Raw genomic sequence first — 72,089 nt, 5'->3', positions numbered from 1 at the left:
TTTTTTTTTGGGAAACACTTCTTTTTTGTTGGTTAATTTTGGTGGACCCTCACAAATCAATTCACAACCATCTCCTTAGTGTAGCGACCCAAAAATGTTAGTCCATTTATATTTTATGATAACAACATGATAGGCCCAACACCACTAAGCCGCATTACCTGCACCAACACACATTCTACTTTTTCCATAAGAATTCTACATAGAACCATTTTTTTTTATCATGTCACCTTTTCTTTCAAAGTCAAAACGACTTCTTTTTTCATGCATTAGTAATAAAATTATGTTTTTAGTATTTTTTTATTCCTTTCTGTGAGTTCTAAAATAAATTTAAGAGTGACACGAGTGTTAATTACTATACCCGTTCTTATTATTGTATTTTATAATTTATCGTGAAGTAATTGCTATATTTATATATCTACCTTTATATTCTTCTAATATTTATTAAATAAATTTTATAAAAAATAAAATTAAAATTAAAATAATATAATATTATAAATAATTAAATGGAAAGGAAACCTATACTTTCTTTCTTTTAATATTAGATAATAATAAAAAAAATATTTATATAAATTTAAAAATGAAATATCAATAAAATAAAAATATTTAATAATTTAAAATATAAACAGTATATATAGATATGCGTAAAAACACTTGAGGTGTATATATCTCGACGAAGGATTGTTGGAAGTGTTATATTGATTAAAAAAAATTATAATATAAAAGTGAATGCAAATTTCACCTTAAAAATAAATTTTATAAGATTAAATTAAATTTAAAATTCACTTCTTTACGTATAAAATTAGTCTTTTTATTTTCAATTGATATAGTTTTGAAAGATGGCTTAAATGAAAAGGATTAATGAATTGAGAAGTACAGTGTTGAATTACACCTATTGACAAAACAAAAATCCATTTTTGAGTAAAAGAATTGATGTGTAGGAGACAGCATGTGAACAGTATGAGTGAATGTGGTGCACATCTTTTGGCACACCTTATTCCAATTATATTTCATTGGAAACCTTTGTTTGGTCTATTTCTTATTAAGGCAAACAATGATTACAACAATGACTAAATCCATAACATAACGTCAACACACTATTTTTGTTTTTCTTCTTCTTTTCTGTCCACTGTTTCTTTCTGGACTAATAAAATGTAAGAAAATAACAAAAGATGGATATAAACACAAATTCTATTTCGTTCATAATAAAATTAAGAATGCGAAGATTTTTTTTCTTGTGGGACCACTATAAATAAACTCTACCTCACAAATTAAGAAGGCATCAAATAGGAGAAGAAGATGCCTCTCTCTTTAGTTTATTAAATATTTTACAGTCTTAAATTAATAAATCATTTTATGAAAAAATAGAGGATAGATTAATTTAAACCATTTACACTAATATAAAATATTTTTATATATTTTTTGGTCCATCTAAGTAAGTGATACAAAATCTTTTATTCTTTTCTTTGTAACTTCTATCCACCAAATAACATAATTTAGTTTTTTTTTTTTTTTTACTTTTATATGTTCTGTACCTTTTCTTTTTATACCTTCCCTATTTGTTTTATAAATTAAATAGAGTTTTAAAAGTTTTATTTTCTTAAAGAAAGTATATTAATTCTCACACACATACATTCTATCTATCTTGGTCCTTTCATACCATCAAATAGACATGCGTCTGATTGATCGTTGTCCTTGTCCAGTATGTTGACCTTTTCGTTTCTAAAATTAATTTTTTCGGAGATACAAAATTATTGAAATTTATTTAATACAAATATTTTAGAAAAATATAAGGATTTTAATAAGTTGGTTTGATTCAATTTTAAATTAAAATAAAAATTTATCGGTCAAAATTTTCAAATATATTTGATTTGATTTTCAAATCATCCATCCAACTCAATACAAACTTGGTTCTTGACAAGTTTATCAGATATAATTTTGTAGTAAAATAAAAAATATTTTAATTTTTTTAAAAATAAAAATTGTCTCTTTCCAATTCTAATGCAATCTAAAAATTTTATGAAAGAATTATTTGAATCTAAGTCCCGAGTTATTGTCAATAAAAAATGTGAAATAATTGAATATTTTTTACTTTTTTATAAATAAATAAGTTTCACACTTTTTTTCTACAAAAAATGTACATTTAAAAATAAAAAATAACTTTTTTTTGTCTTAATGAGTAAATTTTTGTTTTATAATTCGTAATTTTTTTTTCTTTTCAAAGTTTACAATAATTACTGTAAGTTTCTAACCTTCATTTTAAAGTAAATAAATAATATTTATTTTACGAATCTACACCTTTTCTTTTTCAAAACATTTATACATTACAAACATCTTACGTTTAATAAATGTCGCCTATTTATATTTATTTTCAACTTTAGATGGACTAATAATAAAGAATTTTCCAATAGGAAACAAAATAAAAATTACTCAGTATATGGTGATTAATATATTTAAACCCAAAATCTATTTAAAAGAAGTGAAAAATATAATATATTTTCAACCAATAAATTGGACATAATTATTAATGTGTTGAGCCCAGTGTTAAATTGTTTAGATAAGATTTTTCTTACCAATTTTTCAAGTTAGATCAATACCAAAAGAAATATACAAACAGTAACATATTATACTCATTAAAAATAAATAATAAAAAATTATTCTTCAAAAATTATAATGATTATGTTATTAACGTTAAATTAATATATGAATTAATAGATGTTGAGTTTTATTTTGGTTACATTATACCATTCGAATAAAGCAAAACTTTAACTAAATTAACTTGACTAGAGAACTATGAGAATAATTATAAGGGATTAAATTGGGTCAAATTATTATTTTGTCAATTTATCATTAGTAGAACATGATCAAGTTCTTAATCCGTTTGTAGGTGTTTGATTAGTCTAATCTGATTTTAACGGACAAAAAAGAATGAGCTTAAACAGACCGGATTGGTCCGTTATAACACTCATAACAATCATAGTCATTAAATAAAACCAAATTAATAAGAATTACAATAGAATGTGATAAAATAAATATAGTTTAAAGTGATATTTTTAAACACTTAATTTCTTTATTTTTAAAAATTTACATTCATATTTCTTATATTTTATTAAAATGATATTTTGTTTAATGTTAATGAAAATTACACTTACCTTTACATTAAATTACATTAAATGACATCTAATACCTTATAATTTTAAAATAGACATTCATATAATATATAATATTTTTAATAAAATTGTACTTATATATCCTAAATTTATATAAAATAATTTATACTTTTTTAAACTTTGAAATAGGCATTCAATTTCGTTATTTTTTATAAAATGTATAATATTTGAAATAAAATAATATTTCTTTCAAGGACAGAATAATGAAAGAAGAAAACACAGTTGACAACGTGTGTGGTTGCGTTTTGTCAGGAAACGACATTCCACCAATATTCTTACCTTCCCACCCATTTATTGACGTGATCGATGCTCCACTATCTTCAAATTATAACTTGAAGCCACCATTTAAAAAAAAAAAAAATTGTTCCTTAACTACAAAAGAGGTTTGTTTTTGTTTCACCATTTTTATTGCATGAGTTACATTTCTAAAGACAATGTTATCTTTATATTTAACAATAAAAAAAATAATGAAATAAAATAAAAATTATTCTAATATCCTCAATAATTCCACTAAAGTTAAAATGAGAGATGTTAAGGATAACTTAAATGTACATTTCTACGTTAATTTGTTTATAGAGAGATGTGTGGACAATCCAAAAAGAAAAAATATGTATGGGTAAAATTTATTTAGTTGAAGGAGTCATGTTTATTTATGGTTGCAAATTTTTTCTTTTTACTTTCTTCTTTGTATTTTTTTTTATGGGCTGGCCGGTCCTATTAATTTCATTAATATATTTGTTTTTGTCGATAAAAGAAATATATCTCATCATTAATTTACTAAGACATCTTATTTTTAAGAAAAAAAATCTAAATAAATAATACTTAATTAACATCATTTAATTAACACAATTTAAGTTTTTAATAACTTAATATTTATTAATATAAAATTCTAAGGAATATTCTTAACAAGAAAAAATAATGTTATTAGTAAAATTAAATAATATTGACCATCTTAATTTGTAAAAAGAATAGTTATATATAGTATAAAATAAAATAAAGATGGATGATTATGTTTTAAGTTAAATTTTAAAATAGAAGAAGAATATGATTTCATTATTAGTTTTTTAAAATAATATTTTTTATAAAATGTTTTTATTTTTATAACTTTGTTCCTCTTTCTCTTTTAAACCATAAATTAAGAGATAATTGAGAGCAAGCTTAATTCAATTAGGATTTTAATTTTCTTTTTCTTTTTTTGTTGTTGTGTGTGTGTTTTTTTTTTTTTTTGTGATGCATGTATGGATTAACTGAAAATATAAATATTTGCTAGTTTTAGTAAGTGAATTAGTTTATTTGTTGGTTTGACTTCGTGAAAATAAATTAGAAGAGCATAGTTTGTTCATTTTATTTTTCTAGAATTAGATTTTTTGAAGATAGGTATTTTAAGGTAAAAGAAAACTAACACTGAAATCTAAATTACACTATGAGAGCAGAGAGAAAAATTAGCAGAAAAGTAGATGTCGATTGGATTTAAATGTTGATAATGTTGGAAATCATTAAAAAATTCTTTAAATATTATATCAAAGTTAAGTTGTCAATGAGTGAATAATTTGAATTGAAACTTGTATTAGTAAATTGCAAATATGATAGGATGTTAGACTTTAAATGTGGTGATGTATTTCGATTTCTGATTTTCAATAGTAAATGAACAAAATTATAATTCAACTCATTATAAGTTTTCTTGTAAGTATAATTAGGATTATAAATAATATAGCATACGTTGTGAGTCCTAAAACTTGTTTGAAAACACTACATAGAATTTGGTATGTTTATTACTTAACATTTTCATATTTTCTCACTCAAGTGATAAAGTATTACTTCATGAATATCTCATCACCTATGTGATAATTGTCACTCAAGTAATAAAGAAGAGACAATGTTAATTCTCTATTATGAGATAAGAGTATTCTTCAAACAGTTCACAATTTTATCATAGATGGAGTGAAAAGAATAAATTGCATAAATTTTCTTTCTTATTAAAAGAATATTCTCAAACAATGAGTCTAGTCACTCAAGTGGTGACACATTGTTTAAGGAAGAATAATATTGTATCAATGCTTTCTCATTTGGAGAGAATTACTCAATATAGAATCTCTCTTACTCAATTAGGGATATCAATGTGACAGGTAGGGTATAGATAGTTCCTTCGTGTCTTACCCACTTAATAAATATGTGTCTCGTATATGTTCTTATATCTGTCTGGGTATCCATTATGCGGGTATCCGCATATTTTTTTAATTTCCATAGATATTTACGGGTACCCGCATGTATTTACAAAAAAAAATATATTTAACATTATATTTTAACCATAAATTCAAATAAAATACAATACATGACATTCAAAAATTTCAAACAACAAAGTTCAAATAACTCATTTAAATAGTGTTAAATACAATTTACAAATAAATTGAGATTTTTTAAAACAAATTGATAAAAAATAACTAATTCAAAATCAATGTGTTAATATTTCAATCATGTTTTTTTATTTTTTAATTTAAATTAGATTATAGCAGATACGAATATTCACGGGTACAAATATTATGATACTCATACTCACTCGGTTAACATGATGCGAGTATGAAAAATACTTATATCCGTTATCTGCACATATACATTTACAATATCAATTTTCTACCAATTACGAATTTTATCCGCAAATACCCGTGGATACAAATTGTTTTTGACATCCATACACTCAGTATATTATATATTACTTTGTTTATATGACATGATTAATGGTTTCAAAGTGAGACACTAATATATATATATATATATATATATATATATATATTTTGTTATTATGTAGAAATAGGACGAGACAAAAATATTATATTAGTTAAATATAAATATAATAATGTGAATAATTTTTTTAAAACAAATATGAGATATTGCAAAATTGTCATTCCTAAATAAAAGGAAAATTAGTAAATATTAAGAAAGGAACTCTCACAAATGTATATTAACGTTTTTCCCATTGGAAGTGTATTATTAATGACCTTTATGATCCACTTTTGTTGAGCTCCCTAAGTCCTCCTTGTTTGTAGCACTAACTCCATAAAAGAATAATAATAATAATAATATATGCTTCTATGATTGCATAAAACTGGTCATAGTGGATTTCGCTTAGCAATCCACTATCTTTGGCATATCCCATATACCATTTCTTGAGTGGACGTCTTTTCTTCCTCACTTCAATTATGCATTTTTTTTCATCTATTCTTTATCTTTACCTATAATATATATAACCTTCATTATTTCTATGGATCAACTGCCATCAGAATACCACTCAATCCCACATTATCAGAACGTCTCTCATAGGACAAAATATTTCATACTTCACAATTATTCTATTCTTATAATTGCAATCAAATTCACATATACACTATTATTTTTTCTGTTTTTAATTAAAAACCGAATACTTTATACTTTGAAAAAAAAAATTAAATTTTTATAACAAAATTTACAGAAAGTTTATTTCTTGTAAATAAATAAATTAATTAATTAATTAATTAGCGGAACTTATTTAAACTGATAAAAATGTAAAAAAAAAAAAACATGATAAGTGATGGTACCTTTAAAGTTGAGATAACTTATCACAGAGACAGATAAGTTGAGTTGTAACGGTTTCTTAAAATCCAACATAGCATAATATATATGTTTACTATTTCAATTCTTATTTGCTCCTCTGCCTGCACGAAGGAAACAACCTTAGCTCATGTACTCACCATGCCAAACACAACACACACGTGTCATCTTTTTTTATTATTTTCATCTAAATCTGTCTTCCTCTTAAAAAAAATATTTGTAAGTTATGATTGGAGCTTCATTTCATCCATATAATAATTAAGGGTGCATGCTCCTTACTAAAGGAAGAAAGATAAAAAAGAGATAGGAATAGTATTTTTTTTTTTTTTTGTGTGGCTAAAGTTGAAAGATCTTCCATATGCTCAAGATAATATATTTAATCTATTGTGTGAGATTGATTCCCTTTGGTACGATAATCATAACAATGTTTGAATTTATTTTATTGGCCCAAAGTTTGAATCTCTTGTTTTATTTAAATAATTCAAATCTATCTCCACGTTGGTCTAATTCTTTGTGCCATTTATTTATCTCGCAAAGGTGTAGTAGTGTTTGTGGTCAAGGTTAGCTTTTCATTTAGTTTTGATATTCTATTATTAATGATTTTATTGATAATTTATCTTTATTTAATTATAACTTTTGTCTTATATAATATTTATTTAACGAGATAAATCCAGTATTATTTGGAACAAGTTATGATTTTCATTTTTCTGTTTGTTTAGCTTTTGGTTTTCTTTTTTACTGATCAAGTTGGATTGAATCTAGTTCAAAGGAATTAATTTTTTACTTTGAACAAATACTAAAGTAAATGATAAAGTATACTATAATACTACAACTAACAATAAATAAAAATATATACAATAATGGCTTAACTAACAAACCAGATAAAGGAGAAAGATGCACGACATCTCAACTTTTGTCACTTCGTGACTTTTGAGTAGCTTTGCACTAAAATTAAGATTAAAAAAAATTGTGGATAAAATATATAACAATATGCATTACATGTTAGGATTAGGAACACGTAACATGATTAAAAAAAAAATTGGGTAAAAGCGTATACTCATATACATTATAATAAGGATCGGTAAGTAATTTTAAATTTAATGTTAATATTGTATAACAATTTTGTTCTCTTTAGAACTGAAATCTATTGTAAACAAAATGTTTTTTTATGGTTTCTGAATTTATTTAATTTTTAAGTTATCAAATTTTTGTGGATAAATTACTGTGCTTGATATTAAAATGGATGAGTTAATGGAAAACCCTAATTGGTTGGAAAGAAATATATTATTGCAAGAGAAGAAATTTGTGGAGAAGGTATAAGTATTGTTATCTTAAATGAATTTTAAAGTGTGGTAGTGGGTTTAGTGGATGAACACTATTCCAGAGAATTATCCGGAACCAAATATACCATTCTTTTACCTGTTGTTTAGCAAATGACAATGTTTTAATCTAACTAGTTGAACTATACATGTCGTGTAATTTTTTATTCGTACAAATCAATGTTTGAAGTTAATGTTTTAAAAATCCAAATCAATCGTTAAAGGAAAAAAAATACAGGGATTCAAGTTCTAAAATTGAAATTACATTTAAAGATTTCTCTTTCTGAAACTAAATTATATTTTCATTCTATGAAGTTAATGTTTGAGCTTGGATTTGTAAGTCCAATTTTTTTCAGCTTAATAAGTGATTTGGGCCTGACTTTTTCGTGGGCCCAAGGCTAGTCCATTAGGGGGACCCAATACCCTTTTCCAGCTCCTAACCCTTTTCATTCTGTCTCATTTTCAGAAATCAGCTCTCTCTCCCTCTCTTTTCTCCACCAAAGTGCTTTGTTAGGGTTTTTAGCAAGCATTCTCTATGGGCTAAGTTACGAGTTCCTTCCAAGTAAGTAATCCCCTTAGTCTTTGTTTCACTTCGTCTTTTAGCTCGTAAGCTTTGGTTTCACCTACGTCTTGACCTTGGTCTCATTTTTTTGTCCCTTTATAATTCTGTTTTCAACTTCCTAAGCTACTTGGTTATTGTTGCTCCTCTACTAAACATCCTATTCGTAGCTTTCAGCTTAAAAAGGTAAGGGAAGTTGTGTTCTTTTTCGCATTTTTGAAATATGTGGTTTGTTTTCGTTTCTGTTTTATGCTTAAGTGATTGGAAAACGTTAGTTTTGGTATATTTCTGAGTTAGGGGTTCAAATATTAATGAAATTGTGATGTTTGACGTCATTCCTCGTATTCTGATGCATCGCACGGTCGCTGGGCAAGCTTGGCTCGCTGGGCGACTGTGTATTTTTCTGATATGCGCAGTTTTAGTAAAATTGACTTTCCCGACTCATTAACCGTTGGATTGAGCTCAAATTTTGACATTTGGTTCATAACATGCTATTTTATGGTTTGACCGGTTGGATCGTCGATTAGATGTCTGTAGCTTGAGAAATGTGTCACACATTACTGTAGTGATTTTGGTTTTGTGATAATTAATTTTCTTAGGAATTTTGGTGTAAGAATTATGGTTGTGTGTTGTGCTTGATTGTATGGAATTGCAGGTACTTAAATGTTGGCACTCATTTATTTGGGATGAATACTATTTTATGATATATGTATGTCTTGGTATGCATTTATAAAGTATGAGATTAAATGAAATCTTGTTATGTTGAGTATGAAATGGAAAACATGACTTGTTTGATTGGTGGTGGATTAGCATGAGACTTGAATGATTGAGATGGCATGTGAAAATTGTTGGTAAAAGAGTTTTAAGGGAAACTCTTGGTGATGGTGGTTAGTGTATACCTTGATATAGGAGATGTCTAGATAAAGGAAGGTATCCTGAACTCTAATAATCGTTCACGCTCACATAGAGCAGAACGATTCATGTGGTGAGAGTGGCAGGAGGTCCTAGTCTTGGGACATATTAGACCCAAGACATTAGAGGATTAACCCTGTGTGTGGTTGGGTGATAACCCCTTGCGTCTAGACTCTGCAGAGTTTAGAAGCCGGCACAGGCGCATACTTCCTTTAGAATTCTATATCAAGAGTATGATCCGGATATTGAGTTAGAAAGTCTTTTAATTGTTTGCTTTCACATGTTTTGCATGCTTGTTGATTTGCTTGTCTATAACCTGTTTTATAATTTGTTTGCTCAATAACATGTTAAATATTTTACTCTAGCTTACCCTTTCTCTTTGTGTCTGTTCTTTTCTTTGGCTTTTTCCTTTTGCGATGATCACCAAATCCTTGGTGTGAGCAGATGTGGAGACTCTTGGTGATCGTGATGTTGGCGGGGAGACTGCGATGTAGTTAGGCTTCCTAGATCCTTTATTGCTCATTGTTGAGCATTTCTTCTTGTGTAGTTTTATTTTGTAGTTTCTTACTCTTTGAGCAAATTTCCAGTTTAATCTAATATGTGTTTGGATTCTTTTCATGGCATTATGTTTGTGTCTTTGAGCTTCCATTCCAGTATAATTTGGAATAACTGTAAAAGGTTAATTCTAATATACTTTATGTCGGTGCTCTATGTTATACTATAAACATGATGCGTTCTATAAATTAGAATTATTCTACTAAATTGGGATGTTACAGTACTAAACTCCATTCAATTCAAAGTGACTCAATATTTTATTAATTAAATAATAAATTTTGTATAAACTTCTAATGAAATTTGAAAATTAAACATAATATTTAATCTAATAAAAATTCTAAAATAATAACATAATTATTAATTAAATATGTATTCTTTAAATATTGGATTATCAAATAATATAATTTATTTAAAGAGTGTGTAAGATAATGATGTTGAAATTGAAAATAGACTTGTGCAAGGTTACCATGACGAAGATGGAAAGAGTGATGTGGAAGCTAGTGAGCCTATGAATTCAGATTATATTGATTTTTTTTAAAGAACCATGAATCATGATGGCTTGAAGTTGTGGGTTTAGGTAATGTGAATTTAAGCAATGTAAGCTTAACTCATCTCACTTTAAATAACATTAATAATAGAGGCAGTGAAATGGGTTAATTTTTCTTTTTACTTTTTTTTTTAATTTTGTGTATATATAACATGAAACCATTACAGAGTTTAAGACACAAAGGGTAAAAAAAAATGGTAAGATGGTATTTTGAAAGTTCATTCAAAGATAAATATAGAAGAATTTATGATTACAGATGTGAACTATTAAAATCAAATTTAGGATCAATAATCAAAGTAAAAGTTGAGAAAAGTGATGTCAATTTTTTTAAAAGTTCTATGTCTATTTTAAGATCTCCAAAGAAAGTCTTGTGTCATGTATATCCTTATTAGTTTCAATAGATGTTTTTTAAAAAGGTATTATTAACAAAAAAGAACAAACTTCATTATTAACAATAGATGTTCTGTGAACTCTACAAAAAAGTATTCACAATAACAAATAGGCACAACACCTCAACTCCTAATCCAAAGTGTATGAGGGAAAATATACCGTGAACGCAACCTTGAAACATTACAAATACACAAGAAATACAAATAACACTTAAGACGTTGCGTTCCGCCGCTAGCATGAAGTGAATGAATACCAAAAAATGAAATTGAGAAGTGAACCCTACCTAAACAAAAAAAAAAAAATATAGGGCACTAATGTCAATAAAATTTCGTTAACCTTTGTTGTCTTACATAGTGTTGGATATTTTGAGAGACAATAATCGGAAAGATACGACATCAATAAGATATGAGTTTAATCCACATATAAGGCATGATGTTAATCCTTATATGGTACTCAACTTTCTCATATTTACTAATGTGGAACCTAAACTCACATAATTTTTCCTTCAAGTGTGAGTCTCTCTACATTGACACTTCTCCCTCGAAACCTGATACCACTGTTAGATCTTTTGAGAGAGATCACTGGAGAGATATAACATCAATCAGACATGAATCCAACCAACACACATAAAGGAATGATATCACTCTTAACCCAAAACCTTAAGACAACATGTTTATGAATTTTCATTCTTATAAAGTACTTAATTTTCTCATTTTTATTAATGTAAAACTTAGACTCACTTAAACTTTGAACACATAACCACTAATTCAATATCATTAACTAATTTAACCGAAAAAAAAAATCTTTGTTAATTATTTTTAAATAGGATTAAAATTCAAACACAATAAGATGAAAAAAATGAATAACCGGAGTGATGCAGTTTCTCTAAAACTGTAGGGGTCAAAATCCACAAAGCAAAGTTACAAAATGGTGGCTTTGTTAAAGGTGAGGCATTAAAATTAGTGGCAGTACTGCACGTGGATAGTGAGTGGGCCACGTGACAATTGTTCAACATTGCATAGTGCACAAGTGTCACCAATCCACCACCCTTTTTCATGTAAATTTCTGCTTTCGTTGCTAAACGACACAACATGGTCAACATGTCAAGATCAATCTGCACCATTGTAAAGAAAAACTCACAGTGTTTAAATACGAAAAATGAAAATTGTTTAAAGTAATTTGAAGTTAAATGCGAATGATAATAAATAGGTATTTAATTTAGTCCGACAAAAAAACCATAGTGTGTCCTTTAGAAGATGGTGGAGTTGATATAAGTGTGTGGGATTGGAGACACTAGAATCCAATAAAAGTGATGTGTAGAGAGAAGCACGTCACGTAACATGGTGCATTCTGCTGAATCACCTCTCCATTTTCATACCTCGTCTCTAAATTATTTGTTCCACACTTCGTAATGCTCCCTGCTTTTTATTCCCAACCAAACAACACTTTCACTTCACAATCATTATCGTCAAATTAAATATCAACCCAAAACCAAATCATTTCATTCGTCCTTCCCTTTCTAAACTGCCGAATTGGGTATTTTATGAAAAAAAAAAAAGGAAAAGTACATGTTCCAACCAGGACATCGTTAAGATTAATCATCATATATTTATAGTATTGTCTGCGATTCTGATACGGTTTTATTCTTAAAAGATATCTTGATAAGTGAGAAAACAAATGAATATTTAAACCGTCATAAACTTTGACTTCTAAACAACGTAAGACTATTAGGTGTAGTAAAAATATAACATATTATCTATACTCGCATGAAGTACTCACATTGAAATGTATCGAGTCAATTAACATAGTTTTACACCTTATTCAATCATAGATTATATATATAATTATTTGTAGATTTTTTTATTTTATTGAATGTACGAAATATTTTTGTTTTTATCCGAGTATTAGGCTAGTTTGATTTTTGTCTTGAATAAATATAAGATTATGTGTTTTTTATTTTTATCTTTTTTATCTTTCACTGATTAACTTGTTATTTTTCTTTTCAATCTTTCTCAACTCGCTTGTTAATTTAATATTTTGAAGAAAAGAAAAAATAAGTGAAAAAGCTGATTCGTGAGATATAGATGAAAAGAAAAGAGTAATAGTCACACCATTTTATCAATAAGAAAAATTCAAATAGTAGAATATTTGAACAAAAATAAGTTTTAAGCATTCAATAAAAAAATATTTAATAAATAATCAGTTAAAAGTACATAAATTTAAAATTTATTTAATGTTTAATTAAACATTTAAAAATTATATCCACGATAATTGATGATGTCAACAGAAATTTATGATTGAATTACAGTGTAAAGTTAATATGATTTTGAATGCTGAAATTATTTTTTAACAAAACAAACGTAGATTACCGTTTCAAAAAGTCGGGGTGTTGGTGATACAGCCCAGTGAAAGATAGAAAATTTGGGCTGGACTATGTGCAGATCGGCCCGTACAGTATTAGGATTTTATTGGGTTTTAAATGACCTTTATTCAGAACAAAAATGGATGTTTCTTTCTGCACTCCACTTTTTTCTTCATACACTCCGCAAAATCTGTAATTTTCAAACCATTCCTCATCAAACTTATAATAAAAATTCCTACACTTTTTTTTTTTTAATATTTTCTGAATTTAAAGTTTGGAAAGATTTTTCTAAATCCAGAAATATCTTCAAAAACATTGGACCGACTGCTTCAAATAATATTTTTAAATTTGAAAAGGCCTCTCGAAACATTTATTTTGGAATTTGTTTTATATTGCGGATTTTTTTATATAACCCAAACACATTATCCTAAAAGGGTAACCATAAAGCCCACGATAATTAATGTCCATGTTGATTTGGACGTTTTTTTTTATATTTTCTTATTGCACCTGAACGAGGAGGTTTAAAAAGACAGTTTACTTTATAATTAATTTTAAATATTTTAGTAAAATAGGTTGTCTTTACAGAAAATTAAAAAAAAAATCTAATAACTTATGAGAATGTTTGATTATATAAAATTGCAAAATTTGAATTTCTAATAACTCTTCCTGTTTTCACGACTCTTACTAAATTTAAGAAATTAAAACGGTTTAATCCAAAATAACACATTAAAAATATAAATAATTAAAAATTTTTAAAGCATTTAAATCTTTTAAAAAAAAAAACTCACCCAATTATAACTTTAATAAAATCAAACAGACCTTAGTTAACCTTAAGACATATTGATATTAGGAACCCAAAAGATGAACAACAAAACTTGGCTAACATGGATCGTAGTTTAGTCTCCATAAAAGTGATTGAACAGATGAATAAAAGGATGTAGTAGAAGACCTATGACTTAAGATCAGTTGTTAGATTGAAAGTCTAAAAAGAAAGAATAATGTTTCAAAATAATAAAGAAATAGCATATGATTATAAATATCTCCAGAAGGTTTTCAACAAGCAATATTATTTAAATTCTTTAATAAAGAAGAACAGTCAATTCCAAATATATTAATTATTAGTTTAATTTATAAGTAAATAATCTATAACGGGGATTTCCTTTTTTGTCTACATTTTAAAATATTAATTTTACCCTTTAAATATAATAATTTATTAAATTTTTAAAAATTGATCGTTACTCTTACAAACTTTTTATAAATTCAGCTATCTATGCTTCTTCTTTTCTTCTTTATTTATTAATAGTTATTCTTTTATTTATTCTAATATATTTTACTTTATTTTTAATAAATATAATTTTAATTTATATAACAATTTAATAATATTATAATATTATTACCTATTAATATAATATTATACAAATTTAAAAAATATACACATGCGCATGTTAATGCTGGTTATAATAATAAGAATGACGTTTATGACCGGTAAAACTGCATCTGAAAAAGTGTGACAAGGATTGCTGTTAGGAGTTACAAAAAGAAGAGAAAATAAATAATAAGATAAGGATTGCAGTCATGTGATTGAAGCATGTGTGACGTAACTTTACATAGAATCTTTGTCGTTCCTTCTGTTGTTGCGCTTACCTATTCATCAGAGATCAACAAAAATAATAATGTACGCAACAGTCTAAATTATAACAAGTACTGTTTCTGGTGATCAATTTACTAATACCAACATATACGATAAATTTTCCTTTAAAAGAACAATATTTACGAATATCATTATTACTATATTGGTTATGGATACAATATCATAAGAAACTACGAGACGATGATGCAGATATATTTTATGCTGTGTTTATCTATATTTCACTTTATAATATACTTTAATCAAACGTGATATTGTAGTTAAGAAATTATTTATTTTAATTTTGTTTTGAACAATTGTTTTAAAGTGTTATTTTAGTGTCAAACATAATATATACGTTATTATTATGTTTGGCTCATACAATATAGAATAGGATTTTTATTTTACTTTCAATCACAGTCAATTATAAATGTTTTATTTGGACTATCTTTATATGAATTTTATTTTACTTTATTTATAAAAATATCAAGAGATTTATTTATACAAAAATCAAGTTATTCTTATTATTTGTCATTTCTTATTTATTTTATGAAAATATATTTTTTGCAAATTTAATTATAAATTGTCATTCATTATTTATTTATTTATTCTAAAATTTGACTCATCAAATCAGCATAATTATAATTCAACTAGTTAAACCACATTGACATAATTTCTTTTTAGACATGACCTCTTTCATTGTTTGAAATTATTATTATTATTATTATTTTAATTTGGTCAGGTTCACTAGGTCATTGTGTTGAGCTCTACTAATTTATTTTAAAACTAAAATTTTAAAAATTATATTTAAGTTAGACGTAATCAAAACTAAAAATTAAATCTTAAAAACTAAATGTCACTATAAACCGAACATTAATTATAATTTTAAAATATTTTGAAATTTACAACTATAGTATATTTGACTTTGATTTAGAATAACTGAAAATTCAATTCAAAAGTTAACCAAAGTATAGTTTTTTTTTTTCCATTTCTATTAACATTTTCCATTTGTGGCAGTGAAGAAATTAAATGCAATACGAAGGGCAGTGCACTTAGTTGTCACATTCTTTTCAGTTATTGCTCTTTAAAACTGTATCTTTTTGTGTTCCCCACACAACACTGTTTCTCTCTCATTCTAGTTCTCCATGTTTTGACCGTTGTTTTTCTCAACGTCTCTCTCTGAGATCAACGCCCCCATTCGGAGGTATGCTCTTCCATTCAATGCTTCACACTGTTCATCTCTACGCTTAATCAAACCGTGCTTAGCATTTTCTCATTCTGCATTTGTCAACTCTTCACAGCAAGAGAGTGAGTGAAGCTGCATTCAGCTGTTGCTGAAATTGGTACCTTTCATCTCTTCTGTCATCTTTTCTCTCTGCAGATGTTCTTCATACCGTTTCTGCAATTTCCGTAATCGTATTTATGTAAATCTTTAACACCGTTATTTGCCCCCAGTTCGTGATCTGAATACGGTTTTTCTTCCTCTTCAGATTATTGAGGATTGTTTTAATGTCCACCCTTTATTATTTTCACTTCAAGACGTGTTTCTGTTGGAAATTTAGGGTGCTTATATCTCACCTTTGCCCAAAACAAAGATTCCCAAATCAAAAGTTCTATGCTTTCTTAATGTCTCCGCATTGTATCCTACGGAAAGCATAGAGGAATCTCCATTACTTGTTTCTATGGGTTAAATCTATATTTACATTGCATTGCCCTACTTAGTCTTGATAGCAAAGAAAAGCATCTATCTTTATTTACCCTGATACATTTCTTTTGGTTATAATAATGTTTAATTTACTTTCTTATTATTTTTTTTCACTCCAATTCAATTTTTATGGCATTCGATGTATATGTTGAATTAATTTTCCTGTTTCTGTGGACAGATTCGATAAGATAAAACTCCGTCCTTTGATATTTATATTCATTTTAATGCAATCCTGATATATTCATAGGAAAGGCATAGAGAAGAGATGGGATGTTCTCAATCAAGGTTGGATGATGAAGAGGCAGTGAAGCTTTGCAAAGACAGAAAACATTTCATCAAACAGGCTGTTGAGCAAAGAGCTCAATTTGCTACTGAGCATGTAGCATACATTCAGTGTCTGAAAAGGGTTTCAGCAGCACTGTTAGATTACTTCGAAAGCGATGAGTCGCACCATTTGCCATTAGATTCATTCATAAGCCCACCTTCCACACCTGTGAAGAAAACCAGTCCTCTTGGCTTCATTCCCATATCATCAAAATCCTTCAGCCCAACAAAAAATGAGTTTGATCCCAAAACAACTTTGAAGGTGAATTACTTAAGGCCGGGTGGTACTCCAGCAATTTCAGTTGAGGAAAGGCCTCAAATGCCGGAAGTGGTTCGGGTCGAAACATATTATCCCATGCACCAGTTTGGCAATGATGGTTTCTTTCCTATGCAATCCTCACCTATGAATTCCTCAATTTTTGCTTATTCTCCCAATAATAGGCCTAATATCCCTCCTGCTTCACCTCAATCTTCCCTATGGGAATCATTTTGGAACCCTTTTTCATCATTGGACTATTATGGTTACCCCAACCAAAGTAGTTTTGACCAGACTGGGATGAGGCAGGTCCGAGAAGAAGAAGGAATACCAGACCTGGAAGAAGATGGAACTGAACAAGAGGATTTTGTTGAAAAGGGAAATGTAGCAGAAGTAAGTGCCAAAATTGATGTGAACTCGTCCAAAGAAGAAGTCACGGTTGAAGATGTTGATGAACCCAAGGAGGAAGTGGAGGGAAAGGTTGCTGAAACTGGAACTGTGAATGAAGTCACAGAACAAGCCAATGGCGGTGAATGTTTTCAAGTATCTAAAGCTCAAACTGCTGGTCAGGAAATGGCAACTGGTAATCAAGAAGCAAAGGAAGACACACCTGGTTTTACTGTTTATGTTAACCGAAGACCAACAAGCATGGCTGAAGTGATCAGGGATCTTGAAGCTCAATTCACAGTAATCTGCGATGCGGCTAATGATGTCTCCGCATTGTTAGAGGCCAAGAAAGCTCAGAATTTATCAGCATCAAATGAACTGTCAGGTTAATTTACATTTTGACTTTGTTTCAAGTGTTGTTGTTTGTTATTGCATGCTCCATTTCAGTGTTCTGATTTGTAACTCGAGCCTCAAGTTTCAGGAATAACTTTCGTATTTGCTCTGTTATGTTGTAGGAACCAAATATTTGGCAATGTTTGAGAAGTATTAATAACGTTTGATTTCTCAAGATTGCAATTTTATTTTCATTTCCCATTTCAAAAGTCAATCTACCATAATATAAAATGTATTTGTCTTACATAGAAAAAATCTTGTTCCCAAGTTTACATTTGATTTTTGTGCCTCATTTTTCTTTCGCTCATACCTATTCGGGAAATTTTCAAGAATATAAATTTGACTTATTTTCCTTTTGCAGCATCAAAATTGTTGAACCCAATAGCGCTGTTCCGCTCAGCTTCCTTACGATCATCCTCATCAAGAATTTTAGTGAATTCTTCAGACACTACGGATGAGGATTTCGAAGGCACCGATGATTCATCCGAGGAAGATTGTTTGTTTTCTGTTAGTCATCAATCAACGTTAGACAGGTTATATGCATGGGAGAAGAAACTCTACGAGGAAGTCAGAGTATATTACTGAATTCTTCCTTTAGTTGCATATATTACTTGACATCTATTCTTGAACTATTATTAGACCCATATTCATTGTAAAATTATTTCAATAAAATTCTCAGATGACATGCTTTGGTACAGATAATTGCTGCTTGAAATATAGCCTGTTGAAACTAATATCCATCTGGTCGTCAATACAAATTTTCTAAACCTTTTACTGGCTATTGTTCAATTATCAATAAGCTGCTATGTAGACAATCGTTTATGGATGAAAAAATTAGTATTCACTCATGAGTTTGTCAATCTATCTATAAACATTACATTTGTGATGGTTAGTACTAAATTCAAATTACATTTAAATAAGATTTCAAAGTACTTATTTAATCATCCAAGAGGTTTAGCTCTAGGTAATATGAAAAATCGTAATGCCTCTAATTGACAAGTATACATTTTCCTATAGATGTTTAATGGGTATTGAAAAGAAATCACACTGGAGGCCAACTTACCCTTTAATTTAATTCTGTAATTTTTTTTCAATCTCTCATTTAGTTGAATTTTTTAGATAATTATTATTACAGGTCGTGTTGCTTATGATTGTATACAATTTTATAATGGGAAACTTAATGGTATGCTCACTTTCTTCTTCAACAGTCTGGAGAACGTGTTCGAATCGCGTATGACAAGAAATGTCAGCAACTCAGGAATCATGATGTAAATGGAGAGGAACCCTCTTCCCTTGATAAAACAAGAGCAGCCATTAGAGATCTACATACCCAGATAACAGTTTCAATACACTCAGTTGAATCTATTTCCAGGAGAATTGAAACTCTAAGGGATGAGGAGTTGCATCCCCAGCTTTTTGAACTGGTGCAAGGGTACGTATGAAAGTCATTATTCCATATTCTAGATGAACTTTAAAACTCAAACTTCTGCCACAATTCAAAGGATTTTAACTGTGAATATTCCAATTTGTTCTGTATGTCCCTTCTGTATGCTAATAATGCTAGTCTTTGTCTGGTAATAGTACAGTTAGTTAATGTTAAAAATGATCTACTTATAATTAATTTTACTCTGTATAATAGAGCTATCAAGTTTACAGAGCATGTACTTAACTTTGTCTATGCAGTAGTAGGGCATAAGGTCATATATCCATTTTTTATGCAAAAACTTCGATCACGGGCTTCTTGTCTGGAGAACGAGTATGGCTATGCATGCAAGAACGCTTTTTGTGCAACGTATCAAATGCATGTCATTACAAATAAAGTATCTTGTATGCTGATTTAATGTACAAACTAACAGGCTTGCCAAGATGTGGAAAGTGATGGCAGAATGTCATCAGGCACAGCAGAGAACCTTAGATGAAGCCAAGATTCTTCTTGTTGACACTGATGCGAGAAAACAGTGTGCCACATCACTAACTGATCCACAAAGGCTTGCTCGTTCGGTCTCCAGTCTTGAAACTGAACTGAGACATTGGCGAAACACCTTTGCATCGTGGATTAGTTCTCAAAGATCCTATATCCATGGTCTAACTGGTTGGCTTCTAAGGTGTGTGAGATGTGAGCATGATCCGTCAAAGCTAGCATGCTCTCCTCGTAGGTCTAGTGGCACACATCCATTATTTGGACTTTGTGTTCAGTGGTCAAGGCGTCTAGATGTCCTTCAAGAAACTGCAGTACTTGATGGCATAGACTCTTTTGCAGCAGGCGTAGGGTCCTTCTATGTACAACAGTCAAGAGAAGAAACTCGAAGAAATCAAGTTGGATCAAAAGAACATGATGAGAATATGAAAATGGTGGAAGTTGGTCATGTTGAAGAAGTGATGAGCACTGAGAAATTGGCTGAAGTTGCTATGGAGGTGCTCTGTGCTGGTATGTCAACTGCTATGAGCTCAATGGCAGAGTTTGCTGTTGATTATGCTGAGGGATACAATGAAATTGTTAAGAAATGGGAGAATGTGAACTTGCAGCAGATTTCTTGTGGAACTGATACATAGATATAGATAGAGATGGGTTACATTTTTTGGTTCATTTAAATAGTTTAGCAGAGGGTTTCAGTGGAAGTACTTTGTTTAAGGATAAATATAGATGAAAGGAAAATGAAGGGGAGGGAAAGATTTTATGCCAATCTCTCACCATTGTTAGAGAATTTTTATAGTTTGGGGAGGGGAATGAGAAATTTTCAATGTAATGCTCAAGACCGACCCTCTTTGTAAGTTTAAGAACATTTTGAAGCTCTCTAATTTGGGGATCTTAAATACTCAAACAAGAGAGGAAAGTTATTAGTTTAGTCCGTTTTTCCTACTTTTTGTTTTTAAAAACAGTTTTCTAAACTACTTTCACACTGTAAATTTAGTTTCTCTTTAGCGAAGTTGTATTTTAAAGTATTATAAAAGGGAACCTGAACAATAAGTTCGAATCCTACCTAAGTTAGTATCCACTGAATGGTGTTCTTAAACTCAATTCAGATGGAACTCAATTGGTAATCCAGGAATGTCTGGATTTGGTGTTGTTATTAGGGGATTTGAATTCCCTTTGGGTTGTTGAATATGTTTGTCCTTGAAGTATTACTACTAACCCACATGCAGACATCAAAGCAATTTATCATGAACTTGATATTGCATGGTTTAGAGGTTTTTGACAATTGATTTGTGAATCTGACTCTTCTGTCTTTACTCCATCTTAAAAGGTGTTTCAATTGCTCACCCTATTGCAGTTTTGTTTAGAAGTATAATATCCTTCGTGCATGGAGAGACAGAGGTCTCCTTTTTTCCACATAACGCTAAAAGAAAGCAATTTCATAGGGAGTGAAATCCCTTGTTTCTTTTATGGTCTTTGATGGTTCTCTGCATTATCTGCAATTGTTCGATAATTTCATTGGCATTATATTTAACTTTGTAAATCTAACGACAACTAATAGAAGTTTTGTGTGGAGGAGTGGTGACTGTCCATGTATGATCTGCTTGAAGAGCATCTATCTTATCTGTCATGGCTTTAAGTCAACAATCACTCTTTGTAGCCTTAAGATAAGAAATGAGCTTAGAAATGGTAGATATAGAAAAGATAAAATGATGAAATGAAGGTGAGAAAAGATCATAGCAAAGATAATGTTGAATACAATAGTGAATACTCGGATGAAGATTGGTTGAAGTGGATGGATGTGAAAGTGTGTGAAAATCTTTCAAGTATGAAAGTGATTGTCATTGGTGGTTGTTGGATTAATGCTGGTAGAGCTTGACATTACTGAGAGGAGAAGATAACATCATAGGTTTAATCAGTAGTAGATTGTTGTTCATTCTTTGAAATTTTTTATTCATTTGTTATAATAACATCTGAGCTAAACTTTTGAATAACAAGTTCTTTGAATTGAACGGAGAGTAGGGGTGATAAACCGGATAAATTCATTATTGGCCTTTAAAAAAGGGTCAGGTTGGATTGAGATGCCATAATATTACAGGTTAGAATGAAAAGGGAGCTTTTAGCAGATTATTATTATTGATAATAGATTTTAATTTAATCAATTTTATCTAAAAAAAATTTAAGAAAATAAATAAATAAATTTATTTGAAATGGGTAAATTTTACACTTTTTTCTTTTTCAAATTTCTATTTAGACCCACGAACCAATCTGTCCCTTTTGGACCTTTAGAAAACAAAATACAAATCTACGAAAGTATTTTTAATACTAAATTTATCAACTCAATTTAACAAGCGGATTTCACAAATCTAGCCTAATAAAAGAGCCGTAGGCTTATCCACCCCTAGTCATCATTAATTTCCGACAACTCAATAGACAATGGTAATTTCCCATTATCAATCAGTTTAACACTCGTGTATACAACAATGGGCCTCATAACTAGAAAATTAAAATGAATGGTAATTTTCCAATTTTGCATCTTAACAAAGTAGGAGATACTTGTTTTATTAAGGTTGGTGGGAGCCTTGTCTTTGTGATTGGAGAAAGATCTACGAACCAATGCAATTTCATTCATCGTAATCAAGACCACCATCATCTAACTCCAGTTCACCATCATCAAACGTAGTCATAAGTGTGAGGAACACAACAACTGCAACCAACTGTGCTACCACAAAATATTTGCCCTTCCTTTTGAAGGTTTTCTCCTCCTGTGTTTTCTCCCTTTTGGCTTTATTCTTAGGCTTCGAACCTAATTAAAAAAATGACAAAATCAAACTTCGTGAAGAGTCACAGGACATGAGAGTTTAAAATAGCAAATAGAAATTTTCACATAATTATTAATTTACTGTATGATGATAACACAACTTTATAAAAATTAAACTTAAAACTCGTTAATTTTACATAGACTAAATATATTTAAACTTTTTGTTTTATCACACAAAAGCACAAGATGGAGTAACATGGTCGCAAATCTAATCTAAGGAAACATCTGTCAAGTCAACCTCAATTGTTATTTGCTAGACAGCGAGCTAAACACTAATCTAGGCATATCATATGCAATGTTCTGCGAGTAGTGATTAACACATGTTTGAAATATAATTTAAAAATTATACAATTATTTCTTCATTCAAGGATGTAATAGATGTTTGAGTTAATTTATATATTATAAAATGAGAATAATTAACTTACTATTGATCCAAGGGTGGAATTTATTTTATCATTAACATGAAACCATTACCTAAAAATAAAATTTGAATTGAAGTTATGTAACAAAAACAGTAGATATAAAACATGGATTCAGTTAACACAACTTCATTTAGGAGGAACACCACATACGCCTCTCCAGAAAATATCATACCTGATTGACTTCTGGAAGCAGATGATGATGAACCAGTATGAAATTGTGGAACAGAGGAAGGAGATGGAGCAGCTTCTAGAAGCTCTGTTTTACATTGTTGCACATACCTAACCAAATTAGCATGCTCTGAAAACTTGATTCGTAGCACTGAAGATTCCTGATGGTACAACAATGAAGGATGCGGGGCTTAAAGTTTTCTCAAAACAACTGTCTGAGTGATTTCTAATAAGCAACCAGACGAAAAGGAAAAAATAAAAAATAATAACATATCTCTGATCTTCCTTAAGAAAGACCAGGAATCTCATAAGTATAAGAATGTAAGGAAACTTAGTACATAAGCTCAAAAGGCTTTTGTGTCAAAGTTAGTTTATTGCCCAATATCGGATGACGATTATAAAACATGTTTCTCCATAAGAAAACCAGGAATCCCAAATCAGCAATCTCTCATTTGCTCAGCCATCTCACTATAACAAGTAAAAGTTCCACATAGTGCACTTCATTGCAAATATTATATTATTTCTAGGTCTATTGTTATACAAGCTCCCATGCTTCTTACGCAAAAAAGATGAAGAGAAGTATTTATGATCATAAAGCCCCAAATACACCACATCACAGCATAAAACATCTCTTACTAGTAACAGGAATGGCGAAATTAAGGTTGGCTGTTTATTTCCAAATCTGGAACCGATTTTAGCCAGATTTAATACTCTTACTTTTAGGATAAAATCTTTTAAATATCGACTACAATTCCTTGAGAACAATCTTAGTCAATTGTTGTCATTCACTCTGCCAAGTGCGTATAAACATTTGTAAACACTTCATACTTGCACATCCCTCTTTCACCTAACTATCAGACTAATGTATTGCTTCTATAGAATGCCAAAAACATTTATTCTCATATTGAAAATCTAACCACATTTATGATACTTTTAAAGTGTAAAATGTAACCTCCATAACAATCCTTGTCCAATTTAATTGGGCAGTATAAACAAAGCAGCCAATAGAGTATCCATAACCATCTCAAAACAAACAATAGAAACACTGTTAATTAATATTAATACTTACAGGTAAAGTTTGAAGAACAGCTAGTCCATGTGCAAGAAAAATAGCATCCAAGCTTGATGGCCTGGATAAAGCAAATAAAGCATATGAATACGTCACCTGGGGGTGGAAGTTAATAAATTCTCTAAAATTGAAAAACAAACCAAAGTTTTTTCGAAAATGCTCTAACAAAAGACATGCTTACAACTTCGTGTACAACTCAACCAGAGGAAATCACCTGTTTTCAAGTAAGTAATTCTGTTCGCCTAAGTAAGTTGACAAGGCATCATATGCGGAGTTTGCTCTCTCGTAAATCTGTCCATCACTAATAACTAAGCATAGATGCCAAATTAAAGAGAAAATCACGCAAAAACAATAAAACTGCTTACTAACACACACACAAACGATGGGAAACCCTATACATTGGGTCAGACATGATCAAGATCCTTATACTGTCATATTGATGAATTACTTCCTCAAACTTAAAAAAAAAAAAAAATACATATGGATTTAGTCCCTCTTACATTTAAAATGTATTCTTGTCGAGGAGAGACCAAATCAACATTTTTTAAAGTTTAAGGACCAAATTCATTGATATGAAACAATAGGAACCTTGATCATGTTTGGTCGGAAGTATAGAGACCTCAAACACATGTTTCCCAAAATATGAAATCAACGAACATATAAACTGACCTCTTCTTTCTTTACTTCAGCGTTCTCAATAGTAATCCCATGTTTCAGCTTTACCCAATGAGCTTTCTTCCAATAGAGAATCTTCCCCAATGGCCACGGAAGATCAGAGTAATAGATGGTGTAAGCAGATGAACCTTCACCCCCTAACCAGAGCTCATAGGCAAGTGCATCAGCAAGCCAAGTCGTGAGAATTGCTTTCGTTGAAATCCACTCAGGGACCGTAGAAAACCCACTGTCCAAATCAGCAACACCAACATCTTTCTTCAAGCACTCAATGATACCCTCTTTCTCGTTGTTATAAGCCACGCAGTCACCAAACTCAAAGTAAGGAATTTGATCTAAACAAAACAAAAAATGCATACCCATAGGCAAACAAAGTAAAAAATAAAAAATTTATGAGATGGAAATGTGAACCCATAAGCCTGAAAGAAATTAAAAAGGGGGTTTACCGCTATGAGGGTTATTGAGGTGGAAATCCAAGTCGAAGGGAATTTGAGCGAATTTGAGATAGATGTATGCAGAGAGACATTCAGGGCAACCAGTTGGGAGACCAAAACATGGCTTACGCACCACCAGGGTGTTAATTTCCGCCATACATCAAAATCAAAGATTCCTCCGGGTTTAGCTTAGGGTTCATGTCCCTGTTTTTGTGTCTGATTTCTTGCTTTCTTTTCATTTTCTTTTACATGGGCCTGTTTGGGCAAAGATGGGGCCTGTTTTTAAAAATGGAATTTGATTTTGTTTTTGAAAAGTTGTAAAAATAAGAGACTTTACTTAAAGTTAAATTTAAAGATAATAAGAGTTTTTTTTATGTATGGTTCACATAAAAAGTAATATTAGTCCGCTTAAAAAAATAATAGCAATCACTTATAAAATATTTAAAATTAAAAAAAATCGTCATTCAATTCAATGTGTAATTAGATGATACTGTATTGGTAATGCATTTTTTTTCTAACATTCATGTCAAGTTATAATTAAATGATAATGTATTTTTCTTACACACTTTGAGTGAATACATTTTTTTTCCAAATATCTACTAAAATTGTTTAAATATGTTTTTTAATCTACCTGGTTTGACATATTTTATCTCAAATATTTGTCTAAAATGTTATTTAACATGAAAAAAAAAACATGGAGTTAAGAAAACAAGATGACCATATTCATTCATTAATAAAATTTAAAGACAAATTGAAACAAATTTTAATATGACATCAAAATTGATGAACTACAAACATATCTATCCGACTTAAGAGTCGGATAAATGTCGGTAAGAACAATATCTAATCCAAATTTAAAATTAAAATTATTTTATATTTTTTAATGAATTAACCAGTATTTTTAACCGTTTTTAAGAAGAAAAACATAAAATATTTTATGAAATAAATAAAATTTAATAACTCATTTAAATACAGAGGGGAGAACCCCAAATCATATCTACTTCTATTTCAGAAAGCCTTCACTTCTCTTCAACCCTCTTTCTCTCAAAAAATCCCCTCAGATTCACTACCACTAGAGATTCATCACCACCAGAGTAATCTACATGAAGAGTTCTACCAAAACCCCCATTCAATTTATCATAAGGGTGAGTTTAAAAATCTATTTTCTCTACATGTAACAATCTGTTTTCTCTTACATGCAAGTTCCTTTCAGCTTTGCATGTTGCTTCCATTTGTTCTTTATAAGATCTCCTTTGGTTGAGATCCTAATGATGTGTCTTGATCATCTTCTAGGCTTTTTTTCGTGTAGATAAAGTGATTTAATGTGTGAAGCTGTTTAGGAGAAAAAGAGTAAGTATTACAAGGTAAGAGAAGTTAATTTATATATAACAAATTGTTTTCTTTTACATGCAAACTCCTTTATGCTTTGCATGTTGCCTCCATTCATCTTCATGAAATTTCCTTTGGTTGAGGTTTATGTGTCTTGACATCATTTGGGCCTTTTCCGTGTAGATGAAGTGATTTAATGTGTGAAGCTGTTTAAAGAAAAAAAAAACATTGCTTGGTCAATAGGTAAGAGAAATTAATTTATTTTGAAATTTTGGGATCTAATTCTTGAATTTAAAAATAAAAATATGTGGTATGATTATTGTAGTTATTTGCTTTTTGTAATTTGAGAGTAGTTTTAAGAGAATGATGATTTTGATGAATGTTGTTGCTTGCAATAATAATTTGGGTACTGATATAATTAATTAATTTTGAGAAGAGTTATTTGCTTTGAACTATGAAAGTTTGATAAATGTTATGAGGATTATTTTGGTTGGTCATATTATTCAAAATGAGTGTGGTTTGAGATGGTATGGTGGATCTACTGGATTGGGAAAGTAAATGTGGTGGATAATGTATTAATATGAATTCTCTAAGTATGTATGGAAGAATTAGCCTATATGATTGGAAAGTAATGGGTGTGACATTGATGTTACAGTGCTAAAACTATCGTTTGAAGAGAAATATGGTTTGATGTTGTATGATAATTCTTTTTATAAGTCCCAAAGTACTCAGATACCTTGGTTTAAAGAGATTAAAATATGTGAACTTGGAAGGTGGATACAATAGAATGAATATGTTTGACTAGATGTTTGTATTACAATAATGTAGTGTTGAATGTATGATATTTGTATTTCTAGATTGTGGTATGCCTATATGATTGTTATATGTTAATTAGAAGAGGAGATTTTATGATGTTGAGAAAATACTCAAACTGTATAAAACATATTTGTTTGCTGCATTACTGGTGGGCAATAATGACTTCCATTGTATGCTATCTTTTACAATTACTTTTGTTTTCAAAAAACAATTAACCATGTATGAGTAAGTGTAAATGTTTTAGTCTTATGATAGTCAAATTAGTTATTTCTAGGATAAGTTTGACATGAAATGTTGTTTGATATAAACAAAATATATCGAGTTAAGATAACAAGAGGATCATATTCATTTATTTATAAAATTTAAAGACAGATAAAGACAAATTTTAATTTGTCATCAAAATTGATGAACTACAAACATATCTAATCTAAATTTAAAATTAAAATTATTTTATATTTTTTAAAGAATTAATCAATATTTTTAACTGTTCTTACGAAAAAAATATAAAATATTTTATGAAATAAATAAAATTTAATAACTCATTTAAATACAAATGGTAGGAATCCCATATCATATCTACTTCTATTTCAAAAAGCCTTCTCTTCTCTTCAACCCTATTGCTCTAAAAAAATTATCTCTTTTAAAGAATTACCATCACTAGAGTGATCTACATGAAGAGCTCTACCAAAACCTCCATTCAATTTATCTTAAGCGTGAGTTTAAAAATCTATTTTCTCTACATGTAACAATCTATTTTCTCTTACATGCAAGTTCCTTTTTTCTTTGCATGTTGCTTCCATTTATTCTTGATGAGATCTCCTTTGGTTTAGATCCTATTGATGTGTCTTGATTATTTTCTGGGATTTTTTTCGTGTAGATAAAGTGATTTAATGTGTGAAGCTGTTTAAAGGAAAAAGAGAACTCATAGGTAAGTACTACAAGATAAGAGAAGTTGATTTATTTTGAAATTTTGGGATCTAATTCTTGAATTTTAAAATGAAAATATGTTGTTTGATTGTTGTAGTTATTTGTTTTTTGTAATTTGAGAGTAGTTTTAAGAGAATGATGATTTTGATGAATGTTGTTGCTTGCAATAATAATCTGGTTACTAATATAATAAATTAATTTTGAGAAGATTTATTTGCTTTGAAATATGAAATTTTGATAAATGTTATGAGTATTGATTGTGGTTGGTACTATTATTCAAAATGAGTGTGGTTTGAGATGGTATGGTGGAACTACTGGATTGGGAAAGTAAATGTGGTGGATAATGTATTAATATGAAATCTCTAAGTATGTATGGAAGAATTAGCCTATATGATGGGAAAGTAATGAGTGTGACATTGATGTTATAGTGTTAAAACTATCGTTTGAAGAGAAATGTGGTTTGATGTTTGATGTTGTATGATAATTCTCTTTACAAGTCCCAAAGTACTCAAATACCTTAGTTAAAGAGATTAAAATATGTGAACTTGGAAGGTGGGTGCAAAAGAATGAATATGTTTAATTAGATGTTTGTATTACAATAATGTAATGTTAAATGTATGATATTTGTATTTCTAAATTGTGGTATGTCTATATGATTATTATATGTGAATTAGAATATGAGACTTTATGATGTTGAGAAAATACTCAAACTGTATAAAACATATTTGTTTGCTGCATTATTGGTGGGCAGTAATGACTTCCATTGTATGTTATCTTTTACAATTACGATTATTTTCAAACAAAATTTAACCATGTATGAGTAAGTGTAAATGTTTTGGTGTTGGGAAAGTCAAATTAGTTATTTCTAAGGGAAAATCCTAATCTAGGATAAGTTTGACATGAAATGTTGTTTAACATGAAAAAAAAAACATCGATTTAAGAGAACATGAGGACCATATTCATTCATTTATAAAATTTAAAGACAATAAAGACACATTTTAATTTGTCATCAATATGATGAACTACGAACATATCTAATCCAAATTTAAAATAAAAATTATTTTATATTTTTTAATGAATTAATCAGTATTTTTAACTGTTTTTACGAAGAAAAAAATAAAATATTTTACGAAATAATTCTTTTTATAATTCATTTAAATATAGACGGTAGGAACCACAAATCATATCTACTTCTATTTCAGAAAGCCTTCACTTCTCTTCAACCCTATTTCTCTACAAAAAAATACTCTCTTTTGAAGATTCACCACCACTAGAGTGATCTACACGAAGAGACCAAAACCCCCATTCAATTTATCTTAAGAGTGAGTTTAAAAATCTATTTTCTCTACATGTAACAATCTGTTTTCTCTTACATGCAAGTTCCTTTATGCTTTGCATGATGCTTCCATTTGTTCTTGATGAGATCTCCTTTGGTTGAGATCCTAATGATGTGTCTTGATCATCTTCTAGTCTTTTCTTTGTGTAGATAAAGTGATTTAATGTGTGAAGCTGTTTAGGGAAGAATAACACTACTAGTTAAGTACCACAAGGTAAGATAAGTTAATTTATACATAACAAATTGTTTTCTTTTACATGCAAACTCCTTTTTGCTTTGCATGTTGCCTCCATTCATCCTTCGTGAAATTTCCTTTGGTCGAGATACTAATGATGTGTCTTGACATCATTTGCACCTTTTTCCTGTAGATGAAGTGATTTAATGTGTGAAGCTGTTTAGGAAAAAAGCATTGCTAGATCAATACTATAAGGTAAGATAAGTTAATTTATTTTGAAATTTTGGGATCTAATTCTTGAATTTTAAAATAAAAATATGTGGTATGATTATTATAGTTATTTGTTTTTTGTAATTTGAGAGTAGTTTTAAGAGAATGATGATTTTGATGAATGTTGTTGCTTGCAATAATAATTTGGGTACTGATATAAGTAATTAATTTTGGGAAGTGTTATTTGCTTTGAACTATGAAATTTTGATAAATGTTATGTGGATTGATTGTGGTTGGCACTATTATTCAAAATGAGTGTGGTTTAAGATGGTATGGTGGAACTACTGGATTGGGAAAGTAAATGTGGTGGATAATGTATTAATACGAAATCTCTAAGTATGTATGGAAGAATTAGCCTATATGATGGGAAAGTAATGGGTGTGACATTGATGTTACAGTGCTAAAATTATCATTTGAAGAGAAATGTGGTTTGATGTTGTATGATAATTCTTTTTACAAGATGTTTGTATTACAATAATGTAGTGTTGAATGTATGATATTTGTATTTCTAGATTGTGGTATGCCTATATGGTTGTTATATGTGAATTAGAAGAGGAGACTTTATGATGTCGAGAAAATACTCAAACTGTATAAAACATATTTGTTTGCTGCATTATTGGTGGGCAGTAATGACTTCCATTGTATGTTATCTTTTACAATTACGATTGTTTTCAAAAAAAAAAAAAACCATTTATGAGTAAGTGTAAATGTTTTAGTCTTAGGATAGTCAAATTAGTTATTTCTAAGGGAAAATCTTAATCTAGGATAAGTTTAACATGAAATGTTGTTTAACATGAAAAAAATTTTATAAAGATAAAGACAAATTTTATTTTGTCATCAAAATTGATGAACTACGAACGTATCTAATCCAAATTTAAAATTAAAATTATTTTATATTTTTTTAATGAATTAATCAGTATTTTTAACTATTTTTACGAAGAAAAACATAAAATATTTCATGAAATAAATAAAATTTAATAACTCATTTAAATACAGACGGTAGGAACTCCATATCATATCTACTTCTATTTCAAAAACTCTTCTCTTCTCTTCAACCCTATTTCTCTCAAAAAATCCTCTCTTTTGAAGATTCACCACTACTAGAGTGATCTACACGAAGAGCTCTACCAAAATCCCCCATTCAATTTATCTTAAGGTTGAGTTTAAAAATCCATTTTCTCTACATGTAACAATCTGTTTTCTCTTACATGTAAGTTTCTTTCTGCTTTGCATGTTGCTTCCATTTGTTCTTGATGAGATCTCTTTTGGTTGAGATCCTAATGATGTGTCTTGATCAATTTTTTCGTGTAGATAAAGTGATTTAATGTGTGAAGTTGTTAAGAAAAAAAAAAAAACTGGCATAGGTAACTACTACATATAACAAATTGTTTTCTTTTACATGCAAACTCCTTTCTACTTTGTATGTTGTCTCCATTCATCCTTCACAAACTTTTCTTTGGTTGAGATCCTAATGATGTGTCTTGACATCATTTGGGCCTTTTCCCTGTAGATGAAGTGATTTAATGTGTGGAGCTATTTAGGGTGGAAAACATTGCTAGGTCAATACTATAAGGTAAGAGAAGTTAATTTATTTTGAAATTTTGGGATCTAATTCTTGAATTTTAAAATAAAAGTGATTTAATGTGTGGAGCTATTTAGGGGAAAAAAACATTGTTAGGTGAATACTATAAGGTAAGACAAGTTAATTTATTTTGAAATTTTGGGATCTAATTCTTGAATTTTAAAATAAAAATATGTGGTATGATTATTATAGTTATTTGCTTTTTGTAGTTTGAGAGTAGTTTTAAGAGAATGATGATTTTGACGAATGTTGTTTCATGCAATAATAATTTGGATACTGATATAATTAATTAATTTTGGGAAGAGTTATTTGCTTTGAACTATGAAATTTTGATAAATGTTACGAGCATTGATTGTGGTTGGTACTATTATTCAAAATGAGTGTAGTTTGAGATGGTATGGTGGAACTACTGGATTGGGATAGTAAATATGGTGGATAATGTATTAATATGAAATCTCTAAGTATGTATGGAAAAATTAGCCTATATGATAGGAAAGTAATGGGTGTGACATTGATGTTACAGTGCTAAAACTATAGTTTGAAGAGAGATGTGGTTTGATGTTTGATGTTGTATGATAATTCTTTTTACAAGCCCCAAAGTACTCAAATATCTTGGTTTAAAGAGATTAAAATATGTGAACTTGGAAGGTGGGTGCAAAAGAATGAATATGTTTGACTAGATGTTTGTATTACAATAATATAGTGTTGAATGTATGATATTTGTATTTCTAGATTGTGGTATGCCTATATGATCGTTATATGTGAATTAGAAGAGGAGACTTTATGATGTTGAGAAAATACTCAAACGGTATAAAATATATTTGTTTGCTGCATTACTGGTGGGTAGTAATGACTTCCATTGTATGTTATCTTTTACAATTACGATTGTTTTCAAAAAAAAAAATTAACCATGTATGAGTAAGTGTAAATGTTTTAGTCTTTAAATAATCAAATTAGTTATTTCTAAGGGAAAATCCTATTCTAGGATAAATTTAAGTGTACTAAATTTGATTTGTGACGTGAGACCATCATAACTCTAATGGCATCTGATTCATATAAGGATGATAACTAGGTAGTGAAATTAACCTGTTAGTACTGAATGACTAATATGATTGTTTCACCCGCAATTTTGTTGAGAAGGAGAAGAGGAACCATATGACAAGTGATAGTCTTTCGGAGTCCATTCATACACTAGTATTTTGAAAAAAAGAGTTGATGTGTTATGATAGTTTTATTATTGATCATTGATTTCTTCTTTGATATTTTATACATTTGAAATATATAATTATACAACTTTTGTAAAAGGATATAATATATAATATATTTATATTGAGATTTTATCCTTGTAAAAATTAGTTTACCATTATCTTTGTGTGTTGTCTTGTTTTCTTTTAGTTTGTGAGTATATATATATATATATATATATATATATATATATATATATATATATATATATATATATATATATATATATATATATATATGAGTAGATGTAAATGTAATTTTTTTTAAAATACCTTTTTAATACTATGTAAAAATTTTGTGATGTTAAAACAATCACAACAAACATTCATAAAAATAAAATAAAAATGAAGGGAGCAATATAAATTAAAATTGCCTTGCATATAGACTCCCATTTAACTTTTTCTTTAATTTCTATGCAAGTATGTTTAAAACACTTAAATAAAAACAAAATTATACAAAAAATAAAATATATTTCTCTATAAGTTAAAGTTGTTTTTACGTAAGTTATATATATATATATATATATATATATATATATATATATATATATATATTGTTTCATATTAAATTTATTTTAAATATAACTCTTCATTATATGCATAAACTAATTATGATGAAGAAATTTATTTTATTTTCACATAAGTGTTCATGAAAAGTTTGTTAAACCGGTATTCGAGTAATAAAATTATATGAATGTTTAAATAGTAGTACAAACAATTATTCTCATTTTTTAAAAGTTAACTAAACTCATCAAGATTTGATCGGTGGATAATCAGGTTCAGATCATTTTCAAGTCGAGAATAAAGTTGAACAAGTATTTATTTTGATATAACTTAAAACTATAAAAAAAATATTTAAATGCATAAATTATATTGTAATTTATAATAAATAATTTAAATTACATTATGATATGATTTTAAATTACTTTTAGCTAAAAAATATATAAAATTTAATTCAAAAATAAGCAAATGAAGATGAAAAAAGTGTTAAAAGAAATAAATAACTTAAAAGATAAAATAAAAATAAGAAGATGATAGTTTAGAAGAAGGTTGAAAGATAAAACATTTTTGTCATATGTGAAATGTATATTAAGAAAAAAAGAAATTAAACCAGAATTCTGTTGGTTGTTTCTTTGTTTGTCCCACTCTGACGGGTCATAAAAAATCCCAAACTGAAAGGCGACAGCACAGTGAGAATAGCAAAACAGAGAGTGCAAGTAAACTTCTCTCTTCATGTACATACAAGGTACGAAACGCACTTTTAAAATCTTCGTCCCTTTCTCCACTGCACTGCATTCAACTTACTTGACCCATAACAGTACTCACTATCAATAATCAATAAATAAATAATAAACAAAAACATATCAATTCAGTCACACTCATCCTCATCCCTCTCTTTCCAATTTCCGCTTCGATAAGGAATCTAGGGTTTCATACGCACTCATTCTTCACCTCCTAGAGGGAAACTCCCAAACCAGCAACCTAAGGTTCCTTTTTCTTCATTCTCCAACTACTTATTCCTTTTTCTTCTCGTCTTTTATCTTATGCATTCTTTTTTCACTCTTTTACTCATATCTTTTCAATTTCACCGTTGTTTTTTTTCTTCTTATTCTTCATGTTATTATGAATTGGTAATTTATACGTGGTGATTGTACTTGATTGTTGTTGTGCTTGCTGGTGAGACTTGTTTTATGATCGTGGCTAACGTAGGTCTCTTCTTGTTTGGATACTGACAAAGTTGAAGAAGAAGACGTTCCGCTTGAAATAAACTTTTGAACAGTAAGCTTGCTATGACTTTAAGGAACACTACAATAGCATAATTTAACTCTCTGTATTTTGTATCGTAACTTGACTCTGAATTTGCATGAGTTTTTTTCGTTACACCTGTCCACTTTCACGTGAAGTAGTATATCGTGAGTTTTTTCGTCAGCTGTTCACTGTGATATTTCGCCCGTGTTCTTGTCTCTTGTTCTTTGCTTTCGTGCATTTCTAGTGTAAAGAATTTATTTTCTCGTTGGAAGTTTACGCTGACGCAACACTTTTTGGGTGCAATTCAGGAGGCAACGTGACATTTCTGGTTTCCATTACGAAAGATGGGATAAAGTAATCTTCCAGTAATATGGCAACTGAGAGTCCAATCAGGATCTCTGAAGCTGGGGGGAAATGGCCGACTCTTAAGGAAGCTGCAACGTTTGGTTCACCATCCCATCATATGGCAACAGAGGATCTGGGTATATTTTTGAATGGTCATAGGTTCCACGGCAGTGGAAAAGATGTGGTACCCAATCGTAGTGGCAGTGCACCTCCAAGCATGGAAGGCTCATTTCATGCCATAGAGAACTTATTATCCCAAAACACCACTAGAAATGCAAGCTTGGGATCTCTCAACAGAGCTGTGCAAAAATGTGAGTTTGATGACCAGTTACTAGCTGATTTTACTTATTTGACTGTTCCATTGTCAACTTAAACACTGGATTTCCTCACCCATTTATAGTATTAGTATGGAAAATGGAACCATATTTGTAATTTTTGGCTTTTAACAGCAATTTGTGATTGTCTTCTTCAGATGATAGCGGTAAAGGGTCCTTTCATTTGTCACGAGAAACTCTTGCAACACACAAGGAGGAAGCTGAGGATGATTCAACCCAACAACTGTATGATAATGAGTTAGATAAGGCTAGTGGAAAATGGCATCGGCAGGATGTGGCTTCAACATCATCTAAGCACAAAAAAATTGTACTGGTGATTATTGTGATATCAACTTCTTTCTTTTACTATTTTTTGTAAGTTTTTGAGTCTCAAGATTTGTCTGTAGCCAATTACTTGACCTTTTTCGTTTTTCGCCTCCATAATTTTTTGTATGAATGCATGATCTTTTATTTTCTCTATTAAAATTCAAACTTTCAGGAAGATCTTCCGCATGCCATGTCACCTGTACATAATAAGTCTCTTGGAGTGGTGGATGAACTAATTGATGTAGATACTGGTTCAAATTCTTCTTATGACCCTTCTATCTCTACAGTGGATGCTATAAAACCTACCATAGGTGGAGATGATACAAGGGTATCATCATTTGTTGATTACTCTGCCCCTGTCACAAGCTCATCATCTCTCAATTCCACTGGAAGCATGGGTTTTAATGATTTAGATGTTACAGTTGTAGAATCTCAATTGAGGGCTCTCACTGTATCTAATCTACCAAATTCAGAAAGTCAGAGTTATGAAGATAAATGGAAGAACAGCTTACAGAATAGTTTGACGCAGCAACGCCACCAACAAAGCTATCCATGTGAAACTCCTAGCAATTCTCAAAGTGAAAAATGTGCATATATTGGTATGGAGCAGCCTCTTCAGAGTTCAAGCAAGTTCTCATCTGATGTCCAGCCTGTATTATCTGTGCTGCAATCATCGGGGTATACACCTCCACTATATGCTACAGCAGCAGCTTATATGACCTCAACAAATCCTTTTTACACTAATTTTCAGGCTTCAGGTATATATTCTCCATCATATGTAGGTGCATATCCTTTTAGTCCCACAGCTGTTCCTCCATATATCGCTGCATACCCTCCTCATGGTTCTGTACCACTTGTTGATGGGGCTACTGGTTCTAGTTTTACTCCCCAAGCAGCAGGGGTTTCTTCCATTGTAGGAAGCATTTCACATAGTGCTGAAATGATACATGCAAACAAGGTTTTTGGACAATTTGGATTTCCTCCGCAGCCTTCTTTTGGTGAGCCTTTTTACATGCAATATCATCAACAACCTTTTATGGAAGGATACAATATACCTGGTCATCTGCTGGCACCTAGAGCCAGTGTTGGTGGCCAAATTGGTCCTTTTGATTCCCAAAAGAGGCCCAATAGTGGTTCTTACTTGGATGAGAAAAAATTACATAATCAGAGAAGTGGTGCTAATTTGAATTCTAATAGAGGTGGGATAATGCATCCTGGTTACTTTGGACACCATTCAAACATGGCTTTCGCAACTCAGTATCCAAGTTCTCCACTTTCTAGACCCGTCTTGTCTGGATACCCTGAAAGTAGTTCTGGCCTTCCAGGTGGAAGGAATGAAAGGAGACCCTCTCCAGCTTCTGGCAGAAACGGAGGTTTATTATCTGGATGGCAAAGTCAAAGAGCCTTAGACAGTGGTCACAACCCAAAAATTGCAATTTTTCTTGAAGAGTTAAAATCTGGCAAAGGTCGCAGATTTGAGCTATCTGACATTATTGGACACATAGTTGAATTTAGGCAAGTAATATTTTCGGTGATCGTTTTACCTATCACTTTATCAATTCTTTGGCTTTGGAAACTAAGTTCATTGTGGTTTTTAACTCCAGCACTGATCAACATGGGAGTCGTTTTATACAGCAGAAGTTGGAAAACTGTGGCGTTGAAGAGAAGGAGTTAGTGTTCAAAGAGGTTCTTCCACATACTTCTAAATTAATGACTGATGTATTTGGCAATTACGTAATTCAAAAGGTGTGTTTTAAAGTGATGTACATTGTTATTAACTACTTTATGGTTGTCAGCAATCTGTTATGCTCTAATTTGTCTGTTTCTCCTGTGCATAGTTTTTTGAGTACGGAAGCCCTGAGCAGAGGAAGGAACTTGCAAATTGTCTTCTTGGTCAGATACTGCCTTTAAGTCTTCAGATGTATGGCTGTCGTGTAATCCAAAAGGTGTGTAATTTGTATTGATTCTCATATAACAGTAAGACATTGATCTATATTTATATCAGTTGTTTTTCTTGAAAGCTATTGCATTCTGGTTACAAGATATACTCATGGATTTTGTTCAGCGTGACTTTATTTCTACTACCATTTTGGGGCTTAGGATCTCTTATTGAGATTTATTAATGATCTAAATAAATGAAGATCCTACTTAAGAATTTGCAAGAAGTCTGGCTTTTTGCAAATTACAATCTGAAAATGGGGCTGCTTATCTCTTTTATCTTTTCTTCTTGTAGCCAAGGTGTAGTTCCTGGTATAACTTACAAAATCAATTTGTTTGCAATAGACAAAGATTAAAACATACAGTCTGTTATTTGTTTTCCATGTCAAATACAATTTACATAATTTCCTATGGTTAGAAACTCTGGTTTTTGAAGGGCAATTTTTTCACTTCAGCAAAATTCTATTTGATGATCAATAATAATATCTGCTGGGGGGTCGGTGAATCAGTGTCAACATGAGTTTATCATGTGTATACAATGGATTGTAAAAGGAAGTAAGAAGTTTTAGAAGAAAAATACCATGATATGAGCATGTTCTTTGTGCTCCCTTTCTAGCACAGATATCCCTTGGAGAAGAGGAAAACTGAATATTTATTTATTTATTTTTTTCATTACAAGCTCTCCCCGTTCCCTAAGTTCAAAGGATTTTAGTTAGGTATAGTAAAAGTTTTAGTCGGGAATCATAACCTAATTCTGTTAATAACAGATAAACTAGATAAACTTCTTGCATTAGTAATAAAAGGGGATAGGGAGAGTTAGTTGGGAATTAGTTTAGAGTTTTGAGAAGAATTTGTTAGGGAGAGAACCAGGTCACTCAAGTTTAAACACCTGGGAGATAGAGAGGAGAGTTTCCACTGTGTCATTCTAATTCTCTAGTTTTCTATCACTCACACTAATACTGAGTGGAGTGGTTTAACCTGTAAAATTCATTTGTTCTTATTTCTTTCTAATATAATTTTCCAACAATCTTTAAACTCTGTCTTTTATCCTTTTTCTCTATTATTACATGAGTCTTAGATTGCTTGTACTTTGTGCTCAGTTAATGCTTCTTCTAATTTCTGAAGTTTTATTTGTGTTACGGAAGAATGTTGAAAATAGATAAAAGTTATAGATACAGATTAATACTTGAGTTGAGAACTTATACTAATAGGGATGTGGTCCAATTGGTTGACCATGTTAAGGAGCCTAGGATTTTACTGATTTACAGTAGAAGAAAGCATGGATCACATGGAGAAGAAAGTAGGGAGAAGAGTGGGGAAGGAGAAGTCCAGATGTGGAATCTGGTCATTGTGACTTAGGCTCTTAGTTCTTGGAGTAGTGAGATTTGTTTCTTTTCATTCATTTTCCCTGTATTTGGAAATACAAGTTTTTCCAATTTGTTCTGTGTGTCGTATTGAATTATTATTTCATATTTATCTCAATTTTGTGCCTGTGCAGGCACTTGAGGTTATCAATCTTGAACAGAAAGTTCAGCTTGTTCATGAACTAGATGGAAATGTCATGAGATGTGTCCGTGACCAAAATGGTAATCATGTAATACAGAAGTGCATTGAATCTATTCCAACTAAAAGCATTGACTTTATAATATCTGCGTTTCGTGGTCAAGTTGCTATTCTATCAATGCATCCTTATGGTTGCCGAGTCATACAGGTAAGGTTATTGCAGTTACCTTTCCCAAAAAGGAATTGATGCTTCTTTGATAGTCCATTTAGTCCCATGATATTATTTCTTGTAGAGAGTTTTAGAGCATTGTTCAGACGAGGTTCAATGTCAGTTCATTGTGGATGAAATCTTGCAGTCAGTTTTTACTCTTGCTCAGGACCAGTATGGTAATTATGTTGCTCAGGTTAGTTACTATCTGTCTCAAGCATTTAATTGTAATATTGTTTTTTAGCAGTGGGTGGTGTTTGCATGGTAGAAACTGAATAAAATTGGAGGTATAGACATTGCCTTTCTATCATTTATACAATTATAAATAGCAACATGTTTTTTCTATCTGAATTTTTTTTTTCTGTTGATTTCATATATTTCTATAATTTCTAGTTCATCCTATTTGTATTTCACCTCATTTAAGCAGTTATCCTATTTGGCTAATTCTATTTCGATATTTCTGTTAAATATGAATTGGGTTCTAAATGACAAACTCAAATGGTATTTTACAGGGTGGCCTTTGTTTTGTTATTCCAAAATATTGTCTTTCAAAATATTATTACAAAGTGGACTTAAACTTGCACAAGAAGTGGTAATGACTTGGGTCTTTTAACGAAGTGGTTTTTGGTACACTGGTGATGTCGCTTTAGGTATTAAATTAAACGGTTCTGCAATTTTTTATGTGTAAAAAAATATACTTACGCATGCTCACCATGTACAATGTACACCTGAGCTCTTAGATAAACATGTATGGGCCCACTCTGGCTCAAACTCCTTTTCCAGGATAGTTCATATTGTTTTCTTACATGATGGGCATGTGCAACTACTGTAGTATCAGTTTTGTAAATTTACAGACAAATAATTTTATATTGTTCAAACTGCAGAGGACATTACATTTATTAAGAAAAAAAATTGACTCATTTTTATGTGTGCTGGACATTATCAATTGGCAGTGATTGTCTATTATGAACTCACTACATTGTATGTTAGATAGGGAAGTACTGATGACTTGTTAGTAAAATTGTACGAAGGCTTTTTGGAGGTTTCGTGAGGGAACGACCCGAATTATTCGTTCTTCAAATTAAATTGTACAGATTTGCTCTGTGCACTTAAATTCTTGTGTTTTAGGCATGTTCTAGGTACTCTTCTGCTTTCTTTGGCCTTTAAATACTTGTTTTTTTGTAGTTGTGTTAATTAATAATGCCTTTTCAAATAGCTTTATCTATAAGCTTTTAATGATATGGATAAATTATGGGGTTTACTTACCTATTTGCATTTTGCACATGTTGTATCTTTATGATGCTATACTTATACCTTTACAGCATGTGTTGGAGAGAGGAAGGCCTCAGGAAAGGAGCCAAATTATTAGCAAGCTTTCAGGACATATTGTTCAATTAAGCCAACATAAATTTGCATCAAATGTTGTTGAGAAATGCTTGGAATATGGTGATTCCACTGAACGACAGCTGTTAATAACTGAGATTATTGGACATGACAAACAACATGATAATTTGTTGGTGAGCATTAAACTTTCAAGCTAGCATATTATTACGCATCTGATTATTAAATTTGTTGGACATGATACCTTTTTCATCTAGCTTGTTAAAATAGCATACACTTGTGCATATAACATTCTTAAATGACAAGAGTCACCTGCAGAATCAATGAAATGAGTGTTAATTGCTTGAAATGAGTGTTAATGGCTTGAAGTTAGTTTGAAATTTGGTGCTGGGGACTTGTTAACTGATGCTGATGGCAAGTTACAACTTACCAGGAATTGAAATAAACAAATGCAAAGAAACAGGGAAGGAAAAGAGACATTATTCTATTGTTTAACTGAATCTTACATCTGAGGTTTCAGTAATTTTTCTTTAGAGAATCATGTTATCAATTTATTATTCCTTGTGACTGCCACTGTTTTTCAGAAACAAAAATAACATTTAACATTGTGTTTGATATATAACATGCACCTCGATGTTCACGCCAAACTTTTGCTCACATGCTGTTATAAAGTTGAAATACTAAAATATAGTGACCAGGAACTAGGATTCCTCTACTTTTTGTTGGCTACTAGACTGTCTGACTGTTTATTATAATGTTTAGCTCATATATAATCAATGGGATCCTGATACCTACCCCAAACAAATATGCTTAAACTCTGTCTTCTGGTTAGTAATAGTTATGGTAAAAAGAGGGACTTATATTCCCATCACCAGTTTTTTAATGTTGTACCTATAACTGATACAATAACCATACCAGAGGTTTTAGGGCTGTTGTATTTTGCTGTTCTATTTGACTAATCTAGAATCTTTCAAGTTGCATTTTTAGTTGATTTCAAGCACTAAAACTACACGAAGATCCTTCCATATATGATTATTATGCTGGCATTTAGTATTCTTGAGCACTACATGTGATGTGAATTATGCTATAATTTTTTGGGGTTTGTACTCTTGCTTACTATCCCATGCTTGATTTAATTGTAGACAATGATGAAAGATCAATTTGCAAATTATGTGATCCAGAGGGTTCTTGAGATCTGTTCTGAAAGTCAAAGAGCAGTGTTACTTTCTCGCATAAGGCTTCATGCTCATGCTTTGAAGAAATACACTTATGGAAAACACATTGTGGCTCGGTGTGAACAGCTACTTGAGGAAGGTGTGTACACCTAGTACTTTGGTTTAGCTTGGTTGACAATACACGGATTGTGGTTAGTTTACACAAATTATTGTTACATTCTTTAGTATTATAAACAAATCCTGGTTTGTTTACACGAGACATGATTGCATTCTTCAAGTAATATGTAATGAGGTAGGTAGTACCTGAGAAAATGTGCTTGAGCTTTGCTAGGTGGTGCTGATTCATTTTTCGAATGTTGGACTAAATAGTGTAATAAAAAAATAATGTTTAATCTTTCTGGTTAGGGATAATATAATCCAGTAGAATTGATGAACTTTTGGATTGAACGCATTTAATAGTAATGGACTGCATCTCTTCAGAGCGTTTAGGATTATCTTCGGGGATGTTATTGTCTTGAACATTAGCATTTCTTCTTAACATGGAAATGTTATCTTCAACTGATGATGGTGACAGTATTTAACAAAACGTATTGCTACTTTAACATGCCAAAATTCTAATTAATATTCTAAAGAACCACAGGCACTTCTTGGTAGAAGTTGTGTGTCAGATATGTATCCTTGTCAGACACTACATGAATTCTTCAAATATTTAGTTGCACTTTTATAATTCTTTGACTTTTAGAACTTTTATACCAACGTTGATTGGAATACATAATTATTGGAATACATAATTATTGGAATACGAACGTCGAATAACGTTCAAGCTATATATATTGACTAACTTCTACTCCGATGTGATAAGTTGACGTGTCTTATCCCTTGAACTTGCGTGTACTTAGAAAGTTAATAAGTTGAATGCTTTATTTTTGTTCCATTCCATAAAATTATGATATTATATTTTAAATATTATTTAATAATTATTATTTATTTATTCCGATTTAACAAGAGTTTAGCAATTAAATCTTGAATGAGTACTTTAACTAGTTTGATAACAAATTTAGTTTTAAAAACATTAGGTTATATCACATAGGGAGGGAAGAAGGGTGGGACTCGCCTTACTCAACCAAAGGAGAGAAAATGCTTTTTTTTATTGCCTATTTTTGTTCTCTCTTCTTTCCTATGTACCAATCAATGTGTAATAGTACATCTTTTATGCTTTCTTATCCCTATACTTTACGTGCAGAGAACCAAAGTCCTGGACCTTGATGACAAGCGAGGGACTTGTACAATGTGTCTGTGGCCTGCAAACATAACAACTAACATGTATTTCTCTATCACAGGAGATAGATGAGATATTGATCGTTGGGCTTCCTATTGAATAAACGAATGCTACTGTGCCTTCGTATATGCTGCGCCTGGATAGTTCCGATATTCATGGCTTCCTTAAATGTTAGTGTATGCATATATGTTGTGCACTTAATATAATTACATCATTTAAGTGATTGCTTTGTATTATTGCTCGAGTATAATCAGTTGGAAGGAGAAATCCTTCGTGATGTAAATTTACTGGATCTTCTCTGCTTTACAGTTATTTTCTATAGGAAAGAACTGGGCTCAACCAAGGGTTTTTCTCCTTAATATCCGCTCCCTCTTCCTTAGGGTTTGAGTATTGATTTAATTGAGCACGGTTAAGCTAATGTGTGGCTGTTTTCATGCTACATTTGTCTGAACGAGGATGCTTGATATCAGGGTGTTGTTTTAAAGAAATGGCGTTATACCCAAAATTATTATTTATGCTTGAACACACTTCAAATAAAATCAAAAGTCAATGCTGGAATGATTTCATTTTCATCTAAAGATTTTGATTATCTTCTATAACCATTTTGCTCAGGTGAATATTGTTCAGGACTTAACCTGTGAATTTAATAGAGCTCGACATGAACTGTGAGCTTACATGAATTGCAAGCTTGACGTGTACTAAGCTTTCAGTTTTACTATTAAAACTTAGTTAAATTTGATCAAAATTTATTTATAGCAAATTGTTAAATGATCTAATCATGCAATAAAGTAACTGAAGTTCATGCGTGTCTACACATTTTACTCGTATGTATATGTAATGGGTGAATCAAAGACGTGAAAACTTTTCAAATTAAGCACGACATGAATACAAAATTCAAATTAAGCACGACATGAACACAAAATTCAAATTTTACTCGTCTTATTGATATTTCGGATTTTAGCTTTCAAATACTGTTTGCTGATGATATAATCAAAATATGAATGGTGCTTCTCATAATGTGATAAATATAATGAACCCATAAATATTAGTCAGACTCTATAAGTCAACTAAGAAAAAATAGATACAACTATAATTGATCCTCACTTGAAAAGATAATTGTCTGCGGAATCACAACTAAATTCGTTTGCCAAATAATACATACAAAATCATAACCCTAAATTGGTCAAGAACCCAAAAAAAATAAAACAAAATTGATATTGGGACATTCTTCATAAATATCCTTAAGGCTCCATCGAAAAGATTTGGTGACGACGGAGGCAAATGCAGGACAAGATCAAAATCGGTCCTTCCTTTTCCGACCTGTGTACTTGCTATCCTGAGGGACGGCATTTCCTCTTCTTCTCATCTGCTCCTTCTTCCTTAGTATCCATTCCTTTCCCTTCCCACTCTTATTGTTCTTTTTCTGTTTCTTCCGCGGCCTATGCCTATCTGAGATGCATACCTGATGTTTTGTTTTTTTATTAATAAGTAATAAACCACTCATGAGGTTATACTCAAGCAATAATAAATGTGGTAAGACTCACTGTCTGATTTTCTTCATCCTCACTGTCCTCTTCAGAGCAACTCTCCCCATCTTCATTTTTACCTTTGGACACGGATGAATTTACTGAACGTTGCCCACACGTGAGAACAAGGAACTCCTTTCTCCTCTTAGAACTATCATAAGTCAATTGTTCTCCAATTAGTAAAACACCATGCTCAAGAAGGCTAGGTAATGATTCTTTTTTAAAAAAAAAAACATAGCCAGAAAACAAATCAAACAAGACATTAGACCTCACAATTAAACATGACCGTTTTTCTCTAGGAGTGCGTATAATTGATAATAAATCTATAACTATATAAAGCAAGGAGAGAATCAACTATGCACTAATGTGTGTTCAGATATATTACTCATTTCTGTTCATCCTTCTCCCAACTTTATCTATAGCATATGATAGAGGCCAGAGTGGAGCTACATTATCCCTAGGGGAAACAATTTTTTTAATAAGCTTTTGCGAGTAGCTAAGATGAATGTGATTGACTAAAGAAATTTTAATTGATAGAATCTTCAGAAACATCTTATATTTGTCTACCATTTTGTTTTTTCTTTTTATTTACTTATTTCGTGAATGTGGAAACATTGACCAACTTAACCTTCCTCTTAGTATTTATTATTTTGGAGACTTGCATTGATCTTATAATTTGGCCACCTCAATAAATATTCCATGGCTCCAACCCCAATTAGGAATCGGATATATTTTAAAGTATACAACTTGAGATGGTTCATTTTAAATATATATAATAAATTCCAGCTGATTCTCACAAAATAATACTAAACCCTAAACACTAAAACAAGAAACAATAGAACAGGGGAAAGGAATATAAGTTGAGCTTCTACTTTTTCTCACTATGAGGTCAAATTTAGTACATGAATATTTTTCAACAGATTCGAGCGTAACATGACTACAATGACCAGAAACAATAATTACAGCACTTACCAAACACAAGAAAACAAGTTAAAAATTGTGCTGACTTGTAAAACACTATAATATATAGAATAATTTTCCAACACATTTTTTTTATGAAACAAATGAACACAGCAATATAATAAGATTCATTTCTTCGTACCTGTGTGGAAAATCGACCACTATACCACCAGCAAATCCAGCATGCATTGCAGCATTTAAAATCAATTCACGCTGGTCTATATTTTCAGGATATACTTGAAACACTGCTCTAGCTCCATTGGATAAGCATTTATATAAAGATGTAAAAAACGCCCTGCACAACAAAATGAGATTATATATTATTAGACCAGGGGAAAGGAGATAGGTTCCAGAATAATTGAATCTCTATGTAGTGTAATGAGATGAAAAAAAGGTGGAACTGCAATTCCCTATATTCTTAGCTTAAGAAGCCCAAAATATTAAAGATTAGAATAATGAAGAGCAACACAATGAACAGGTAAAGGTACATACTTCAATCTTAATCGAGGGTTGTGAGAGGACTTATCAGCATTGCATAACCACTGCATTATCATATCAAAGTTTGCCTTGTCAAATAAATATCCACAGCATTAAGAATGAAATAAAATGCTCCCCGCAATTCAACTTGTTAGAGAAGTAGCACCAATTCAAATAAAAGTACCCCTCACCCCCAAAAGATAAAAATGGAAGTGCATGATCCACCCATTCAAAATATGTAACTTTACACTTCATATATCATAAGTTATAACTGAGTATGATCTCCTTCACCCAGGAAAAGCTCGGTCCAATCTCAAAAGGTCTTGAATTTCCACAAGTAATTTCAGTTTGGATTATTATTCTTTTTTATTGAAAGCACACCTGAACAGCAGATATACTGATGGCCCCATCAATGACTCCAGGACGAACCCCTAAACCCTGAAACCAAATTCAACGCGAAGGAAAACATGTAAATTAAGAAGCATACATGCATCCTATTGCAACAAACAAACATCATGAAGGAACAAACACTGAGAAAATCTAAAAAGAAATAAAGAAAACAAGTAATTAGCATACCTGACCCATGTCACCAAGTAAAAGGTCACCTTCAACCTCTCGCTCCAACGCAACATCTACCAGTATAACAAAATTAATAAAATTAGCAAAAAGAAAATGCAAAATACATAGGACTAAAAGATAATATTTAGAGAAAAATTAAAGGAAGAACAAACATAACATACTAAGCATTGATGCTGAAATGTCAAGACCTATCCAATGGTGTCCATTCTCCGTGAGTGTCTCGCCGCTGAGTCCCGAACCACACCCTAGGTCAATCATTCACAAATCATAAAACTTTGAGGAAAACTCCAGAGAATAATTAAATTGAATTAAATTAAATAAGATTAAATTACCTATATCAAGGAGTAATTTTGGAATGTCATCCTCAGGTAAAGCAAGTAATTCGAGGGCTCTCTCTGACAACGTTGCCTTTTTGACACAGAGAAATTAACAAATAAATCTCATAAAAAGAGAAAATCAACTACAACTGAGAATGCGAAGAAGGAGAAGAAAGAAAAAAAACCTGAATTTGAACAATTCGGGAAGAAGAGGTATACTTTCGAGCTTCAGAATCATCATAGAAAATCTCAGGCGGCGCAATCACCTCTGGTCTTGACGCCATTCTTTCACAAGTTCAAAAACCCTAAAACCCACACACCACCACTACTCCATTATTATGATTTCACTTTCACACATATATATTGTATCACCATCTGCACTTTATTATTTATTTACTTCCCCGAACTAAAAGACATGCGTTTATGATGATAAAAAATATTTTTTATATTTTTATTATAAATATATGTAATTTTTATTAGTTTTATTATAAAATTTTTATTTATTTTATCAATAATTTTATAATTAGAAAATGATTAAATTTAAAAAATTAAAAAACAATTAAATTTTAAAAAATATATTTAATTAAAAAATAAAATTAAAAATGACAATTTTAATTTAAAAAAATTAAAAAGTAAAATTAGAAAATAAATACAAACATGAAAGGAAGAAATATGTATAGGTACAGATTAGATGAAAAATAAAAAATTAGGGTGATCCACGTTTTTTTATTAATTAAAATTTCAAATATTGTATTTTATTTTTTTATAATAGTCTTGATTTCAGAATTTTAAACTATATTTTAATTAATAATAACATATATGTAAAATGAATATGTTAACCGTGCTTCCTTATGCACACAATATACCACACTTTTTCCTTTTTTTATTATGTGAACTTTATTATTAAGTATTTCTACTTTTTTAAATCGATACATATAGAGCAGTAATATTAAAAAATTATCAAGCTATGAATTAAAGTATATAAGATTTTATTCATTCTTTTGAATTTGGTTGCCATTTGTAAATATTTTATCTTATTTCAATTTTCATCCTATCAAATTAAGTCATACTTAATTGTAAATATATGCATATTTATTTTTTAAGTTTTAAAGAGAATTAAAAATTTAAATGTATTACATCCTTGTTATGTAACTTTTATATTATATAATTAAAAGATAATTATATGAGTGGATTATATTTACAGTACACTTATAGTAATAATTTATGTGTAAAAGATTAAAAAAAAATGTACACGATTCTTATTCACAACTGAATCATTACTACCAGGCCACTAATTATCTAAGGCCTTGACTATTTATATTGTTTATTATTAATTCAAGCTATCAAATCATAATTTTGGTTATGATAAGATTATTAACATTTTGATTAAAAATACAAAATCTTAAAATATGTAATTTTATTGATGAAATTACTTTTACATTTATCTTGAATCCCATCTCTCACCTACAAAAATATGTTATTGAAATTAGTAATAAATCTTAATATATATATATATATATATATATATATATATATATATATATATATATATATATTAAAGAAGATATTTTCGCGTATAATAATGATAAAAATATAGTACATTAAAATAAAATAAAAAATCGTTTATAAGTTCTGAAATTTATAATGTTTCCAAGATGATTTGTATGAAAAACATGCTACAAACAAATATGTAGTTATATATAATATATGAAATCATGCTTAATTTTTTATTTGAAGTTTAAAAAATAAATTATTTTAGATAAAGATAAATTGGAAAATGTGCTATTTTTTAAAATAAAGATACTCAAAAAATATATGTACAAGAAATTCATACCCTATTGAAAAATTACATTATATCAAAAATCATTTATAAAAAAAAAATGTTGTATGATTCCTAGATTACTATTCACAATGCATATAATATAACAGTTGTTATGGGAAGTACTTTTTAAAATAAAAAATATTTAATCTAATCTAAAATTATATATATCCAATAGTTGATGGAATGAATCTTTTATTTTCTATACTGAGAACAAAGGTCTAAATTCTTAACTGTACAATTTTGATAAATAATTTTATCATTTACAAAAATATATAAAATAAGATTTTTTTTTCTTCTAATCTCACTCTTTATATTTATTTTTCTTCTAATGTTATAATATTTAAATATTTTTTAGCAGTGAATATATATATATATATATATATATATATATATATATATATATATATAAAGTAAATTTATAATAAATAAAATAACTGTTAATAAAATATTTAAAAAATATTAGAATAGTTTTATAAAAATTATGTAAAAAAAAATTAAAATTTAAATAATTATACTGTAAACGATAAATTAAAAATAAATGATTATAAACATAAAATAGAAAACACCAAACATTTCTTGTGTGCATTTGAACGCGTTTTTGTAAGCAGTATGTTTTGTTATCTCATGGCTTATACATATTAACATTGTATCATATTTAAATTGTCTTTCGTATTTTCTCCTTTCTTGTTAATTTTCTGCCATGACAAATACTATGTTATCCTATGATTCTCCCATAAATCTCATGCATCCTAACCCATGTTTTGATCATCTCACAAACCACACACATCCCATGTTTCTTCACCTTGGTGAGAATCCTGCTCTTGTCTTGGTGTTGCTTCTCCTTTCCGATAACAACTATTCGCAATGGCCAGTGACGAATCTTCACCAAAAAATTTGAAGGGATCAAAATAATGTATTCAAAATTTATATATTTAATTATTGTTATTAATTTCACAAATATATATCTATAATTGAGTATTGAATTTCTACTTAGAAAAATTACAGTTTTTAAGTCATATTTGATGTATAATCCATTTTAAATAAATTTTTCTAATTTCATCTATTTCACTTTTTTATTTATTGGATACTCTCATATTTTAGAAAAAAAAACATATATTATATAATTTTTCCTTCTATATTCATAAAAATATAAATATACAAAAAATTGATGAGGTTAAAAAAATATTGACTTTTAAACTAATATTTCAGTATCAAGAGATAAGAGAGAATTACATTTGTATCTTAAGAAATGCAAGAGAACACATGAAAAAAATGAGAATAGAAAGAATAAATTTGTGTATAACTTCTATTTAAAAAAAATAAGAAAACATACAAATGTGAAAGATGAGTAAAATATGGAAAAGACTTAAAAGACAACAAGAGAAAATATAAAAAATATGGAAAAGACTTATATTTTATTATTTATTAACATTAAATATTATACTTTATAAAATAATAAAATTATATCTAATTTAATTTTCATATTAATATAATATATATCATATATTTTTTTAGAATTTAAAATTATATATTTTTAAGAAAATTACAAAATTTTTTGGATATATTTTTTAAAAAATTTAAAAATTTTGGGGGGCCATGGCCCCCCTAACCATACACTATAATCTGCCAATAGCAATGGCGACATGATATTCTTGTTGCATTGGAAACCAAAAACAATCTTAAAACTTATCCTTGAGAATAAAACAGGCATCGATACTTAGATCAATACTATTGCGGTGTTGCTTCCACTTCATGCTTTACTTTTTCCATACCTTATCCAATGCATTCATTTGTTTTTTATGATAGTTGTTCTTCTGACCATACTGTTTTTTGTCATAATATTTATGCCCAAGTTGAACCTTTCTCCTTCAAAGAAATTGCTCAACATGACTGCTGAAAACAAACTATGATGCTGAGTTACATGCTCTTGACAGAAACCAGACTTGGACTTTAGTTCCTCCTCCTTCTAGCATCAAGTCAATTGGTTGTCACTAGGTTTACAAACTAAAACATAAACCAGATGGAACATTTGCTAGGTTTAAAACACTGTTGGTGGCTAAGGGTTTTACTTAAATCGAGGGACTTGATTATTTTAAAACTTTCTCTCCTGTTGTCAAACTTACTACTGTCCGCATCCTTTTAGCCTTGGCCACTGCTAGTGGTTGGTTTATTTATCAGTTGGATGTTGACAATGATTTCCTCCATGGAGACTTACATGAAGAGATCTATATAAAGCCTCCACCTGGTCTTTCTCCTCCCTAGTCAAATCTTGTTTGTAAGTTTAACAAGCCTCTATATAGTTTAAAATAAGTTAGTCGTAATTGGAATCAAAAATTAACTTCAGAGTTACTTCTTCTTGGTTACACACAAAGCTCTATTGACCACTCTCCCACTCTCTCTTTGTGAAGAAATCTACCTATGTTATTACTGTTTTATTGGTTTATGTTGATGAATGTGGTTCTCACTGGCAACAACATTGTTGAAATTAATGTTGTAAAAGCTCATCTTCATTCTAGATTTCATATTAAAGATCTTGGCCCTATCTAATATTTTTTGGGCCTTGAAGCTTCTCGTTCTTTACATGGATTAGTTTTGAATCAAAGGAAATATTGTTTGGACCTCATTTCAGAGGCAGTGATGCTTGGATGTAAACCTACACCAACTCCATCTGATCCTTCTATCAAACTTCATGCCGAGGGAGCTTTTCTACCAGATTCTTCTTCCTTCTTCCTTTCCTTTCGACGTTTGATTGCACGATTACTTTACTTGACTAACACCAAGCCTGATATTAGTTTTGTTGTCTAACAACTCAACCAATTTGTTTCTTCTCCGTGTGAACCACATATACAGCAGGCTGTAAGGATAATTCGATACTTAAAACATGCTCCTAGATATGACCTTTTGTATAAATCTAACACCTCTTAAAATTTTGGTGTTTTCTAATTCTGATTGGGCGACATGTGTTAGTACCTGACTCTCTGTTTCTGGATATTGTGTTTTCTTAGGCACCTCTTTAGTTGCTTGGAAGTCTAAGAAACAAACCACTATTTCACGGTCTTCTTTTGAGGCTGAGTATCGCGCCTTGACATCCCTAGCATGTGAACTACAATGGATTCAATACCTTCTTCAGGATTTGTATTTTTCTGTTCCCACTCCTTGCACTACCTTTTGTGACAACAATTCTACTATTCACATTGTCAAGAATCTCACTTTTCATGAGAGAACAAGCATATAAAACTTGATTGTCACATTATTCGACAAAAGCTTGTTGATGGCCTTATCCACCTTCTCCATGTTCCTTCTACAAGTTAACTTGTTGATATGTTTACTAAGTCATTACATCATTCTACTTTTTGGGTTGCTACTTCCAAGTTGGACCTTTACAATCTTCATGCTCACCTTGAGAGAGAGTGATAAAAATATTATATATCTTGTGTTTTTATTTATATTGATAGAGATATCATATATTTGATTCTCTTTCATTCTTATGAAATATATTGTATTCTATATATTGAACAATGTTTTAATAAGTTAGTAAGCAAGCTCTCTTTGAGTGATTTTTCACCAAACACTTCTTGTGTGTATTTGAACACGATTTTGTACGCATGCTTCCTTCTCTCATAACTTATACATAGTAACAGTTATCAAAGGACTTTTCCATCCTTTGTGTGTTGCATTCTTTGGAAAGAGTGATTCTTTCCTTCCACCTTTCATATTCACCTCTTGTTCTTTCTTCCTCACCCAAATTTCAGGAAAAAAAAACTCAATTCTATCCACATTTATCTCATGGCCATAACTCTCGTCCTACTTGCCCCAATTAAGCGTAAATTATAGTTCAAAAAGTGAACTTTCATCTTGTTTTGGAGTTACGTCAATTTTAAAGTTCTACTAATTAAGATATTGACGTTTCTATAATACTATTGTGCATACTAGAATTTCTACCTTTTCACTAATTTTTCAAGTTTCTCACAAGATTTTAATCCTAAAGATCCTAAGTCAGTCCTTGTGTAACTATAGTTCACATAAGTTGTTTTTATATTGTAGTGTTTGTTTGTTGATATTTTTATACGGTAGTGTTTGTTTGTTCATACTTGATGTTTTACATTAACATGTTCTATCTATGATTTATTAGTTCATATATGTTTATTATGGACAATATTTAGGTATACAAAACATTTTTGTTTTAGTTTTATCCTTTTATAAAGATTTTGTGAATACGACTTTAGGTTTTAGAATGAGTTAAGTTAGGAGTTTGTAGTGTTTGTAAGTATTATACTAGTGCAAAAAAAATCAATCGCATTTAACTATGCCTAATATGTTATGATTTCACAGAAAACAAAACCTTTAAAAACATTGTGCCATATTTAAAATCATTGACAAAGTATAGCACCAGTTGTCTAGCACCAGTTGTCGATTCAAAATGTTCATAAATATATAACAAAATTATAAGTAATATAACAAAATTAGTATAAACTAGTTCTAACTTTTAGTTCTTAATAACTCTAGATAGAAAATACTTCTTCCATTGGACTTGGTCATTGAATTTTTACAAAAATATAGGAGAAATTAATAGTACTAGTACATAAAAATTAAAAAATTAAAATTAGAACATGTAAATGTTAATAAATTATCTTATCTCAACCACTTTCATGTCTTGCACAATTATTATCATTCATTACATGAGGCAATAGTCATAGTCAAAACTCTCAGTTTATTACGCTAAATTCATAGTAAAATTATTTAGATATAAATGACTTTTAACCAAACAAGATTCTGGATAGTATGCTCAACTCTTTGATATAAATGAAAAGAGGTATGTTAACATGATATATACCGAAACAAAAACATTTATCAGCCTCGTAATGCATAATTTGTACTTTCAATATTTGGACCTTGTCTATCTAGTATTTGTTAAATGCAAGTTTATCCTGCAAAACAGAACATCTTTGTCGAATCAAAGAGAAACAAATGTTCTTTACAAATATAGAAATTTTGTTTCACTCGATACATGCCACAAACTAGTAACCAACCATCTCAATCAAGATGAAGCTTTCTGCTTAGAAAAGAGAGTGTATATTCAATTTGATCCAAATTAATGTTACAGATTGTTCCTTTGAACTCAAAGTGACAATATACGCCTATTTAAACTCAATGTTGCCTAGTTGCATTCGGAGGGAACAAATATATAATTTAATTTATATATATATATATATATATATATATATATATATATATATATATATATATATATATATATATATATATATATATATAAATATAATATCTCTTTAGTGTTTTTTTATTCTTTCAATTTTACCTTTTAAATAATTTTTTTTAAAATTTAAATAATTATTTATAATAAAAAATTTATTTTTGAGTTTTATTATTTTAGTAATTACTCTTTAAAATTTTAATAATGAATCATAATATTTTTTTTTTACATAATACTATTTCTGAGATTTTTTATTTCAGTAACTAAAATTTATTTTATTTTAAAAAAATATTTCCCCATTGTAACTAAAATTTATTTTATCTTTAATTATATCTATAATTATATATGTATGACTATATTTAAAATTATACAAACATCTTAACGCCTACTTTTCTGTTAGTATATATAAAGGAAATTTTCATTGTGGTTATCTTTTAACTGTTTTTTTTTATTTAATTTTTTTTATAAAGCATACCCAATTTTGTTATTTACATTTCAATTATCAATTTTATCCTTTAATAAACAATTTTTTTTTAAAATCAAAACAATTATTTTACCTTTTAAGTAATAATTTTGTTACATTTAACTGTTTCATTCATTTAATTTTTCTTTTAAATATATCTTTAATAAAAAAAATTATCTACAAAATAAATAAATAAATATTTATAATAAAATTTATAAATTTATTTATATTTAATTTTAAAATTAAAAAGAGTGAACATATCCACACATGTATTTTCACTAGTATATATAAAGGATATTTCTATTCTAAATTTTATCCTTTAACAAATAATGATCTTTTTAAAGTTAAAACAACTAATATAAAGTAATCACTTTACTAGATTTAATTGTTTCTTTTATTTCATTTTTCAGTGTATAAAGACCATTTTGGTATATTTACACTTTTATTTTCAATCTTACACTTAATAAATAACATTTTTTAAGTTAAAATAATTATTTTATCAATTTTACCTTTTCAGTAATTCCTTTGTTGTCTTCAAATGTTTCTTTCATTTAATTTTTTTTTAAATAACTACTTTTAAACTAAAATTAATATCTTTAATAAAAAATTATCTACAAAATATATATAAAAAATATTTATAGTCAAATTTAAAAAATTATTTATATTTATTTTTAAAACTATAAAATCTCATGTTTATCTATATATATAATTCATTTTGTGGTATATTTTTTTAAGGTACAAACCGAATACGGGGTCTTGCAGTTTGACTTTGCAAAACAACTAAGTCGTTACTCTCCTATTCCTCTTAATTCAAGAGGTTAATTGTCTTTGTTATTTATTCATGTATTATCATACATAGTGACCGTTATCTATCAATTTCTTAGATTTCTTTACTCTCTCCATCTCCTTTTCGTTAATTTGCACAATATATATATATATATATATATATATATATATATATATATATATATTTAATATTTAAATGTTGACAGTGATGATTTATCATCTTCCTTTTGGAAAGCAGTGTTCTCTTCGTGATATTTCAAAAGGATGATTTATCATCATCCTTCAAAATCATTGTTGACCTGTATATTTGATGATAAAAGCAAGCATCTAACTAACGAAATATCAACCAGAAAATTAAATACATTTTTTCTGATTGCTTTCGTTTTACAGGGGTGAGTATGACCAGATTGACTAGTATGGATATAGTTCACTTGTTTCAATGAAATTGATCTCTTAAAAAAATATCATGTGATCTATTTTCTGTTTTATGGTTATATTTGGTGATGATAAAAATATATTTAACCTTTGTTTAATTTCAAAACAAAATTAATTAGAATGTACAGAGGCGGTTAAAGCTATCTCTATACTCTACACTTAACTCAAGTTAAAATTATATATTTTAGCAATGTAAGAAAAAGAAAGAAATATAAGATGAAAATTTTTAAATTTGATTGATGTGATGGCGTACATTTGATTGTACATTCATATTTTAGAAAATTTAGCAAATAATTAAAAATAATAATTTAATATAAAAAATTTAAAAAATCTAAATTAAAGTTAAGATAAAATTAAAATTAAAATACAAAATGTCATACTTTATTGTCATATTTAGGCTAAGACTAGGACATGTATGCATAATGGTAATAAAGTGGTATGTCATAAAAATCGACTCAAATCTTAATCATTATGAAATGTAGTGATTAGTTAATTTATAATAAAAATCTTTAATTATCAATTATCATAACATATTGTTGTAAGAGAAAGCATTTCATTTATAATTAGTAATTAGGTTATACCAAAAACAGAACTTCAAAATAGATTTTAGTTTATGTAAGGAATATTATATACGTTTGCATTTGAGATTCTTACACGAATTCCATTACTTCTATGGTTTTCCACTATTGATTCCATGCCATTTTTCAGGTGCTGGTGATTGATGCACATGCATGTTACGACTAGATGGCTTCAATACTCATCGAGCCGAGTGCCCTGGTGAGGACAGGGTCCATATCATGGCCCTTAAAATCGTCAGTGGTTAATCATATATATATATATATATATATTATAATAACTTTTTGGAAATCTTTAAAAGCTGCGATGCTTATAAAGTAATGCAAAGAGGCAATGTGAGTAATTAAATATCCATCTGTATGGAGATATTTAGAGCTACAGCCTTGTGAATGTGGCCCACCTTTTCTATTTGGACCCTTAAAATGGCTTACAAAGTAATTAACCCCTGCAAATATAGTAATTATAAATTGATTTTAAAATTGATGAAGTTACCTTCTCAGTCTTTTTCTATACTGTAATCAAATGACAATAAATGGGGACGGTGTATGTGACTATCATGAATCAAATTTTAGCCAAGCCCTATCAAATTTCAACCTATGACCGTAAAACACTTCAAATGAACATCTGATTCACTATCGAAAACCTTTTATCTTGTCTGAGAGAAGTCAAAAATGTCGGTAACCGTGAAAGAAAGCTGCACTGTGAGGCCAATGGAGCCAACGTGGTGCGGACGCGTAGCTTTATCTGAATTTGATCAAACAGGCAAAGTAACCCACGTGCCCTTAATCTACTTCTACCGTCTTCCACAAAACGCCATTTTTCAATATAACACCATTGCTTCCACCTTGAAGGACTCATTAAGCCGAGTCCTGGTGCCGTTTTATCCACTTGCCGGTCGTTTGCATTGGACAAACAATGGACGTTTAGAACTTGATTGCAACGCCACCGGCATTCGATTCATTGAAGCTGAATCCTCATCAACTTTACAACATCTCACTGATTTTTCATCTTCTAATGAACACCACTACCTAGTCCCTGCTGTGGACTACTACTCCCTCCCAATTCATGAGTTGCCGTTGGTTGTGGTTCAGCTAACGAAGTTCAAGTGCGGTGGCATTTGTATTGGCATAACACTTTCGCACGCAGTTGTGGATGGACCAAGTGCGCTGCACTTCGTATCCGAGTGGGCAAGGCTTTCACGGGGCGAGCCTCTGCATACGGTGCCATTCCTTGATCGGAAAATTTTACGTGCTGGGGAGCCTCCTTTGGTGCCACTAACAAAATGTCACCTTCACAAGGAGTTCAATGATCCTCCTTTCTTGCTGGGCCGAACCGATAACAGGGAGGAAAGGGAGAAGGAAACCGCAATGGCTTTCGTTAAAATAAGCAAAACCGAAATTGAAACATTGAAAAAGAGAGCAAATGAGAGTTCGCCTAGGCCTAGAAATGATCGTGGTTATTCCCGTTATGAGAGTGTGACTGGTCACATATGGAGATGTGCAAGCAAGGCAAGGGAGCACAAAGAGAACCAACCAACCGTTCTTACTATTATCGTTGATTCGAGGGGTCGCTTGAAACCTCCTTTGCCAAATGGGTACTTCGGGAATGCAAATTTGGATAGTGTTGCATGTAGTCTTGCGGGTGATTTGGTGTCAGAGCCTTTGGGGTATACGGCGAGCAGAATAAGGGAGGCAATTGAGAGGGTGAGCGATGAGTACGTGAGGTCTGGGATTGAGTTCTTGAAGAATCAGAAGAATTTAAGAAGGTTTCATCAAGATCTTCACGAAGAAGGGAGAGAGAAGGAGCCTTTCTTTGGGAACCCTAATTTGTCTGTGGTGAGTTGGTTGAGGTTGCCTATCTATGGCATTGATTTTGGGTGGGGGAAGGAGGTTCGTATGAGTCCAGCAACACATGACTTCGATGGCGATTTCGTGCTTCTTCCTGATCCTAATGAGGATGGATCTGTGCTGGTTTGTATAGGTCTGCAGGTGGTGCATATTGATGCATTTAAGAAGCATTTTTACCAGGACCTTGCATAACAATCATGGAGTGCATGAAGCTACCACAACTTCTGAACTTAGTATAACCTATAAAGAACCACCATGTCACTTTCCCCTCTTCTTTTCTTTTCCTTTCTTTCTGATTATATATTCCTTGTCATGCTTCTCATTTTTCATTTTCTTAGTTTAATCTTGTGTTTCCTTTACTATCATTAATTACACTTTCTGATTACAAATGACTAAATATTGATTTGGTGAAGTTTAAGAGGGAGGGTATCGGAAATTTGTGAATTCAACTACTCCAATTATCAAAAATTAATAACTAATATTGCCGATAAAAAAAAAAAAACTATCAAATGACTAAATATGGTAACAAAAATTATTGAGGTATTGCATTGACAACATGACTAATATTTGGGAAATATTTTTGACACTTTTCTAGAAGTAAAGTACCAGCAAAAATATATGTTTTACTCATTAAATGTTTTAAACGACTAAAGCAGTGACCTATGTATGTTTTTGGAGGACTAAATTGTGGGAAAAAGACACGTGATTATTTAGAAGTTTAAAATATATAAACAGTTTAATCACCATTTTAATTCTTAAAATTACAATAGCTATTCAATTGGTATCGGAACCACTACAATGACTTTTGGTGGCAATCAGTTAATTTAGTGATTTTGATACAATCCTCAGAGTTATTCAAAGTAAAAACAAAACTCTGGAAGGTCCTCAACGGAAAATTGACCTAATGGGAGTTGATAATAAATCTATATAATTTTTTTACTGGACAACAATATAAATTAGTCATCAAAATTTGTAATCAAAGAATACATTGCTATATACCAGCAAATAATTGTTGCTGTTTTTTTTCTGTTTATTGAACTAAAAACATTATAATTATTAATGATCAGTTATTTAGTCTTAAAATTGAAATAATAGGTCATGTTGATCTTTGAACCTTTAAATTATCCATACATCAATTTAGTTAATTCGTTATTAGTAAGTTAAAAAGGTTGGATTTATATATTAAGCGTTTGGTTGGCCTGCTTGGTTATCAGCTTCTCACGTACCTAAAAGGCATAGAATATTTTTATTCGTGTAAAAGGATATACACTTTAATTACTGACTTTGCCTCTATTATGAAATCCAAAGTCAGGTAATTTTGTTATTTGATAATATTATGTATGTATATTTTGTTGGTAGTGTTCTTTACATTGGTGCATTTTATTCAAAGAAAGTTATTATATAATAGAATCTCATGCAAATAATTTTAAAATTCATGTTATCTAAGTTGTGAAATATATCATAGGTCATGAAGAGAGTTGGAGAAGCCTGAAAATAAAACTAAAGGAAAAGATGTGTTCATTGAAGAACCTTCTGTTGATGAAGTTTTGGTTGTTTAAGATATTAGAAACTCATCTTCAACGTCACTTCCTATATATAATATGGTGAGTTATTTTTATTTGCCTTTAAAGTAGGACAAAGGGGCTGGATCTTCAAGCCTTAGTGTAATGGAATGATTAATTCCTATTCCTAAATATTTCTATTGCCTCCTAATGTAATGATTGAAAGGTATTAAATAGGAGCTATTATAGGTTGACAAAGGTTTTTTAACAAAGTTTTGACAAACTTTCTTATTTAGGTAAAAATATTATTTTATTACTTTATTTTAATTAAAAGATAAAAATTTAATGTACTTTAATTTTATTTTAGAAACTTTGTTAAGTTTGTTAAAAAAAATTGTCAAAAGATAATTTTTCATTAAATAACTCTTGATATATGATCATAGAAAGGTTGGTTCTATAATTGGTTCTATAATAGATTACTACAAGAGATCTTTCATACTCTACTATTATTCTATTTTATAAAAATCGTAAACGGTGTAACTCCCTATATAACGTGGAAGAATATGATAGTGTTTGTCCGCTAATTTTTTATGTTCTTCGAATGCATTTTACATTTACTACTAAAATAATTAATATTTCATACCTATTATTTTGTTTTGAAATTTTTTTTTAGAAAATACTTACAAATTTTGTTGTGAAAAAAAAATTACAAGAAATTGCTATCAATTTTTTTGTAAAATATTTTGTATAAAACACTTTTCACAACAAATTTTGTAGGAAATACTTGCAAATTTTATAATTTTGTAAAAAATAATTACTTACGAAGGAATTACCTGTCAATTAAAATTCTTAGAAAAAATGGCAGAAAAAAAGTTTTTAATTTCAATAGGAGTAAAGGTAGGAGTTTAAAATGTTTGTAAGTTTATATTATAGTTTGTATTTCAAAAGCTTATTCTATATAAGTTAATTTTATTTTACTACAAAATAGATTTTTAATATATTCCCTGTAAAGGCAAAAAAAATCCTAAATCCTAATCTCTAAATTCATTGTTCAGAAAACCACTTAAAGAACTTGGAGAACATATGACAAGGATTAGAGCAAGAAAAGCAAAGGAAGTTTTTCAATAAGTGTTGTCCATATTATTTGAATACAAACCCAATTTTCAAAGGAGAAAAGACCAAGGTTGTGAATTGCATCATGTCCTAAATAGAGAAGGACTAATATGCGCCACTTTGTTGTGTGTGTGTGTGTGTGTGTGTTTTTTTTTTTTTTTAAGATATTAGTTTGTTTAAATAATGGCCCAATCCTTTGTAAAATTGGTTGACCAAATTATGTTTGGGTTAATCAATTAATGGACTCTAGTTTGGTTTTATTTCAAGTTGTAATAAGGACCCAATTGATAACTTAGTTCATCAACCTTTGGGGGAGACCAAGAGGATGCATAATTTTTGGGTAACTTTTGAGTTGTCACAATTTCAGTTACAATCAACCATTAAGAAATGATATTATTATTAACTTAAGTGGGATGTAATTGCAATTCATTATTTCTTAATAAGATTTAAATTTAAAACTAGTTTTCCTTACTTGTGTAGGAGCAAGACCAAGGTCCTTCAATTTTAAGCACCCCTAAACACTAAGATGGACATAATCTATACAAGGAATATAGATTCTGATCACGTCCTACTGATCCTAATTAGACAAAGGTTTTTAGAACCTTATACCCCCACATCCAAAAGCAATTCATCCTACATGAACACAAAACCCCAAATTAACTCTAAAATTGATAAAAGGAAAACTCACTGTGTTCAACAATTGGATCAGATAAAATTGTAGCTCTTGCCGACAAACAATGCTTCTCGATCTCCAAATAAATGAGTAGGGTGTGAGAGAGAAGGTAGAGAACTCTAAAAAATTGGTATTTAGAGAAGTAATATATTTTAAAATAATGAAACTTATTTATAACAAAACTATTTATACTAAAATATTTTATTATTAAAATAATTAAATATCACTATTTTAAAATCATTACGGTCCTAAAATACCATTTTATAAAGGTTCTCACAAATATACTAGGAAATTTACTTTATTATCCATATTTCTTTTATTAACAAGTGTCTCAATATTATTTTTTTTGTCATTTGACACTGTTAATTTATTTTTATTTTTATTTATTTTGCTAGATGTGCATAGATGTAATTTTACAATTTTATTTTATTTTTAAACTTATTTTTCCTAAAAAAGGACTTATATTTTTATACTATTTTTTCATTTTTAATTTTATCTTTTTATAATTTTTAATTATTTGGTCATTTCATAAATTATTAAAGAATAACTTATATTTAAAGTATTAATTCTTTTATATACTATTTTTTTTCTTTTAATTTTCACTTTATGATTTCTGAATACATGTTCATTTAATAAAATTAAATTTAGAAAAACATATTTGTATTTTATTTCTTAAGATAATTATATATATATATATATATATATATAAATTTATTATAATATATTATCTTTTATAATATAGGAATAAAATATACTAAGAAATTTACTTCTTATCCATTTTTTTTTACATGTGTTGAAAAAGTTACTTTTTTAGTCATTTGACATTGTTAATGTATTTTTTATTTATATTTATTTTGTCACATATGCATAGTAATAGGAATGATAGTGAAACATCATAGGACGAGAACAAGTTTCATTATTCCATACATAACTTTAAAGAAAAGATTTATTATTATCTCCATATTCATATTCAACGGGTATAACACTTTTATTTCATCATCATTCCCACCGGATAATGGTACATACATGTACTCATGTTCATACATGCTTTCTTACTATTTTAATATCAATTATTTAGTTTTAAAAAAACAAATCATGACAAAAAAAAATATTATCAAATATTAACACCAAAAAGACATATTCTTGGTTTTTTAATATCAAATGTTTAGAAATAAACTATAATTATATACAATTCAAATTAGAGTACCAAATAAAATTTCATAAAAATAAAAACATTTATTAATTTTTTAAATGTTAATGAAACAAAGTTGATAAATTTTAAAAAAATATTTTAAATGTATATTTACTTCCTTTTTCTAAATTTTAATGAAATTTTTTTAATGCACTAATGAAAATTACAATACACTCTTTGAACAACATCCCACAATGAATAAATATTAATCTAATAACAATTGAAATCTAGTAAATAAAATATATTTATACAATTACAGTGATAAAATTACACTTATGATAATGACTTAGAAAATAAAAATAATTATATAAAAGAGAATAAAAAATAACATTCTAGATAATAAGAATAAACAACAATTACAAATAATAAAAATAATTAAAAATGATCAAATTTGTGTCTTATAAATAATTTTATACACCATTAAACAAAATCGTATAAAGAAAAATAAATGTATAATTAAGGGTGTGATATGATGAAATCTAGAAGATCTAAGGAAAAATCTCTTTTTATACCAAACTCATAGAAATGTGAAGAGATAATGAAAATTGTTTTAAATAAATCAAAAATTTTCAAATGAAACAAAAATTAAGATCAAAGAGAAAAAAAATTAAAACTTTTGTATATTACCTATTAAATGAATGATTTATTCCTTTAAACACTTAAAATTAAGAGTCAAATGTTTTTTTTTAAACAAGAAATACAGATATTAAAAGGAGTAGAATATTAAAATAGAAAACATAAAAACTATTTAATTAATTAATAATACACAATTTTAATATGACTTAAATAATGATTTGGTCATATTATTCGTTCGAATCTTTTAATTACTTTTTTTTTTAATTTGGTCATAATATTCATCAATTTTATTCAATTTTGTCATTTTTGCTAATATTGTTAAAATAGTTAACGGAGTATGAACAATAACTACCACATGTCATTTTGTCATTTATTTTATTTATTTTAATTTTTAAAAAATTATTTTTTTTATTTAAAACAATGTCCATATGTCAAGCTGATATCATGTCAGTGTTATTTTGTGGTTTTTTTAAATTTATTTTTTTATTTAAAAAATTCCACTTGTCAAGCCAATATCATGCCATGTTTTGTGGTCAATTTTTTATATTCAATTTGGTCATAATATTCATTATTTTTTTTTTCAATTTAGTCCTATTTTTTTTAATTTGGCATTTTTTTCCTCTCCAACTTGAGACAAAAATTAATTTGTATATAAATGTTATATGGATATTCTTATTAAAATGCATATTTTTATTAAATATTTTTAATTTAGAGTTAGAGTTGGTTTAAAATTAAAATGAAAATTTTCAAAATAGACAATAACACCATTAATTTAAATTTTTAAGAGGTTAAAATACTTAATATTATATTAAATTTGATTACTTTATATTATTTTAAACCTCTTAAAATTTAAAATTAATGGTGTTATTCCCTATATTAAGTATTTTTAACCTCTTAAGATTTTAAATTAATGATGTTATTCCTTATTTTTATTTTTTTTGTTTTAATTTTAAATCAATTCTAACTCTAAATTAAAAATATTTAATAAAAATATGAATTTTAATAAGAATATCAGTCTAACATTTATATAAAAATTAAATTTTGTTTCAAATTGAAGAGGGATAAAATTGCTCAATTTAAAAAAAAAATAGGACCAAATTGAACAAAAATAACAAATATTATGACCAAATTGAATATAAAACTGATTGACATGTGGTATGATATTGACTTGACATGTGAATATTTTTTAAAATAAAAAAATTAAGAAATCACAAAATGACATGTGACATGATATCAACTTGACATGTGACATTTCTTTTGAATAAAAAATTATTTTTTAAAAAAATAAAAAAATAAAAAAAATCACTACAAATCACAAAAATCACAAAATGACATGTGACCATTAGTGTTCACAATCCGTAAACTATTTTAACGGGTGTTAGTGAAAAGGATCAAATTGAATAAAATTAATGAATTTTAGAACCAAATTAAAAAAAAATATGACGAAATTGAAAAAATCAAACGAATACTAGGACTGAATCATTATTTAAACCTTTTAATATAACCTTAGGATAAGAGGAAAAGTAACTTAAAAGGACGTGAGTACAAAACAAGTAAAACAATTAAAAGAGATAAAACAAAATATGTAACAAAAAAAATGTGAAATTCAAAACTAAGAGAATAATATATATATATATATATATATATATATATATATATATATATATATGAAAAAAAATTTTGACTGTATATATGTTCTTTTTAGGTTTACTCTTTTAACAGTTATTTTTTTAATTTAAATAATTATTTATAATAAAAACTTAGTTTTCAATTTTATGTGACTAGTCTTTTAAATTTAAATACTTATTCATAATAAAAATATTTACACATTAATATTTATATTTTATATTTTATACTTTAATAATTAAAATTTATTTTATAGTTTATAAAAAAATTGTTTTCCATATTATTGTATACTCAACGGTGTAATTGAAAATACTTTAAAAAAAATGTAATTCAAAATGACTAAATTACTATGAAAAAGAAACGTACAGATAGGGGTATAAATGTCACTTACATATTAAAGACTATTAACGTACTGTATACTTAAATGTATAATGTGACTTTCTTCATGAAATAATAAGAGAAGAAAAAAAAAACTTTAACACAAATGTCAATTTTATATATATATATATATATATATATATATATATATATATATATATATTAAAGACTATTAATGTAAAGTATACTTAAACGTATAGTCTGACTTTCATCATGAATTATTAATTCTCAAATTTATTAATAAATAAACATGAATAGGACTCAAATATTGTATTTAGTAATTATAACATATTTAAATTGGATTAATAAAGAAAAATTATAAAAAGGTAATATATATTAGAGCATGTACGAGAACAAGGTAGGTGACCAGTATATGCACACAGACAAATTTTCAATAAATATTATAGGGATGTCAAAATTTTTACAAAAATAAATTAAACATTTTGAAATATCAAATATAAATAATATATTAAAATTTTTAAGAAAAACTAGGGGCCAAAACTTTTTCAGTGAAAGTTTGTTCTTGTGTACATATTCACTACCATTCTCATGTTCAATTACAAAAATTGAATATTATTCGTACTTGTATTTATATTTAGTCAATACAAAAATATTTTATTAAAATAAAATAAGTTTGTACGGTAATCATAAATACATATTTATTTGTCATATATATATATATATATAAAAGTTATTTTACTTATTTATTTATTTATTTTAGTTTTAAATTATTTGTCCTAAAATCTATTATATAATATGCGAAAAGAAGATATTATCAAATATACTTTTTTTTATCCATGTTTATTTTATTCATACTCTCAAAATGTAGTATTTTAGTCATTTAATATTGGTGATTTATATTTTGTTTACATTTATTTTGTCAAATGTGCTTAGAAGTTATTTTTATCTATTTTTTTATTATTTTAAAACTTATTTTTCCTAAAAATGGAATTATATTTTTATACTATTTTTTTATTTTTAATTTTATCCTTTTATAATTTTCAATTACTTGATAATTTCGTAAATTATTATTGAATAACTAATATTTAAAGTATAAATTATATTTTTAAACTATTTTTTCGTTTTTTTATTCTATCACTTTATGATTTGTAAATACTTGTTTATTTAATAAAATAAAAAATAAAAAATATTTTTATTTCTTAAAATATTATTATTATTTTTAAAATATATTATTAATTTTGTAAACATTAATAAAAAAAGTTGATAAAATTTAAAATATAGTTTTGAAAAATTATAAAAAAAAGTACGTAGGTTTAAAATTATTTTAAATGTATATTTACTATCCTTTTTCTAAATTTTAGTAAACTTTATTTTATACAATATTAAAAATTACAATACACTTTGAACACAAAATTTCATAAAGAACAAAGATTAAATTAATAATAATTGAAATTTTGCATAGACCTTTCATCTTTTAAACTTCAATTTATGTAAGATGGTGATAAACAAAAGTATGATAATGATATTAAATTATTATATTATAGTAAGTAAAATGTCTTTATGTAATTATGGTGATAATATTAAAATTATGATAATGAGTTAGAAAACAAAAATAATTATATAAAAAATAATCAAAAACAATATTTTACATAATAAAAATAAATAACAAATAAAATTTTAGAAATAATTAAAAATTATCAATTGTGTGTCTTGCAAACAATTTGATACACTACTAAATGAAATCACTTAAAGAAAAATAAATATATAACTAAGAGTGTGGTAAGATAAAAAATACATTGAAATTCAAGAAAAACTCTTCATATACCAAACTCATTGAAATGTAAATCGATAATAAAAATTGTTTTAGCCAAAGTTCTTTAAATGAAATAAAAATTAAGGATGAAGGAAAAAATATATTTTTGTATATTACTTACTAAATGAAGAGTTTATGCGATTCAACACTTGAAATTAAGAGTGAACTATTTTTATTTTAGAGAAATAATAAATAAAAATATTGAAAAGAAGCAAAATATTCAAATAAAAAACATAGAAAATATTTAAATAAGTATAATGGGTTAACTATGTTTTTGGTCCCTAAAATATTATGCGATTTTGATTTTGGTTCCTCGTTTAAAGTTTACTCTATTTAACTCCTCATCTTTTTAAAATTTATTGAATTAGTCCTCAAAAATTAATACCGATAGCATTTCTTTAGACGTGGCAAATAGAATACCACGTCAACTGCTCACTTATAACACGTAACAAAATATTAAATTTAAAAAATTAAATTAAATTTTCACTTCATCATCTTTCTTCTTCTTTGTTTGTGAACTTCCTCATTTTCTAACTTCATGATCTTCTTTTTTATTAATGAACATCTTCATTATCCAAACAGAGAGCCACTACAACAATTAAAACCCCGTTTCCATTTCCACCTTTAACATTTATTCTCCATTATCAACCTCACAACTTTCTCGATCTAACCATTCAATTAGGTTCCACTCAACTTTAACTTCATCTTCCAAGTATAAAAATTCATAAAATCACAAATTACGGGATTTCAAACATCACATTCACAGAAAACATAAAATCACTTTAATTACTTTGTTTTTAACGTTTTGAACTCTTTTTAAGGGTTGGTGAAAAATGACATCGGGGAAAAGGATAAAAAACCCAATCATTCTATTATTTTTCGCTCAACTTTAACTTCATTTTTCAACTATCAAAAATCCCAACCTAAAATTTATTTGCAACTTAGAAATGTGAATATATATATATATATATATATATATATATATATATATTAGAGAAAAGTTATTTTTATTATAAATAATATCAACAATATTTCAATACACTATTGGCAAAATAAATATCTTTCAATCACAAATACTTTAAACATGAAAGGATTTTAAAAATATTACTAAATTTAAATATTTATTTAATCAAAGTTGACAATCTTTACTTTTATTTAAATATTTCTATTACAATAACCATAAACTATAAATATCATTAATCACATTATTATCAAATTTATAAAAATATAATATCATATTTTTATGAGATAATTTTATATCATATTTAAATAAATAAAAAATTGTACTATACTTGATACTAAAAAAATGTACATTTCTAATTAATTTTCTTTTGTAAATTTTTACTTTTACAATTTTTTCTACAAATAATAAATATAATATCAATTATATTATCTTAAAAAACACAAAAAAAAAAAACTCGTGCGTGTATGCACGGGTTACACACACTAATTTGTTATTAAATGGTCTAACTAAATTAAATAAATCAATACCCCATTAGGTACGCTGTCATGCCGACAGTATCTATGCAACATTTAATATTTTTATTAATAGCAAAAAAGTTTAGCGTTCATGAATAGAATAATGACAAGAAAAAGAGTTGAAATTGTGTACCTAAATTAAATAAATCAACTACCCCATTAACTGCCATTAATTAAATCACCTGCATTGTTATCGTGCCAACGGGCATATCTATTCAACGTTTAATATTTCTGGTGTATATATTAACAGCAAAAAAGTTTCGCAAGAATGATGAGAAAAAAGGTGAAATTGGTTATGAAATTGTTTAACTAAATTAAATATAGTTGATTGCCTCTGTTCTATTAATTGGTAGAACGTTACTTGAAAATTAAAATTTAGTGTCCCATGTTGATAAGCATTTGTAGTTTTAGACAGGAGATTAAGTGCATACCCCTTTCTACCCTATTTATGATGAAGTGCAGCGTTAAAAAAAAAAATGAGTTAAGTTTGTCAGAACTTAAATAAATTATTTTCTTTTTATTTATGAAAGATAACATAAAATTATTAAAAGTTATTTTCTTTTCATTTATAAAAGACAACATGAGATTATTAAGTTATTTTCTCTTTATTTGTGAAAGACAATATAAAATTATTAAAAGTTATTTTCTCTTCATTTATGAAAGAAAATATAAAATTATTAATTTGTTCCAGAGACTCAATTATTGGACAAAGTATTACTCCCTCAAAAAATCTTCAAAATATCATATTCACCACAAATTGAGAATATACAAATTGAAGATACATAAATTCAACCAATGATAATAGAGACGATTCGGTGTTTTCAATCAAATAATCTTTTAATATTTTAAAAATGTAGTTGACTATGGGATGAGATTTGCCATTTTTTTTTTATAATTTACTCGAGCGGTTTATTCCATTTTTTTAAAACTGAATATTTTTTTATGTTGTATGCTACATATTAAGCCTTATGGTAAAATAGGTATGTACCAAATTTGTAATAGAAACATATAAACAATTTTTTCAATTTTATTTTCAATTTTTTTATTGAAATTATTATTATTATTATTATTAAATACGTACTTATTATTTTAAATTTTATAAATTAATTACATTATCATTAACCATCTTTATATTTGAATTTATATTTTTTTATTAAATTTAAATGAAAATGAAAATAATGATTACAATTTATTGTATTAGTTAATTACTTTTTTTCCTTGGGAAATTTTCATTTACATTATAGTTTCATCCCAAAGTCAAATAATTAAAATCTATAACGGTAAATTACTAATTTACACTAACTATGTAGTATTAAATGAGTTACTAAACATTTTTATTTTATTGCTTAATTAATTCCTTTTGGTTGTAAATATTAACTGTATTTATTATTTTTTATTTTATTTTCTCATTAAAATATTAATTATTAATTAAAATTATTGTTATTAGTATAATTTATATTTAGTAATATATAAGTTAGTTTGAATCTATAACAACAAATTAGTTTTAATCCCGTTTTATTTTAATGAAATTATTACTAAAAAAATATATATTATTTACAATTTTATTATATTTTTTCTAAAATTAAATTAAAACTTTTATTACAATTTATTTTATTACTTAATTACTTTCTTTTGGTTGGAAATATTAACTACATTTACAATTTTTATTTTCACTTCCTGCTTAACTATTGATTGGGAACATGAGTGAAGGTCATGGGCAATTGTTTTCTTAAACTATTAATTGAAAATGCATTATATAATGTCATGTGTTGGTGTCAATTTATGTTTTTTTGTGTTTCCTCTTTTATAACATTTATAAATATAGATGAGTTGAGAGTTGCATATTTTACCTATATTTTATCGATATATACTCTTTTATAATATATGGAAATATTTTCTTAAGAATCAGAATGAATAATAAGAATAACATATATTAATATTATTGATTATATTAGTGCATATTGGTATTAGACCAACTTAGTTTTTTTAAGATGTTACATTTATAGATTTTGAAGTTTTTTTCTTGTATATATACTCTAGTTCTATAGTTTATAAATGATAGGTATTTATGTACAATTTTTCAACGTTTTGCAGAAAATGTTTTTATAGATATGTTTCAGGTTTTGCAATTAAATAGAAAAGGTTTAATTACTCGTATGGTACTAATTTTGGTAGAGATGTGTTAATCTGGTATCCGCTTTTAAAATATGCCAATTGTATTTCAACTTTTGAAAAAGTGTTTCAATTAGGTCCATTTTCAGACGGAGTTGACTAACGCTGTTAATGACGTGTTATGTGTCAGTTTGTGGTTTTTTTAATTTTTTTAATTATTTTTTAATTTTTTGAAAATAAAAATAAAAATGCCACGTGTCAGGTCCCTGTGTGACACATGACATTATTAGTGCCACGTGACATTGTAATGCCACATGTCAGTGTCATTATCATATGTCATTGGGTTGATTTTGATTTAGTCTCCATATATGTCTCAATGATTCAATTTAGTCCCTACTTATGTGTCTCTGATTCAATTTTGACCCAATTTTTTTAATAATTATAAAATTCATTTTTTATAAAATTAAAAGTAATTAAGTATAAAATTTTTACAAAAATTAAGTATTTGATATTTATATTAAAATTTAGTTGTAAAAGTCATTTTATTAAGGGTTAAATCATTCCAGAGGTCCCATTTTTGTAGCGAAATCTCAAGTAGGTCCTCCCATTTTTATTTGACTCAATTGAGTCCCTATTTTTTAAGATTGGTTGCAATCAGTTCCTTTCCGTTAGTTGTCCAGGTGCTAATTATGTGCCACGTGTCAACACGTGGTTTTTTTGACTTTTTTTTTTATTTTTTTTAATTTAAAAAAAATTGTCACGTGTCAATCTAACATTGTGCCATGTGGTAGAGACAGTGTGATGTGGCAGTGACAGTGTCACGTGTCACTATTGGATGTCAAAAGTCTCAATGTAGTCCCTGTTATTTTGTCTCAATTTGGTCCCTATTTTTTTAAAACTAAATCAATTTCATCCCAATATCAAATTTAATTTTTATATAAATTTACAATGGTATTTTTATTATAATTGATATTTGTAACAAAATTAAGTTTATTTAAATGTATATTTTGCATTGAACTTTATTTAAATATTGTTTCAAATATTTATATATCAATAATTTTTATACTTCTAATACTGACAAATGTTAGAATTGTTATATATTTTTTAAAAAATTTTATATTTGAATTTATAAAGTTTTTATTTTTAAAACAACTCTAACATTTATCTATAAATTATGGATATATAAATATTTAAATTAAAATTTAAATTAATATCAG

The 72,089-nt window shown here is 28.4% G+C and overlaps 5 protein-coding genes across 11 annotated transcripts; 3 read left to right on the top strand and 2 right to left on the bottom strand.

The window, feature by feature from the left end:
* Positions 1-16,129: 16,129 nt before the first annotated feature.
* Positions 16,130-20,934, top strand: LOC114176765 (nitrate regulatory gene2 protein-like). 3 transcript variants are annotated; one of them, XM_028061916.1, is made up of 6 exons: positions 16,130-16,227; positions 16,325-16,366; positions 16,981-18,080; positions 18,450-18,661; positions 19,297-19,520; positions 19,945-20,934. In XM_028061916.1, the coding sequence occupies exons 3-6, from the start codon at positions 16,994-16,996 to the stop codon at positions 20,639-20,641; spliced, it is 2,220 nt and encodes a 739-aa protein (XP_027917717.1). In that variant the 5' UTR covers positions 16,130-16,227; positions 16,325-16,366; positions 16,981-16,993; the 3' UTR covers positions 20,642-20,934. The 3 variants fall into 3 exon arrangements, with proteins under 3 accessions (XP_027917717.1, XP_027917714.1, XP_027917715.1); XM_028061913.1 differs by having other exon boundaries at positions 16,976-18,080; XM_028061914.1 differs by lacking the exon at positions 16,325-16,366 and having other exon boundaries at positions 16,135-16,227; positions 16,976-18,080.
* Positions 20,935-22,309: 1,375 nt separating this feature from the next.
* Positions 22,310-25,858, bottom strand: LOC114175188 (mitochondrial outer membrane import complex protein METAXIN-like). The gene is made up of 6 exons (XM_028059952.1): positions 25,602-25,858; positions 25,153-25,490; positions 24,698-24,774; positions 24,484-24,544; positions 23,419-23,575; positions 22,310-22,809 (listed from the first exon to the last, which is right to left on the bottom strand). The coding sequence occupies exons 1-6, from the start codon at positions 25,744-25,746 to the stop codon at positions 22,628-22,630; spliced, it is 960 nt and encodes a 319-aa protein (XP_027915753.1). The 5' UTR covers positions 25,747-25,858; the 3' UTR covers positions 22,310-22,627.
* An 8,685-nt stretch (positions 25,859-34,543) lies between these two features.
* Positions 34,544-43,806, top strand: LOC114175021 (pumilio homolog 6, chloroplastic-like). Of its 5 annotated transcripts, none has more exons than XM_028059778.1 (12): positions 34,544-34,755; positions 34,979-35,047; positions 35,326-35,673; positions 35,835-36,004; positions 36,176-37,518; positions 37,608-37,749; positions 37,842-37,949; positions 39,440-39,652; positions 39,738-39,848; positions 40,975-41,169; positions 42,136-42,307; positions 43,412-43,806. In XM_028059778.1, exons 3-12 carry the CDS (start codon positions 35,388-35,390, stop codon positions 43,432-43,434), a joined length of 2,763 nt encoding a protein of 920 aa, XP_027915579.1. In that variant the 5' UTR covers positions 34,544-34,755; positions 34,979-35,047; positions 35,326-35,387; the 3' UTR covers positions 43,435-43,806. The 5 variants fall into 5 exon arrangements, with proteins under 5 accessions (XP_027915579.1, XP_027915580.1, XP_027915576.1 ...); XM_028059779.1 differs by having other exon boundaries at positions 35,835-36,010; positions 43,509-43,806; XM_028059775.1 differs by having other exon boundaries at positions 34,545-34,755; positions 35,835-36,010.
* Positions 43,807-44,452: 646 nt separating this feature from the next.
* Positions 44,453-47,669, bottom strand: LOC114176277 (18S rRNA (guanine-N(7))-methyltransferase RID2). The gene is made up of 9 exons (XM_028061259.1): positions 47,492-47,669; positions 47,322-47,397; positions 47,151-47,234; positions 46,987-47,042; positions 46,792-46,848; positions 46,426-46,475; positions 46,076-46,228; positions 44,992-45,124; positions 44,453-44,909 (listed from the first exon to the last, which is right to left on the bottom strand). The coding sequence occupies exons 1-9, from the start codon at positions 47,588-47,590 to the stop codon at positions 44,742-44,744; spliced, it is 876 nt and encodes a 291-aa protein (XP_027917060.1). The 5' UTR covers positions 47,591-47,669; the 3' UTR covers positions 44,453-44,741.
* A 9,602-nt stretch (positions 47,670-57,271) lies between these two features.
* Positions 57,272-58,654, top strand: LOC114179972 (spermidine hydroxycinnamoyl transferase-like). Its single transcript, XM_028066489.1, has one exon. The coding sequence runs from the start codon at positions 57,272-57,274 to the stop codon at positions 58,637-58,639; it is 1,368 nt and encodes a 455-aa protein (XP_027922290.1). The 3' UTR covers positions 58,640-58,654.
* Positions 58,655-72,089: the final 13,435 nt, after the last annotated feature.

Source organism: Vigna unguiculata, chromosome 3 (genome assembly GCF_004118075.2).
Source record: "Vigna unguiculata cultivar IT97K-499-35 chromosome 3, ASM411807v1, whole genome shotgun sequence".
Taxonomy (NCBI): Eukaryota; Viridiplantae; Streptophyta; class Magnoliopsida; order Fabales; family Fabaceae; genus Vigna; species Vigna unguiculata.
This window is presented reverse-complemented; position numbering and strand designations above follow the sequence as displayed.

Excerpts from the sequence above, each read along its gene's own strand:
- LOC114175188 (XM_028059952.1), bottom strand. The coding sequence starts at position 25,746 with ATGGCGGAAATTAACACCCTGGTGGTGCGTAAGCCATGTTTTGGTCTC. Across the intron at positions 24,545-24,697 it reads AATTACTTACTTGAAAACAG|GCCATCAAGCTTGGATGCTA; the intron begins GTGATTTCCTCT and ends TGCTTTATCCAG. Across the intron at positions 23,576-24,483 it reads CTGTTCTTCAAACTTTACCT|GAATCTTCAGTGCTACGAAT; the intron begins GTAAGTATTAAT and ends TTGTACCATCAG.
- LOC114179972 (XM_028066489.1), top strand. The coding sequence starts at position 57,272 with ATGTCGGTAACCGTGAAAGAAAGCTGCACTGTGAGGCCAATGGAGCCA.
- LOC114176765 (XM_028061916.1), top strand. The coding sequence starts at position 16,994 with ATGGGATGTTCTCAATCAAGGTTGGATGATGAAGAGGCAGTGAAGCTT. Across the intron at positions 18,081-18,449 it reads AGCATCAAATGAACTGTCAG|CATCAAAATTGTTGAACCCA; the intron begins GTTAATTTACAT and ends TTCCTTTTGCAG. Across the intron at positions 19,521-19,944 it reads CTTTTTGAACTGGTGCAAGG|GCTTGCCAAGATGTGGAAAG; the intron begins GTACGTATGAAA and ends ACAAACTAACAG.
- LOC114176277 (XM_028061259.1), bottom strand. The coding sequence starts at position 47,590 with ATGGCGTCAAGACCAGAGGTGATTGCGCCGCCTGAGATTTTCTATGAT. Across the intron at positions 47,235-47,321 it reads AAAATTACTCCTTGATATAG|GGTGTGGTTCGGGACTCAGC; the intron begins GTAATTTAATCT and ends TGATTGACCTAG. Across the intron at positions 46,476-46,791 it reads TCAGTATATCTGCTGTTCAG|TGGTTATGCAATGCTGATAA; the intron begins GTGTGCTTTCAA and ends ATGATAATGCAG.
- LOC114175021 (XM_028059775.1), top strand. The coding sequence starts at position 35,388 with ATGGCAACTGAGAGTCCAATCAGGATCTCTGAAGCTGGGGGGAAATGG. Across the intron at positions 35,674-35,834 it reads CAACAGAGCTGTGCAAAAAT|ATGATAGCGGTAAAGGGTCC; the intron begins GTGAGTTTGATG and ends TGTCTTCTTCAG. Across the intron at positions 39,849-40,974 it reads ATGGTAATTATGTTGCTCAG|CATGTGTTGGAGAGAGGAAG; the intron begins GTTAGTTACTAT and ends ATACCTTTACAG.